General features: G+C 35.4%; 2 protein-coding genes, 2 long non-coding RNA genes and 1 pseudogene across 10 annotated transcripts; 2 read left to right on the top strand and 3 right to left on the bottom strand.

Annotated features, from left to right (window-relative positions):
- Positions 1-16,962: 16,962 nt before the first annotated feature.
- LOC140811504 (tobamovirus multiplication protein 2A-like) lies at positions 16,963-32,505 on the top strand. Of its 4 annotated transcripts, none has more exons than XM_073169419.1 (7): positions 16,963-17,046; positions 17,407-17,735; positions 18,045-18,144; positions 18,603-18,683; positions 23,797-23,901; positions 24,308-24,520; positions 32,215-32,505. In XM_073169419.1, exons 2-7 carry the CDS (start codon positions 17,497-17,499, stop codon positions 32,320-32,322), a joined length of 846 nt encoding a protein of 281 aa, XP_073025520.1. In that variant the 5' UTR covers positions 16,963-17,046; positions 17,407-17,496; the 3' UTR covers positions 32,323-32,505. The 4 variants fall into 4 exon arrangements, with proteins under 4 accessions (XP_073025520.1, XP_073025523.1, XP_073025521.1 ...); XM_073169422.1 differs by lacking the exon at positions 32,215-32,505 and adding an exon at positions 24,668-25,060; XM_073169420.1 differs by having other exon boundaries at positions 16,972-17,075.
- LOC140811505 (uncharacterized) lies at positions 31,455-32,207 on the bottom strand. The gene is made up of 2 exons (XR_012113473.1): positions 31,893-32,207; positions 31,455-31,720 (listed from the first exon to the last, which is right to left on the bottom strand). It is a non-coding gene; the product is annotated as an uncharacterized lncRNA (long non-coding RNA).
- A 994-nt stretch (positions 32,506-33,499) lies between the features above and the next one.
- On the bottom strand, positions 33,500-43,247 carry LOC140813339 (RNA polymerase I-specific transcription initiation factor rrn3-like). Of its 3 annotated transcripts, none has more exons than XM_073171842.1 (16): positions 43,149-43,247; positions 42,945-43,050; positions 42,754-42,837; positions 42,600-42,671; positions 42,441-42,512; positions 42,089-42,346; positions 41,162-41,278; positions 40,965-41,078; positions 39,638-39,760; positions 39,497-39,565; positions 39,267-39,370; positions 35,984-36,067; positions 35,791-35,878; positions 34,623-34,742; positions 34,278-34,462; positions 33,500-33,977 (listed from the first exon to the last, which is right to left on the bottom strand). In XM_073171842.1, the coding sequence occupies exons 2-16, from the start codon at positions 43,029-43,031 to the stop codon at positions 33,671-33,673; spliced, it is 1,884 nt and encodes a 627-aa protein (XP_073027943.1). In that variant the 5' UTR covers positions 43,032-43,050; positions 43,149-43,247; the 3' UTR covers positions 33,500-33,670. The 3 variants fall into 3 exon arrangements, with proteins under 3 accessions (XP_073027943.1, XP_073027944.1, XP_073027945.1); XM_073171843.1 differs by having other exon boundaries at positions 43,144-43,241; XM_073171844.1 differs by lacking the exon at positions 42,089-42,346.
- LOC140813340 (large ribosomal subunit protein uL29-like) lies at positions 37,956-39,260 on the bottom strand (annotated as a pseudogene).
- A 26,007-nt stretch (positions 43,248-69,254) lies between the features above and the next one.
- On the top strand, positions 69,255-70,048 carry LOC140813066 (uncharacterized). Of its 2 annotated transcripts, none has more exons than XR_012113826.1 (3): positions 69,255-69,517; positions 69,629-69,731; positions 69,989-70,048. It is a non-coding gene; the product is annotated as an uncharacterized lncRNA (long non-coding RNA). The 2 variants fall into 2 exon arrangements; XR_012113827.1 differs by having other exon boundaries at positions 69,973-70,008.
- The last annotated feature ends 2,041 nt before the right edge of the window (positions 70,049-72,089 follow it).

Below are 72,089 nucleotides of genomic sequence, written 5' to 3'. Positions count from 1 at the left end.
AAAAAATATTACTTTTTATGCTAATAGTATTATTATTTTTTTGTGAATATCGGTAGGGTTGATCCATCTCACATAGTAAGATCCATGAGACTGACCTCTTTCTTAAATACCCAAAAAAAATATCATTTTATACTTAAATCTCTAACATTGAAATTTGAATGACTATATTGTGATAGTAAAGGAGAAGCCTAGGCCAAAATTAGTTTGTCTTATCTTGAAATATTACATAGCAATAAATGTTATGGTACTGTGACAATTTAAAACTTGTCTTTTTCCTTGAACATTCTTTGAACTTTGAGATGAGATCTGCTGAAAGATATAATTTATCTTTTTAAGAGTAATTATGACTCAAGTCTTAGTTCTATTGACAAACAAGATCTGCTGAGGTCTTTAATATAGAGTAGCCGGATTAATGAAGGACCAATTTAGTGACCCTTGAATAAAGACTTGCTGAAGTTTGTTATCTTTTAACTCTAGTTATTTTTGTTGCTACTTTGTTAGAATAGATGTTCTATAAGCCTACGTTAGGCTAAGATATTTTAATATAATTTACATTCTTTTAGCAAAAAAAATTATCCGTTGACTCATGAAACATTAAAATTTTGAATATATTATAATACATAAAAGATGATATCATGCATTTGATGTATGCCATGAAACACGTCTTTAACTACTGTATATTCTAAATATGTTACTAATTTTATTAGGCTGCCTAAAAAGAGTATTTTGTGAGAGCACGATACTACGTTAATGACGATGTGTACGATATTTATGGGTAAGAAAATAGAGACGTCCGAACATAAATATGGGTGGTCAAATGATGAGTTCCTTTAACTACTCTTACTCCAACTTTTCAAGTGGTTAACATTTTTCAAAGTATGTGGTTATGGTTGTACAATATTAGTCCTCATGACTCCAGACAATATTGTGGGCTATATACTAGTCCTGGCAAGATAGAGATCGTTCAAGCTAACTTCAACGAAAAGATTGATGGCGTTAGTTCTCAGTTAGCATATATTATCGCCTACCTGAAGCTACCATCTGGTATTGACAAAAAAGGCGAAGAGAAGAAGTCAACTAGTTCTAATCAGCCTAGATCATCTACTGAGTCATAGAAGAAATCTATCAGTCAGTTTAGAAGATAATCAGTGCTAATTCAGTTAGTCGGCTAGTTCAATTGTACATATTGTTGAAAATCAATGAATTCAGTATTATGGGATAATTTTGTTAAACATAAAAAAGGAGAAATTGTTGGAACATTTTAGTTTTTGTGATTGGAATAATAGACATTACCAAACTGAATTCTAGAGATAAACTGAATTTAAAAAATCTAGCTGGTTATGTATAACGTTAGCTAAACTGATTATGGGTCAGCTGATTTAGATCCACTGATAGTCTATCAATCAGAAAAAAATATTTTAACTTTCTGGTAAATCATTCCGATCAATAGTTAAATATTAGAGTCAACTGTTAAAGCTTTCCGCATTTACCAGTCAAGTGATTAAGGTTCAAAGCTGCAGTCATAATTCTTCATATACCATAAAGGACGATGATCTAGCAACAGGGACATCCATATTCATGAACAGATTATTATTGCCAATTGTAGTTATAAATAGATCATTTGACTTGAATAAAAAATACTTCCGACTCTTGATCATATAAAAAAATTGATAATCTCTTTATAAAGCTTTCAAAGCCCAACTGAAAAATCGTCACACCTTGATAAATCATTATCAGATCAGTTCAATGATCAAATTTGTCCTTAAAAGTTTTCAGTACTATTCATAATTGAAACTAAGAAGTCTTTCTTCTAAAAATTCTTTAGATCAGAGTTTACTAAGACAATGTTAAGTCCTGCATGAGTATGTGATTTAAAACTACTTGTAATTACAAAAATCTTTTAGTGCAAGCATTCCGCGAGTAAGAAAGGGTGACGTAGAAGTATTGAAATCTCTGAACATCCATAAACAATTTCACATTCAAATTACTTTTTCTTTATTTTAGTCAACATTCTTCACTCATTTCTATTGAGTCATTTGTTGAACCATTTTGAGTAAGCCTACTCCCGCGCATGTCAATTGTTTGACTTGCTAAAAACTCTACTGACAAGAATCAATTTCAGTGTTGCTAACACAATCGAAATATATATTTTTTGGCTAAATTTATTTCACTCTCTCTAAATTTTGGCTTCGATCCTAACAATTAGTATCAGAGTCAAGATCATGTATTCAATTCTCATTTATTAACAATGAGTGTAATTATTGTGAGATATATTGTTGATGTGAAATAATTGTACTACTGAGTAGATCGATCGAACTATAGCTCTTAGAGTATTGTGTAGTTTAAAAATTTAAATTATGTCATTATCATCAACTATAGTTTTGATAAAAGTAACGAACGTTCCATTCCACAAATAATATAAAATAATTGTGCATTTCATTATCCTTTTTTTTAGAAATCTTTCATCATTGTTACATATTTTTTATGTGACCAACATGAAACTTAAAATATTTTTAACTTTGCCTGATTCCTTTATCTTGATTGAACGCTATCATATATATATATATATATATATATATATATATATATATATATATATATATATATATATATATATATATATATATATATATATATATAAAGAAACACACACGTGTTTGTGTATTAATAAAGCAAATAATTATATGATTTTTTTGTGTGACAATAGTAGTCGGCAGATTGTGGATTTCGAATATTTATTTTGAGTCATGTAGGCAGAAGATGAGAATTTTAGTAGTACTATTTTTTATATTTAAATCAATATATTTTTCTTTGTGAGATAATAAATCAAATGACATTTCTTTTACTTATGAGTATGTCTTATGTGAGACCGTCTCACGGATCTTAATCTGTGAGACCGTCTCACGGATCTTAATCTGTGAGACGGGTCAACTCTACCCATATTCACAATAAAAAGTAATACTCTTAGCATAAAAAGTAATACTTTTTCATGGATGACCCAATAAAAGCTCCGTCTCATAAATATGACCCGTAAGACCGTGTCACACAAGTTTTTGCCTTTACTTATACTCAGCTTAAAATAATTACTAAAATTTATGTGAGAGAGTCTCACGAGTAAATTTAGCAAGAAAAATATTTAATTTGGGTTACCGTAATAAAAAATATTATTTTTATTCTAAAAGTATTACATTTTACTGTAATAATGGATTAAGTTGACTCGTCTCACGGTTAAAAATTATTGAGATCGTCTCATAAAAGATCTACTCATAAATAATAATATATAGGATCCCGATAATGGTGACACTAAATGTATAATATTGAATTGAGAGAAACAGATAATTTAGGAATTGATAATGTAAGCTTTACTGAGCAAATATATAAATTTAAACAATTTACAATCATAACTCTTTATTAAATTATTAAATAATAGAGTTGAGAGAATCAAATGATTTAGGAATAGATTATGTGATATTTATTAAGAAAATAAATACGCTTAATTTATGAACTAAATGAATAATCTTCAAACCATTATCAACTGTTATAATTGTTATATCCAGAGTCTGAATATTTATTTGAGTAGGTTTATTGTGAGATGGTTTCACGAATATTTATTTGTGAGACAGGTCAACGATACCGATATTCACAATAAAAAGTAATAATCTTAGCATAAAAAGTAATAATTTTTCATTGATGACTCAAATAAGAGATACATCTCACAAAATACGACCCATAAGACTGTCTCACTCAAATTTTTGCCTATTTTATTTTCTATATATTCTTTCTAAATCAAACATTTTAGTTGCAAACAAAAGTGCAAAAATTAGATATTTTAAAAATTATTTTATTTTTAAAATAGATCAAAATATTTTTAGTTGTCGCTCAATAATAATACACTTTGTTGTCAATAAAAGAGTGAGATGAAATTTATTAGGTTGAATAATTTATATGACATATAATAATAAATTTCTACAGTCTTTTTCAATTTTTTTACTTATCCATATTAGATTGTTTTATTTTATGTATCAAATAAACAAAATGTTAGACATGAATTTTATTGTGGCGATGATAACAAAAATCAGTAGACCAGCAGACCAGAACAACAGAATAACTTATCAGTAGCTGTTGTTCTAGTAAAACTAAACCAGTAGAAAAGGGATAACAATACAAAACCAGTAGAGAACGTTTTCTAACGTTGCTATCTTAATTGTTACCGTTAAAGAGTTCCTAGTACTAGTATTAATTGCAGCATTAAATACTATACGGAGTCATTTAATGCATATTACCCAATTAAGTATAAAACAAGACTGATTGTTTTATAGCTTTTCTGCAGGAACTTGTTTCGGTAATAAAGCTGATTGTATCAGTTATCTGAAGACTTCTCTGATTGTGAACGTTGAACTCAGTCGATTATATATACTTGGATCAAATCCTTGTTCGACACGACACTTCGCATAATATCATTTTCAAGGAACAAAGCTACTCTCTTATCAGACGAATATCAGAATTCCTTGAGTATTTTAAAAGTTCAATACAAAGAAAAGTAGCACACGCTTCATAGCTTATATCTGATCTTTTGTAGATCATCTTGTGCTACTAATTCTTACACTCTTCACGATCTTTACTGTACTTATACTTTATCAGAAGAGTCTGTAATCTGAAAAGAGTCTTTTCAGAACTTTGTGTTTCGCATTTTTGTGAGTTGAGAAACTAAGAGTTTCAGTAGGCTGAGGTGTAAGTCCTTCTGAAGTGGGTGTGTACAAGTGTTGTACTGTAATATCCAAAGTCTTTTAGTTATACCTTCTGGAAACAGAAGAAGGGGAGACGTAGAAGAGTTTATCTTCGAACTTCCATAAACAACTGCTGCCTACTGTTTTATTGTTTTTCAACTACTTCATCAGATTGTTTCCGCACGTTTTATTGTAATCAGGTGAAAGTATTCGCACAAGATCAACTACTATCCTTAACAAGATTTTAGTACCTCATTAGAACGAAAAACGAGTAGAGTTTATTCACCCCCCTCTAAACTCAACTTCGATCCTCAACAATTGGTATTAGAGCAGGTTATTCTTGTTTGTGAAAAACTACAACAAATGACACACTTCAGCAAGATCCCTATGTTCTCTAAGGAAGATTTTGACGACTGGAAGATAAGGATGCAAGCTCATCTTGCAGCACAAGATGATGACATGTGGTATGTCATCACAGATGGTCCACTGAAAATCTTAAAGCCTAACACAGCTGTTGCTGTTACTGACGGTGCACCACAGATGGTCGAAAAATCAAGAAGTAAATGGACCAGTGAAGATAAGAAAAAGGCCAATCTTGATAATGTGGCGAAGGATATATTGTATAAAACTCTCGACAAGAACACTTTCAGCAAGATTAAAATGTGTTCTACTGCAAAGGATATTTGGGAAAAGCTCATCCAAATATGTGAAGGAAATGAGCAAACGAAAGAAAATAAACTGTCTGTAGCAATGCAGAAGTTTGAAAATCTGAAAATGAGAGCTGGTGAAACTCTAAATGAGTTTGATGAAAGATTCAGTAGCTTGGTCAATGAGCTAGCTGCTCTGGGTAAAGAGCATAGCAACAGAGAAATCGCCCTCAAGGTGATGAGAGCCTTACCCAGAGAATGAGATGTTAAAACAATGGCTATGAGAGTGTCCAAAGACTTGAACAAATTGGAACTGCACGACTTATATGCAGATCTAAAGGCCTACGAGTTCGAATTGGAAGTGAGAAGTGGAGAAGAGCCTTCAAGCCTACCCACCAAGGCTCTTGCTGCTACTGCTACTGCCTCTACCTCCTCTACTGCTGCTGTAGTTGTACCTCAGGCATTACCTGCTGTGATCATTGACAATACAATGGAGAAGACTGCTGAACAAATCAGTAGTGATGCTATGTCCTTATTTGTAAAGAAATTCTCCAGGTTCATGAAGAAGAACCATCGAACCTATCAGGGTCCCAATCGCAATTTCAAGAAAGATTCACCATCTGGTGATATGGGATGCTTCAACTGTGGAAAGATAGGTTACTTCATTGCTGATTGTTCTAAACCAAAGAAGGATGACCAAAAGAGAAAAGATCACAAAAGGAATGACAAAAAGTCCAGAAGAGATCGAAAAGCGATGATTGCCGAAGAAAACAAATCTAAGTGGGCGGACTCTAGTTCTGAGTCATCTGACTCAGAAAGTCATTCCAGTGACAGTGATGCAGAAGAAGTCAAATGTCTAATGGCAGACAATGACTCAACCTCGACATCTGGAGAGGTATTTGATTTTGACTCTAATGAATTTACACGAAATGACTTGATTGATGCACTGCATGAAATGGTAAAAGAGTATTCCAGACTTTCTCAATCGTTTGAAGAAGTTAAGATTGAAAATCAGAACTTAAAGAATCAGAACAGTAAGTTAACTTGCTTGCAAGTAGACAGCTGCAATGATTTACAAGTTAAGATGAGTAAATTAATAACTGAGAATGAAAGAGCCAAAGCAGATTACCAGAAGGTGCTTTCTGAAAACCAGAAGTTGTCGCTACTGGTAAATGCTTGGAACAAGTCTTCTGTTTCATTGGAAAAGATGCAAGAATTACAAAAACAGTCAAGAGATAGGAGTGGTCTCGGTTTTTGTAATAATGAAGGCACTTCTGAAACGAATACTAAGCCAACACTGGATATGTGCAAAGGGAAATACATTCACTTTGTGAAATCAAGTGTGGTACAGGAACCAGAAGTACCTACTGCTTCAGTTAAAAGGAATGTAAATCTGACGAACAGAAGAATGCACTATGGTCTGGGTTACGTTAAACCTAAGGAAAAAGTTGACCAGAGTTCTAGATTCAGAAAAGAATTCAACTCTGGAAGACAACATCCTATGAAGGTTAAAAACTACCAGTACTATAACTCTAAACCTGTTCAGAAGAGATACAGACTGGAAAACAGAAACAGAAGGGAAGAACAACATTTTGGTATGCATACTGTTAGAAATAACAGACCATCTATTGCACACACATCTTTGGATACCCGAAGTACAAAGTCACCAAAAATTGTACAAATGTGGGTTCCCAAAGGACTGATAAGGCTTGGACCCAAATAGATTTGGGTACCAGATACTAAAATTTGTGTTTGCAGGAACAGCAAAAGGAAGCAGAAATCAGTAACTCTACATGGTATCTGGACAGTGGATGTTCCAGACACATGACTGGACAAAGAAACCTACTTTCCGAGATAGTAAGCTGTACTGGACCAAAGATAACTTTTGGAGACAACTCAAAAGGTAAAACCATGTGTAAGGGTAAGATTATCCATGGTAATATAACTATTAACGATGTATTATTAGTTGACAATCTTTGTTACAATCTAATCAGCATTAGTCAATTATGTGATAATGGGTATTCTGTGACTTTTCAAAAGCATTCATGTATAGTTAGAGATTCTACTGAAACTTCTGTGTTAACCGGAAAGAGAGAAGGCAATAATTACAGAGTCTCTTGGAACTCAAATCATGTCAATACTCCTACATGCTTAGTTGCTTCTCTTAGCAATAAACACTGGCTATGGCACAAGAAATTGAATCATCTGAATTTCAAGTCAATCAATTATCTCAAGAAGCAGAATATAGTTGATGGATTACCTGACATTAATTTCGTTAAAAATCATGTTTGTTCTGCTTGTCAGCTTGAGAAACAGATAAGATCCAGTTTCAAGACCAAAGATAGCAAATCAACTTCAAGATGTCTGGAACTACTACATATGGATCTATTTGGTCCTATCCCCATCATGAGCTTAGGGGGAATGAAATATACTCTTGTTGTTATTGATGATTTTTCTAGATTCACTTGGGTAATCTTTCTCGCAGGAAAAGATCAAACCAGCAGTCTCTTGATCAAGCTTCTGAAAAGGATTCAAAATGAAAAATCTACTACCATCATTAAAATCAGAAATGATCGGGGCACTGAATTCACTAACAAGTATCTTGAGTTATATTTGAATGAGCAAGGGATTCATCGTGAATATTCAGCTGCCAGAACTCCTCAACAAAACGGAGTAGCTGAGAGGAGAAATAGAACTCTAAAAGAAGCAGCTAGAACAATGCTAGCAGATGCAAACATCTCTCAGCGCTTCTGGGCTGAAGCTATCAATACTGCTTGTTACACACAAAACAGATCTATGGTCAACAAGAGACACAACCAGACTCCGTATGAAATATGGAAAGGGAAGAAGCCCAATGTATCTTATTTTCATGTGTTTGGTTGCAAATGTTTTGTACTAAATAATGGCAAAAATCATTTGACGGCATTTGACTCAAAATCAGATGCTTGAATATTTCTTGGTTACTCTGCTGTAAGCAGAGCTTTTAGAATCTTGAACAATAGAACTCTTAATGTTGAAGAATCGATTCATGTTGTCTTCGATGAAGACAACAGTGCTAAAATTTCTAACATATCTGATTTAAGTAACAGGTTAGACAGGATTCACTTGGAAATCGACAGTGATGATGATGTGGAAGCAAATACCAAGGATCTTCAAAATCCAGAACCAGACACACCAATAGTGGAACCAGAAGTACAGAACTTGGATCTACCAATACCAGCAGAAGATGTTCAAGAACCTACTACTGGTTCTGTAGAAGACAATCTTAACATAACAAATCAGGAAGATGCCCATTCAAATCCGTTTATCTGGAGAAAATCTCATCCTCCATCATTGGTTATTGGTAATCCAGCAGCGCCATTGAGAACCAGAAGGCAAATGCTTAATGAATACATGCATGCTGCTTTTATATCTCAGGATGAACCAAAGAAGATTGAAGAAGCTCTTCTGGATCCTAGTTGGATTGAAGCCATGCAAGAAGAGCTGAATCAATTCAAACGTAATGAAGTTTGGTTTCTAGTACCTAGACCATCTCATCAAGCTGTCATTGGAACTCGGTGGGTATTCAGAAACAAACTCAATGAAGAAGGCACAGTGGTGAGAAATAAAGCTAGATTGGTAGCTCAAGGCTTCAGACAAGAAGAAGGCATAGACTTTGATGAGACTTATGCACCAGTAGCAAGGCTCGAAGCAATCAGAATATTCTTAGCCTTTGATGCTTTCAAGAATTTCAAAGTATATCAAATGGATGTGAAAAGTGCTTTTCTAAATGGTCTTTTACAAGAAGAAGTATACGTCGAACAACCTCCAGGTTTTATCGATCATTTCTCTCCGCATCATGTATTTAAATTACACAAAAGCATTATATGGTCTAAAACAGGCACCTAGAGTTTGGTATGACACTCTATCACAATTTCTCATTGATCATGATTTTACCATTGGAGCAGTAGATAAAACTTTATTTACTTTAGTCAAGAATAAGCACATTCTTTTAGTACAGATCTATGTTGATGATATTATTTTGGGTCAACTAACCCCAAATTATGTGCAAAGTTTGGAAAATTGATGCATGATAAATTTGAAATGAGTATGATGGGAGAATTAACATTCTTCCTAGGATTACAGATTAAGCAATCAGAGACTGAAATCTTTATAAATCAAGCCTAGTACACCAAGGAGCTTCTGAAAAAGTTCGGAATGGAAGCATGCTCTGCTGCTTCTACTCCAATGAGCTCATCTATTAAGCTTGATAAAGATGAAAGTGGTATTCCAGTAGAGGTAACTCAGTATCGAGGTCTTATTGGTTCTTTATTATATTTAACTGCCAGTAGACCAGATATCATGTTTGTTGTTTGCATTTGTGCTAGATTTCAATCTAACCCCAAACAATCTCATTATATTGCTGCTAAACGTATTTTGAAGTACTTGAAAGGAACTCAAAACGTCGGCTTATGGTATCCCAATGATTCATCGTTAAATCTTATTGGATATTCAGATGCTGATTATGCAGGTTGCAAACTAGACCGAAAAAGCACAAGTGGTTTTTGTCAATTTCTTGGTGATAGGTTGATATCCTGGTTTAGCAAGAAACAGACTTCCATAGCCACATCTACTGCAGAAGCAGAATATCTGGCTGCTGGAAGCTGCTGCTCTCAGATACTGTGGATTCAACAACAGTTAAGAGACTATGGGATTCAAGCCTCCGAATCACCTATATTCTGTGACAATACCAGTGCAATTGCAATCACACAAAATCCAGTACTTCATTCCAGAACGAAGCACATAGACATCAGACATCACTTTATTAGAGATCATGTGCAGAAGAAGAACATTCGTCTGGAATATGTTTCTACTGATCAACAAACAGCAGATATCTTCACGAAACCCTTACCAGAAAATAAGTTTTCTTACTTTCGTAATTCTCTTGGTTTGATAGATTTAACTTGATTATTTTCTGTTAACTTAGTTAACTTTTATTATTACTCGCTTACTTATCGTATTGAACTAACAGTAAGATATTTGCAGAAAAGCAGAAGAGAAAAGTCAGATAAGCAAAACTGGAATTTTATTAGAAACCATTTCAGTACATTACACGATGCAAAAGTAAAAACAGTAGATCTTCTTTGCTTTTTAACCAGTAGCGTTACATGTAGCGTTTGTCTTCTAGGAGCTCTCTGATATTTGCTTGCAAAGTACTTCAACAGGAAAAAGATGGTCTTCTTCGAAGAGAAAGGCCTAGAAAGAATCTAGCAAGCTTAGGTCTTGCCAGCACTAATGTAATTTTTAGATGCCTTACAGGGCATCAGAGAGGATTTCAGCATCATCAATCCACCAGCACTCTCTTATTGCATTAGCATGCTTCTGGAAGAAATCGATGCTACATTTCAAACTCAATCGAAGCAAAAGATCTGCTTGACTGTGGAAACTACAACTCCAGGAGTGTATTTCAAGGATCATTACGAAATTTATGATACCCTCAAACTTCTCTCTGGACAATTTTGCTTCATCTCCTGAATCGAACTCTAACTCTCCTTTTACTTGAGTTTTCATTGTTTTTGTTTAACTTCGTTCAAGCCTTGCAGGTATTTATAGAGGGAACAAAGACTCTTGTGAATCGCAAGATTGCAACTGTTCAGTTTCAACGGCTTAGATTGAGAGATGGCCAAGAGTCACTTGTCGCAATTATGACTACTTATTAATTGCATTTACCGAGGGGAAACAATATCTTAGTCAGACTAAGAGTTTGACACCTTTTCAGAAAACAGATAGGATGTTTGTCTTTTCGATAAAACTACAAGTCTGCTGGTTTTGACAAAGTGCTCGCATATTTCAGCACCTTGAAACTTCCAGCAGACGTTATCATAAAATGACAAATCCTTTTCTGAATTCTTTTAGTAACCGTCTGGACAACCCGCTCTTTTTCAAAATTTTCAAAATCATTCGTCTCTCTGACAGTTTCTGCAAAACTTTCAAACACTCAACCAAGAACATACTGACACGTGTCTCTATGTTTATTTGACGGCTGTATATCTATTTCATATTTCACATTTTCACCTTTACTGTTTCATAACTATCGCTATTCAGCTACTGCTTTCTCTATATCATCAACTAACTACTGAAATTTTTTTTTGATCTCATCTGCATACAGAAATGGCTGGAGCTTACACTCTTAACGCTTATCAAGTTAACTTTGCTTCCGTTCTCAACATCAAGGATGAGAATCTCTTGAAAATGTTTCAGGATATTGAGAAATCGGGACTCCGGAAATTCCTGGAAGCACCAGCAGTTATCTACAAAAATGCTCTCCTGGAATTTTACGCTAAAGCAACAGTGCATGAAGGAAGGATTGTTCATACTCAAGGAGATGCTTCTATCTCCATTGATGCCGCACATCTAGGAGCAACCTTCCTCCTTCCACTTTCGGGTATGTCTGAACTCTCTGATATTTCCAAGACAGATATGTCTGTTGCTCTCAGCTCTTTCTCAGCATCTGGAGAAGAAGTGTCTCCTTCCTGTCACAAGAAACTGCTCAAAATAGAGTATCAGATTCTGGCCGATATTGTGGCTAAAGCTATTTTGATCAAGACTGGCACCTTCGAAAAATTGACAAAGGAAAAAGTTCAAGTAATGACTGCCATTTCTAAGGGGATTAAGGTGGACTGGAGTCATTTTATTTTCAGAATTATGAAGGATATGGTTATTCGAAAAAGTTCTGGTTTCGCGGTTCAGATCAGTGTTTTGCTCAAGGATGCTGGTTTCGCATCTAGAAGTGATCTCGATGCTACTTCCGTTACCATGATTGATGCAGCAAATGTATTGGCTCTAAGGCCTAAGCCAACAGTGGCGGAGTTTGTTGCGATGAAGAAGGAAATTGGGGAAACTGCTTCTGAGGTTCCCAAACCTCAAAAGAAAATTTCAAAGAAACGATTGATTATTTCGACGGATTCCGATAAAACAGCATCAGAAGAGTCTGCTGCTGCTGTTCGACCAGCAGTGCCAACCCCAACCAAGAAGAAACCGCGCACCATTCTTAAGATTAAAAAGACAGCAGCACTGTCTGAAATTGAGAAAGTACCTATTCGTCAGGTCTTTCCAGAAGCGGTTCCTTCTGCTCGATCAACTGCTTCTTCGACTGCACACGCTACTGCGTCTGTTTCAGCACCCTCTACTGCTACTGCTTTTAAGCCAACATCTGGAATCGTTATTCGGGAACCAGCAAGCGGGTCTTCTGCTTTCCGACCTATTGCGCCTATTTTATCTTCTGACAAAGGCAAAGGGAAAATGGTGCAAAAACCACCTGTTTTTAGTCACAAAACCACTGTCACCACCGGAGTTGATCTTCATTTAGCAGAGATTGAGACCTCTGCAAACGATGACATGAATTTCTTTGATTAATGGCATACTGTCCGTTTGTTTCATTCCTTTGCTTACTTCAAAACTAAAGGGGCTTATGGCAAAATGATGAATGCGGAAAAGAGAATTTTTCAGTTGGCAAAAACAGAAAATGTCATCGAGGCCTTGCGCAGAAGGAACTTCATCCTCGATCAGCTGAAATGTCAGAAATTAGAATCAGTTCTGAAAGTTCTTCAATTGAATTTTGATCCTGCCGTTCCTACTGCTGTTCAGGATCAAAATGTTATTTTGATTATATCTGACAGATTAAAGCAGATGAGTGAGCAACTTCTTGCTCAAGAACAAGGCTTTGAGAGCCTACTGTTTTTCATGTTGGCCTTGTCCCGATCTTTCAACAGAATCAGACAGTTGAGGAAAGGACTACAGCCTCCCCAAAGGCTGCTGTTCTTAGTACTCCTGCATCTCCGACTAGGCCCATTCAGTCCTCATCACTATTGTCTGTGCATGAACTGGCTTCAGTTGAGGAAGTCATTGAATCGATTGTCCCTACTGTCTCTACCACTTTGGAAGCAGCACCGGCTATTTCTTTGCCCCCTTCTGGTTCTCCTACCCAAGGGCAACAATTAGCAGAACCAGATGCTACTTCTTTACTGCCGAATTTAGAGTTGTTTTCTGCTGCACATCAAGCAGAAATGAACATTCTTCTGGAACAGCCTTCTGCACCTTCTATTGAAGCATCTTCAGTTTCACAGGCTGTTACTGTACCAATGGAAGAAGCTTTGGCCTCTGACTTGGCCATTCCTACTGAAGATATTACTCTTCCTCTGGTTGCTGTTGAGCCTACTGTTTCTGCAATTCCAGCAGAAAGCACAGCAGACCCTGCTCCTTCTACTGCATTGATGGATGCTCCTCCTGTTTCTACTGCGTTGGCTGTCTCCCTCCCTGTTTTGACTGCGACGAATTCTCGTCTTTCTGAGATCAAACAACGCATTCTTGCACGAACTCCCTCCCCGGAATCAGATACCTTTGACCTGGAACATCAGATTCGGTTTCTACAAACCGAACTCAACAACGTCTCTGATTTAGTGAAACGTATATCTTGTGAAAATCTTGCGGAATTCAGTGGTGCTAAATCTTTCCGAGAGCGAATGGGGAAATACATCTATCTCACTAAGGAGACCACGGACAAGATGTATGCTGAAACCTCCGTTTTCAGACAAGTTATATCAAGAACTCACGGCACCATCATACTTGCTCAAAATGATATACTCACTCGAATCACTGAGCATGATGATCTTTTTCGATCACTCTCTACTTCTGTGGAACTTTTGGATGCCAAGATTAACTCTCAAAATCAATCTATCACTACATTAGATAATCGCATCTCTTCTCAAACCCCGTATCTGGAGATGCTAACCGATGGCATTCAAAATATTTCCGGCAGACTGAATGATCTCTTTACCCATGTGGTGGCCGCTGATGCCAAAAAGGGGGAAGATAGAGGAGATAGAGGAGATCAACAGGAGTTAGGCAAACAGAAGATGAGGCTGAACCTTCTAACAGAAGAGATCAAGAACCTCAAAATGAAGAAATCATTTACAGGGACATTGGAACCGATTGATTTGTTTACTTTAATGCGTTATTAACATTATCCGTTCGTTTAAATGATTATCTGTTTTACTTAACGACTTTCTACTGTTTAGGTTTTGGCATCACCACAAAGGGGGAAATTGTTAGACATGAATTTTATTGTGGCGATGATAACTAAAACCAGTAGACCAGCAGACCAGAACAACAGAATAACTTATCAGTAGCTGCTGTTCTAGTAAAACTAAACCAGTAGAAAAGGGATAACAATACAAAACCAGCAGAGAACGTTTTCTAACGTTGCTATCTTAATTGTTACCGTTAAAGAGTTCCTAGTACTAGTATTAATTGCAGCATTAAATACTATACGGAGTCATTTAATGCATATTACCCAATTAAGTATAAAACAAGACTGATTGTTTTATAGCTTTTCTGCAGGAACTTGTTTCGGTAATAAAGCTGATTGTATCAGTTATCTGAAGACTTCTCTGATTGTGAACGTTGAACTCAGTCGATTATATATACTTGGATCAAATCCTTGTTCGACACGACACTTCGCATAATATCATTTTCAAGGAACAAAGCTACTCTCTTATCAGACGAATATCAGAATTCCTTGAGCATTTTAAAAGTTCAACACAAAGAAAAGTAGCACACGCTTCATAGCTTATATCTGATCTTTTGTAGATCATCTTGTGCTACTAATTCTTACACTCTTCACGATCTTTACTGCACTTATACTTTATCAGAAGAGTCTGTAATCTGAAAAGAGTCTTTTCAGAACTTTGTGTTTCGCATTTTTGTGAGTTGAGAAACTAAGAGTTTCAGTAGGCTGAGGTGTAAGTCCTTCTGAAGTGGGTGTGTACAAGTGTTGTACTGTAATATCCAAAGTCTTTTAGTTATACTTTCTGGAAACAGAAGAAGGGGAGACGTAGAAGAGTTTATCTTCGAACTTCCATAAACAACTGCTGCCTACTGTTTTATTGTTTTTCAACTACTTCATCAGATTGTTTCCGCACGTTTTATTGTAATCAGGTGAAAGTATTCGCACAAGATCAACTACTATCCTTAACAGGATTTTAGTACCTCATCAGAACGAAAAACGAGTAGAGTTTATTCACCCCCCTCTAAACTCAACTTCGATCCTCAACACAAAATAATTTGTAATTCAAAAAAACTTTATACCAAACTTAAAAATAAATAACCGTGTAACAATTGTGCTTTAAAATTATTAATTTTTATAGTGGAATTAAAAAAAACAACTGAATGTATTTTTGTCCATTTTAAACGCAAAGAATTAAAATATAGTATATTTAATAATTTGTAAAGTCCCATAAATTTTAAGCAATTTACTATTATAAAATTTCATTAAATTATTAAAAGGGCATGAACACATTTAAAATATTTTTAAATTCGGTCACATCATGCTTATCATTTCTTAAATTACATAATAGATGTCGATGGGACGGGTATGGGGCGGGTTTGGCTAAACCCAAGACCCTCCCCATGGAAAAAACTTGGACCCATTACCTGTCCCACCTCGGTTAAATATTCTTCGGACCCACCCCACCTCGAATACGAAACGGGGCCGGGTAGACCCATGAGACCCGTGAGACCCGAATTTTTTTAAAATAAAAAAATAATATTTCTTCCCACATGACTAAATTATGAAACATACAAGCCTCTAAATACAACATTGTGGAAAATTAATTCACGTTTTCGACCACACTTAATAATAACAAACAAAGTATTTTCACGACAAAAAAAAAATTATATAAAAAAAGAGTTGCTAACTCTTCAAAAAAATCTTGACATCTCCAAAAATAAGTCGTAACATAATTTAAACAGATCAATATAAAATCAGTGAGTATGCAATATTTAAGTCTACTAAGATGAGGACCAACTATTCTTCCACTATTGCTAAAAACAGATTCAAATGCAACAGTTGACATAGGAATAACTAAGATTTTTATGGTTGAGATGAGGTACTAAAAAAATAAAATTAATAAAATTAAAACCCGAAAATATTTATATCTACGTATATGGGGCGGGTATCGGGCGGATATTATAGAACCCATGACCCACTCCATATCTGAATGGGTTTGAAAAATTGGACCCAAGACCCACCCCATGACCCATTTAGTATGTCCAAACTCACCCCATACATGCGGGTCCATTGTGGGTCTGGGTAAAACCCGGACCCATTGACATCCCTAGGTTTCCACGTGAAATAAATAAAAAATCGGTTTAAGTTTATATAAGCTACGGTTACATTTGAATTTATTTAGGATACGAATTAAAGTTTATATAAATTAATGACAAAAATTTGTGTGAGACGGTTTTACGAGTCGTATTTTGTTATATATATATCTTATTTGAGTCATTTATTAAAAATAATACTCTTAGAAAAAATATTATTTTTATGCTAAGAGTATTATTATAAGAGTATTAATTTTTATTGTGAATATGAGTAGGGTTGACTCGTCTCACACATAAAGATTCATGAGATCGTTTCACAAAAAACCTACTCTGAATTAAGATTACATCTGGATTTATCTAAAATACGAATTCGGATATCTGTTTTTTTTATATAAATAAAAAAACGAAAATATATATCATTCGAGAAAGTGAATATATTGATTATATTATATTATATTATTACTAAATATCCATACCTATCCAGCATTTCTCCGGCTATTCGGAATCTTTCGACCATCATTCAGACATATCCTGTAAGCTAAGCTCGCCGCTTCTCGATCAAGTTATCCTTCGATCTTTTTCATTTTTTTCCTTCTCATGTAACTGTTTATCTGTTTCTGTAGTTCAATTCTTGGCTGAATTTGATTCTATTGAAGTGAAATCTTCATGTGTGGATCACATAAACAAATTTGGCATTATTTTTGTTCTGAAGTTTTCGATGGATTCCACTCCACTTTCTTTTTTTTTGATATTAAATTCTAATTCGCTATCTTGATAGTTTTTGTGGTACCGTGTTGAGTGTTCACGGCTTTTTCTGGTTGGAGTTTTTTGGGAGTCAATTCTGATTCATTAGTGATATTTCTGAAGAAATGGTTGGTGGATTTTCCTTGCAGGAGGAAGAGAGAGTTGGTTGATGTGTATGAATATACATCTTATAATAAAGGGCATATATATAAAGTTACTTTTTCGAAGTTGCCATAGGAATGGGGTGTAAGACTTTCTGGGAATGCCTGCTGAAGGTTCTAAACTCCTTGTTAATCCTCGTGGGTCTTGCCATGATTGGCTATGGTGTATACCTCTTCGTTGAGTATAAAACTGACGCTTCCACTGTCAATGATTCTACCAATGCGTCTTCTAATATGGAGCTCGTCCAGCTTGGCCGACCCATGCTATTGGTGGTCTCTGTAGCTGATAGCATCTTTGATAAGCTTCCTAAGGCGTGGTATGAAGAACAACTGTTGTTCAAGTTTGTTTGTGTTCCGTGTCACCATGCATGTATAAGTTATGTCTTCGTGATTTTCTTTGTATGCATCTAGATGGGCTTTGGAGTATGTAAGTATGTTTTGTGAGAGTGATGGCTAATTTTGTGTTCCATGCTATCATGAGCACAAATGGAGCGGCTAAGTTATGCGTGTTCTATATTATTCATATTGGCTCTCTCAACCCAATATATTACTTTCATCTGTCTCTTTTATCTGGGTGCTTGTTCTAATGCAGTGATAGTGCTAATGATCAAATAATCTATCTGTAGGTTTATATATCTTTTCATTGGCATTGGTGTCGTACTTGTTGTCATTGCTTGTTGTGGATGCATTGGAACTGCTGCACGGAATGGGTGCTGCCTCATTTGTGTATCCTTCCTAGTGATGCGATCTTTTATATTTAATCACATATGCTAACTGTATTACCCCTTTTTATTTTATACGGCTACAATGATTAATTGTGAGGTTGTAGATCCATATTTGACAATTTTTAGCTAGTTGACCTAACCCTGAAGCTTTTGCTTTAGTGGAATTCTGAGGTTAAAAGAATTGAGGATTCAGTCATCATCTTTTACCAAAAATGACATTGATATGTCCCTATAGCTCTTTGAAAACACATGTTAGCATCTAGTAACACTTTGACCATTGGCAAGAAGAATATTATCGACTATAATCTGTTTGCTTGGGATGAAGATGAATGAAATTAGACAGTAAAATCCTTGTATGTCATGATAGTTTTTACATTTTTTTGTCACATACTTTTATAGATGGGTATTGTGTTTTAAATTTTTATCACGAGGATGATAGTTTTCCTTAAGGTAATAAAGTATTCCGTACTTGTGATCCTTTTGATACTGGTAGAGCTTGGGGCTGCTGCTTTTCTGTTTTTTGACAAAAGCTGGAAAGAGGTATGCTTTTAAAAGCACTCACGTAGAGGGAAATAAAATAAAACACTGCTGAGGTGAAAAGGGAATAATTAATTCACTTTCAATTGTATAATCAAACGTATACAGAGAGAGCCTTTATATATCTAGGTTACAAGAGTAAAAGAAGGAAAAACAACAAACAGATCCTATAAAATAGGAAATATTAAAAAACTAATTAATCTACACAAAAGACTAATTCTATACTCCCCCTCAAGCTGGATGGTATATATTATACATTCCAAGCTTGTCTATTAGTCTTTCAAACAGAGGCTTGAACAGTGCCTTTGTTAGAATGTCTGCAGCTTGTTGAGAACTCGGGACATAGGACACTTCGAGAATACCAGCCTCAATCTTCTCTTTAATGAAATGCCTGTCTATTTCCACATGTTTAGTGCGGTCGTGATGAACAGGGTTATGTGCGATTGAGATAGCAGCTTTGTTGTCACAAAGAATAGACATCGTACCTTGCTTCTCAATATGTAGTTCTTCAAGCAGCTGCTTAATCCAGAGAGCTTCGCAGATGCCGAGTGCAGTGGAACGAAGTTCAGCTTCAGCGCTACTTCTTGCGACGACGGGCTGTTTCTTGCTGCGCCAAGTGACTAAATTCCCAAACACGAAGGAACAGTACCCTGAAGTCGAGCGGCGGTCATTCGGACAGCCAGCCCAGTCTGCATCGACGAAGACTTCAACACTTCTCTTATCTTGCTTTCGGAACAAGAGTCCTTTACCAGGAGATCCCTTCAAGTACCGCAATATCCTATTTGCAGCATCCAAATGACATTGATAGGGTGAGTGCATGAACTGACTAATACAACTCACTGGAAACGAAATGTCTGGTCGGGTATGTGCAAGGTAAATCAATCTGCCCACAAGCCTCTGAAATCTTCCTTTGTCAACTGGATTATCATCTGGTTTGGCTTTAAGTTTGACATTGGGATCCATAGGAGTATCGGCCGGTTTACAGCCCATCAAACCGGTGTCTTTGAGCAGATCGAGGATGTATTTTCTCTGAGAGACAGAAATTCCTTCCTTGCTGCGAGCAACTTCCATCCCTAGAAAGAACCGTAGATTGCCAAGGTCCTTCATCTCGAAAGTAGAAGCTAACCGTCTCTTGATTCGGTCCATCTCCGAAATGTTGTTCCCTGTGATAATAATATCGTCTACATAGACGATAAGAATGGCAATTTTCCCTTTCTCTCTAAGGTAAAACAGTGTGTGATCGGTGTGAGCTTGTTTGTATCCAAGAAGCTGAATTGTCTTTGCAAACCTGTCACACCAAGCTTTCGGTGACTGTTTTAGACCGTAGAGAGCTTTTCTCAAACGACAAACTTTTCCTTCGCTGCTTCCTTTATTGAATCCGGGTGGCAAATCCATATAAACTTCTTCTTCAAGATCTCCATTGAGGAAGGCGTTTTTTACGTCTAATTGTTGAAGCGGCCAATCCAAGTTTGCTGCGAGGGACAATAAGACGCGGATGGTGTTGATTTTTGCAACCGGAGCGAAAGTTTCTTGATAATCAACTCCGTAAGTCTGCGTATAGCCTTTGGCCACTAGTCGAGCTTTATACCGATCAATTGAACCATCACTCTTACATTTGATCGTGAAGAGCCATCTACATCCGACCGGTGTCTTTCCTTCGGGTCTTTGGACAATATCCCACGTGCCATTTTTTTCTAAGGCTTTAATCTCTTCGAACACTGCAGCTCGCCAATTGTCATGCCTTAGAGCTTCATCAATGTTGGTGGGTGTAGTTGATTCTGAAAGGTTAGTTACTAATGCACGCATAGGCTGTGATAAGCGAGAGTAACCCAAAAATTTAGAGATAGGGTGTTTTGTGCATGACCTTGTACCTTTTCGCTGTGCAATTGGAACGTCCAGGTCTCCCAACTGATTGTCTTTAGAATCGAGACTTGAGTTGGATGTGTTCGGCATAGGAGGAGTCGGCTTTGGCACGGGTCGTCGTCTGCTGTAGGTTATTGGAATTGGTTCAACTGGACACCATGATGTGGGGTTCGTAGATGACTCGGGTTCTATTTGCGGATTTTGTGGGATAATAGGATCAAGATTATAAGAGATATGCTGAGTTGGCCGTGGCATAGAATCAGGATTAATTGAGGAAGAAATCGGTTCTAGATGAGCGATTTGTTCCTGATTTTGTGGCTGATATAAGTGAGGAATTGGTTCCCGATTTTGTGGATTAGATTCTGGATTAATTGGGGAAGAAATCGGTTCTAAATGAGAGATGTGTTCCTGATTTTGTGGCTCCCCCTGAACCGAATTCGGAGGTGGATTTGTGATCCAAAAATATTCCCAAGAATCACTGAAATTGATTGGATGAATGTACGTGGAGTTAGTTTGATTCCTAGGGTCCGAATGTGGTGGGTAAAAGGATTGGTTTTCAAAGAAGGTAATATCCCGTGAGATAAAATATTTCCTTTTTGAAGGTGAGTAACAGCGGTAGGCTTTTTGAGTGGTGGAATACCCTAGGAAAACGCATTTGTGACTTCTAGGATCAAGTTTAGACCGATTGTGATCATGAATATGAACAAAAACTGAACACCCAAAAATTCGAAGAGGCAGATGAGAAAAAAGGTGTGATTTTGGAAATGATTGTTGTAGGGTAGAAATAGGGGTTTTAAATTTTAAAATACGTGATGGCAATTGGTTTATTAAGTAACACGCAGTTAATAAGGCATCCCCCCAAAATGTTTTTGGAACATTGCTCGTAAAAAGTAGAGCACGAGCGACCTCTAAAAGGTGTCGATTTTTCCTTTCGGAAACCCCATTTTGTTGAGGGGTATCGACACAAGAACTTTGGTGTATAATACCATTAGTGGAAGAAAAATCATTTAAAGATGAGTTGAAGTATTCGGTTCCATTATCAGTTCGAAGCATTTGAATTCTGGAATCAAATTGAGTGAGGACCATATTGTGAAATTGGCGAAAAATGTTGGTAACTTCAGATTTATCACGCAACAAAAAAACCCAACAAACACGAGTATGATCGTCAATAAATGAAATAAACCACCTTTTATTAGAAACGGAAGTAACTCGTGAGGGACCCCACAAGTCACTATGAACAAGAGCAAAAGGTCTAGATTCATGATAAATATGCAAAGGGAAAGGAATTCTAGTGTGTTTAGCCAGTTGGCAAATTTAACACACAAAACGATCGGATGACCGAAACAAGCTTGGAAACAAACGACGTAGATATGAAAAGCTAGGATGACCTAGACGTTGATGGAGAAGCTTTATTTGTAGGTGGCGAGATGGTGTAGAATCGTGAACCACTTGACAGCAACGAACAGCAGAATCGACACGAGAAAATTGATATAAACCGGACTCCTCAATAGCACGTCCAATCATCCGTCCCAAGGCCCGATCCTGAAAAACACACGAGTTGGAAGAAAAATGAGCAACACAATCAGAATCCAATGTGAGCTTGCTGATGGATAGCAAGTTATATGACAGTGTGGGAACAAAGAGAACGTTGCGAAGAATTAATGTAGGACTTAAAATAACAGTTCTAATCCCAAAAATCGGAGAGACCGAGCCATCTGCTAATGTGACAGTACGAGGTCCTATGAAGCAAGTAAATGCAGAAAAAATAGTGCGAACACCCGTCATATGATCTGATGCACCGGAGTCAATTATCCAAGACTCACCTGAACCATTTTGTTCAGTGGCAGAGGTCGAAGAGGAGATACCGTGAGCCATTAGAGACGTTGAAGTCGTCAGTGATTGGACAATTTGATCAAGTTGAGCTTGGGAGAATGTGGCTGTCGATGAAGGGCTTTTGTCACTGTGGGTCGAAGCTTGTGACCTCGACGGGTCAGTGGTTCGTTGGCTGCGAGGAACCCAATCAGCCGGCTTTCCATGGATTTTCCAGCAGGTGGCTTTGGTATGGTGTGGGCGGTTGCAATGCTCACACCACTGTGTCGGTTTGCGTGAACCACGAGACTCCGGGAAGCGGGCTGCCATCGCAGAAGCATCAGCGGAAGAGGCAGCAGGTAGAGAGGGCCCGCCAAGCATGATTCTTCGACGTTGTTCTTCTCGACGGACTTCGGAGAAGATGGCGTCGAGACTGGGCAGCGGTTTGACACTAAGGATTCGGCCTCGAACGTCGTCAAGAGAAAGATGCAGACCGGATAGAAAGTCATATGTGCGTTCTTTGACGAGGAGTTTGCGGTAGATCGCTTGGTTGGCGGAGTCAGTCCATCCCGGTTGAGTGAAGAGATCGAGTTCTTGCCAAAGTTTGGTTAGAGCACCGTAATATTGAGTCACCGTGCCATCATCTTGACGCAGGTTGCGAGATCTGTTGCGTAGTTCAAACATTTGATTGGAGTCTTCAAGGTCCGAGTATTGCCAAAGTGACAGCCTCCCAAATTGCTTGAGCCGTCGGATATAGAAGATAGATTTCAGCAATACTATCTTCCATTGAATGAAGTAGCCATGCCATGACCATGGAATTTTGTATATCCCACTCGGCAAACGATGCATCCTCCGTAGGTGGTTTCGGGATGGTGCCGTTAAGATAGCCAAACCGTCCTTTCCCACGAATAACAAGTTGAATCGATCTAGACCATTGAAGATAATTTTTTCCGGTAAGTTTGAAACTGGTGATTTGAAAAGGTAAGGAATAATCAAGTGCAGTGGGAGCAATTTTGGGGCTAGTCTTAGCACTATCCGAAGATGCTTCTTTGACATTATCCCCGCTCACTCCTGAAGAATTCTCCATAATAGGAAAACTCAAAAAATTTCCTCAACCACTTGAATGCCTTTATTGCTCTGATACCATAAAAGCACTCACGTAGAGGGAAATAAAATAAAACACTGCTGAGGTGAAAAGGGAATAATTAATTCACTTTCAATTGTATAATCAAACGTATACAGAGAGAGCCTTTATATATCTAGGTTACAAGAGTAAAAGAAGGAAAAACAACTAACAGATCCTATAAAATAGGAAATATTAAAAAACTAATTAATCTACACAAAAGACTAATTCTATACTACTATTTCTACAGCTTTACATTGCTTGGCCTCTGTCATTGCGAAACAATAATTTCGTGAGTCTGATAATGATCAAAATCAACAGGATATTCCAGTTGACCGAACAGGAAATTTTGATAACATATTTCAATTTGTGGACCAGCACTGGAAAATAATCAGATGGGTCGCTCTGGGGATTGTTATATTCGAGGTAAGGCTAGAGGGAATTTTTTAATGACCGAATGCTCATGCATGTGACTCAGTGTGCTTAAAAGCATCATTTATGTCCTTGTACGTGCATAAAGTTAATATTGCTTGGAAAAATTGTAATTGTAGGATCAATTTCTGCAATTAAGTTTGCTATTATATATTTTATTTCACATCAAGCCCCTCATGTCAGATCAACTTTGGGGTCATGTTCCTCTATGCCGATGATAATATCCCACTATAATCAGATTTATTTCTGAGGTTACTGTGGTTTTTATCTCCTGAATGTTGGATATTTTCGTTCTAACCCCAATTTTATGAGCAATAATGCTAAGAAGAAAATTCTAGTGAATATTTGTTGTTTGATCCCTTTACTTACCCCATTGTTTTAACTGTGTATGAAATCGCAGGCCCTTGTATTTTTGTTAGCACTTGTTGTAAGGGCTGCAAATAGACCAGCACAATATGGCAGTGATGATGAGTATGTTGGGGGCCCCAGGCAACAGATCCGTCAACCATTTATAAACAGAAATCCTGCTCCAGCCACTGGAGTCCCTGTTGCCGGTGCTTCTGACCAGCGTCCAAGTAGGAATGATGCTTGGAGTACCCGTATGCGGGAAAAGGTGCAATATTTCTTCTACATCTCTAGTTTTGAGTTTTTCCTTCTGTTCTTTTTTCCAAAGCATTAATATTTTGTTTAATGTGAAATGGTTTACATAAGTGATTGAAAATGACGTGGTCATACAATATTTTGTTTGTTCACAACCCAGTACGGTTTTGGAAGTGAATCATCATGTTCTTGTGTTGTATGATGTACATTTGGTGATATTAGCTGCAAAAGAGTGGACAAGAAGCGCAATCTGAATGGAATGGAACTTAAGTGCAGCGCTGAGGAGCTGTTGCAAGTTGTTTAAGTTTTCCAACATTTTGCTGTCCTCTACATGCGCTATGTTGAGATTTTAGAAGATGGAGTTTGTTTTACACGTGGAAGTCAGCGACAATTGAAAATGGCACCCAAATGCTTGCTTTGAGCATGCATTAGATATAACTGGCCATTTTATGGTTCACATATGGTTCAATTATTGGAATTGAAACTGAGGGCATTAGAACCATTGACCCATAACTGGTGTAAACCCATCTTAAATTTTAAGATATAATGTATACATAGACAACTGAACTTTATAACATAAATTACTTGATTTGTATGATTAAACTTTAAGAAATATGACACATATTAAACGAAGTAGTGTATAAGAATTGGCGACGGCCAAGAAGCCTACCATTTTTTACGAAAAGTACATGCAGCCTCAAATTTTTGACAATTGAGACGGTATGCGCCTCTTCTTTTGACATTCAGACTCCCAACTTTTCTCGTTGATGGTGTGAAAAACGCCTATAAATAGAGGTGATTGAGATCCCTAAGCACATATCTCATAAGAAATATACACCATCTACAGAGAGCGTGAAGTGATTAGAAGGCTTCAGTCTGAGGAAAATCAGAAGAATGATAAATTATTCAATGGCCGGAGGTAATGCTCGAGCTATTTCCGCATATTGATTATCATGTTTATATGTGCAGAAACATGATTTTGAGAAAAAAATATCTAATATTTGGTATCAGAGACGTGATACCTCTACCTTGAAAATTTATTTTTATTTTCTGAAAATACGATATCATAAAATTCTTTTCCTTGAAGTCTTGAAGATGACAATATTCATTTTTCTGATTTTTTAAAATAAATTTTGAGAACAGAAATTTTCATTATGAAAGTTTCTGAAAACTTTTATTTCGGCCGGAGGATGAAGAGGAAGAGTTCGAAAGTTTACAATTTATGATATATATATATATATATATAATATATATATTTGTGTGTGCGCAAATTGAATTCAAAAGCTATAATTCAATTATTCGGACAAAACATTCAGAATATTAAATTGAAAGAAGACCCACACGTCTTTAATTTCCAATTCTTCAATTGTCGGTAAATGTGTTATTTTAATATTATATTATTTTTTAAAAATAAATTAAAAAATAATAATAAAAATAATTTTTAAAAAATTAATGTGGGACCCACACCAATTTGAGAAAGCCATTGTTGCTAACAATTTAGTATTTTTTTATTAGTTTAAAATAAAAATAATAATAATAGTAAGAAATAAATAAATAATGATTAATGTGTTAACCAAATGCTATATGTATACCGAATTATACATATAACTTAATAATTAACCAAATGCTATATCTTTAACCAAATGCTATATGTATACCGAATTATACATACAACTTAATAACACATTAATCATTTTTTATTTATTATTATTATTAATTTTTTTTTATTTTAAAAAATAATAATAAAAAACTAAATTGTACCGATTGTCAAATTGGTGTGAGTCTCACATTAATTTTTTTATTTATTATTATTATTATTTTTTTTAAAAAAATAATAATAAAATAACGCATTTACCGACAATTGAAGAATTGGAGAATTAAAGAAAAAAATAATAATAATAAAATAACGCATTTACCGACAATTGAAGAATTGGAGAATTAAAGACGTGTGGTCTTCTTTCAATTTAATATTTTGAATACTTTGTCTGAATAATTGAATTATAGCTGCTGAATTCAATTGTCACAATCATAAATTGCAAACTTTCGAACTCTTCTTCTTCATCCTCCGGCCAAAATAAAAATTTTCAGAAACTTTCATAATGAAAATTTCTGTTCTCAATATTTATTTTAAAAAATCAGAAAACTGAATATTGTCATCTTCAAGACTTTAAGGAAGAACTTCAAGGATATTTAGCATTTGGTTAAATAATTTGTACACATTAAAATAATTCCAAGTTCGATGTAATTTCTAATACATGTTTAGAAATTATTTTTTCATATTAAATATAATGTCAAATATTATGCACAAGTGTTTGATGTGTACATGCAAATTTAATATTATGTTTGCATTTACTCTTGAAATTTAAAATGCAAATAATATTAAAAATAATAATAATAATAATAATTGGTACATCGATATTCACATTATGTTAATATTAAATTATATTAAGTTGTTTATAATTTGAAATGAATATATCAAGTAAAATGTGAATATAATATTATAAAATAAAATATTTCAGTTGTTCACAAATAAACAAATAATCCTTACTTTATCATTATTCTGATAAAAAAGAAAAACTGACGAAGAGCCCACATTTTCATGTAAATGTGATCCTCACTTTATCACTACTCTGATTGAAGAGAAAAACTGATGGGGAACGTATTTGTTCATATTAAGTGAATATAAAGTTATTTAATGAAAAAGTTTGGCTTATAAAGATTCACATAAATGTGGATAATTTAGTTTAATAATAATTATAATGTGATCTAAGAAAACATGATTTGAGGAAGTTCTTCATATATCGGTTTAAACTGCCTTGACTTGCCACTGGTCTCCCTGAGGAATGTTGCTCTGACTAGAAGTCAGGTATTGAAAGAGCCTTAACACTACCTATCTTACCTGGGAGCACTCTTGGAAAATGTTGATTATGTTACTGAATAATTATTATATAAAGTATTAAAGTGAAGCCAAAATTTTGTCCGGTGAACCATATAATTTTAAATAATTGAGGAATAATCACATCATCCTTAGTGGATTTGGATCACATAATGGACATCAATTGTAATTAATTATATAAACATAATAAATTTTACCTCATAAGGATTTTTATTATATTTATATAACTAATTAGGTTATAATTTATATTTTTCTTAATTTACCCACAGGAGTTAAGGAAAATACATTTTGATAGCTCTATCATATAATTACAGAAAAAAAATCTTATTGAATTAAAATTTTAGCCCACAAGCAAATTTTATGTCACTTGTCCATTCACGATCTCATTATGGGCCAGAGCTTTGTATGAGCTTCGATTGGTTTGGGTTATACCTAAGTCAACAAAGGAACTATCTTCTATGGATTTAGGACAGCTAACTGGTACCACGGGTAGAATTTGGCAAGTTGTGGTTCATTGTATATGCTGGATGGTATGGTTGGAAAGAAATCGAAATTTTTTATGACAATGAAGAAACTACAGAAATATGCTAAGAAACTACAGAAATATGATGGGAAAAAATTAAGATCAAAATTGCAATGTAGATCGGCACTCACTAAGACTCCAAGAATGTCTCGATAGTAGATTTATTGAGAGATTGAGATTATGTGTATTATTAAAATTGCATTGATATTGTGTGCTTCATGATAAGAGTTTATAACCCACATGAAAAGAAACTGGAAACTGGACCCAAGAACTATAAGTGGATTTTCATGGGGGATGCCGAAGAATCCAAATGGTACAGATTTTGTTGTCCATTTCATAACACTAGAATTGTGGAATCAAGAAACGCAAAATTTCTTGAAAATGGCTTGATTAGTGGGAACGATCATGACATAGTTTTTGAGAATGATCACTTAATGCAAAACCCTCTTATTCAAATGAGAGATTGGTCGTTGTTTACGCCCCTCAAGACCAAATGGTGGTTAGACAACCAGTTACCGAAGTTCCACAAATCGCTGATGAAAATCCAGTAGATCAAGTTGTTAACGAAGAACAACAAGAAATTGTCGATCAACCAAAAAACCTTAGGAGATCTACTAGAATAAGAAGATCAACAATATCTAGTGATTATGTTGTGTTTTTACAAGAATCAGACTTTAACATCGGAGCCGAAAATAATCCCGAAACGTTTTCATAAGCCATGAGTTGTAATGAGTCAATACTATGGTTTATTGCTATGAAAGAAAAGATGAATTCTATGGCAGTTAATGGAGTCTGGGATCTTGTTCAGTTGCCTGATGGTGTAAAAGCCATTGGATGTAAATGGGTATTCAAAACAAAGAAAGACTCATTAGGCAACATTGAAAGGTATAAAGCAAGAATCGTTTCTAAAGGATTCACTCAGCAGGAAGGAATTGATTACAAAGAGACTTTTTCTCATGTATCAAAAAAAAATTCTCGTTGTATCATTCTAGCATTGGTTGCACATTTTGACTTAGATTTGCAACAAATGGATGTGAAAACAGCTTTTCTCAATGGAGAACTAGAAGAAGGTTGTTTATATGAAACAACCTGAAGGATTCTTCTCTAGTAATGGTGAGCAATTAGTTTGTAAGCTTAAGAAATCTATAAATGGTTTGAAACAAGCTTAAATTTCATGATGTTATCTCCATTGGGATTCGTTGAGAACCTCATGGATAGCACGATTTATTTTCTTATTCTATATGTGGATGATATATTACTTGCAACCAATGATAAAGGTCTGTTATATGAGGTGAAACAATTCATCTCTAAACACTTTGATATGAAGGATATGGGCGATGCATCTTATGTCATTGGCATTAAGATACATTGAGACAGAATTCGAGGTATTCTAGGTCTGTCCCAAGAAACCTATATCAACAAAGTTTTAGAGAGATATCGGTTGAAAAATTGTGCACCAAGTATAGCTCCCATTGTGAAAGGCGATAAATTCAATTTGAGCCAATGCCCAAAGAATGATCTAGAGCGGGAACAAATGAAAAACATTCCTTATGCTGCTGTTGTCGAAAGCTTAATGTATGCTCAGGTTTGCACTAGACCTGACATTGCATTTATTGTTGGGATGTTGGGAAGATATCAGAGTAATCCAGGTTTATATCACTGGAAAGCTGCAAAGAAAGTCATAAGGTACCTTTAAGGGACCAAAGATTATACGCTTATGTTCCGACGAACTGAGAATTTGGAAGTAATTGGCTACTCTGATTTAGACTACGTTGGCTGCATTGATTCACGAAAATCCACTTCAGGATATATTTTTATCTAGCTGGTGGAGTTGTATCTTGGAGTAGTGCAAAACAGACATTGACTGCTATTTCCACTATGGAAGCTGAGTTTGTATCTTGTTTTGAGGCAACCTCACATGGTGTATGGTTGAAGAGTTTCATTTCGAAGCTTGGAATTATGGATACTATCTCTAGGCCATGAAGAATATATTGTGGCAATTCAGCTACTGTTTTTATGGCTAAAAATAACAAAAGTGGTAGTCGAAGCAAACACATTGACATTAATTATTTAGCCATACGAGAACGTGTTAAAGATAAGAAGTTACTTATCGAACATATCAGCACTGAATTGATGTTTTCAGATCATTTGACTAAAGGAGTGCCACCATTGAAATTCAAGGATCATACAGAAAAATGGGACTTGGTTCTTTTATGTAATTTTGTTGTAGAACAAAGTTAATGAAACTATGATGTGATATTTTCTGATATTTGTTGTGTACACATTCATTGATTTGAGAATATCAATAAAACTGAACCTCGAATAAACATAGGGTTTATTCATTAAATTATTTGAGATATATAATACAGTGTGATATATGAAAGATAATAATCGTTTTTAGATGATCTATCGCTATGATTCATGTATTTTATTTTCTCCTAGTAAATAAGATATATGCGTCAAGTGGGAGAATGTAAGAAATATGACAAATATTAAAAGAAGTAGCGTGTAGGAATTGGCGACGGACAAGAAGCCTACCATTTTTGACAAACAGTATATGCAACCTCAAATTTTTGACAATTGAGACGGCATGCGCCTCTTCTTTTGACATTCAGACTCTTGAATTTTCTCGTTGATGGTATGAGAAACGTCTATAAACAGAGGTGATTGAGGTCCTTAAGCACACATCTCATAAGAAATATATACATCTACATAGAGCGTGAGGTGCTTAAAAGGCTTCAATCAGAAGAAAATCAAAAGAATTACAAATTATTCAATGGCCGGAGGTAATGCTCGATCTATTTCCGTATATTGATTATTATGTTTATATATGTGCAGAAACATGATTTAAAAAAAATACCTAACATAAACTTGAAGTTATATTTCATTTTTTTTAAATAAAAAGGAATATTCTTAATATTTTGCACTACCCACAATACCACTTCTTAATAATTAAATTTTCTTGTTTGAATTATTTGTTGATCCTGTGAGCAGTACTGCAATTTTTTTCTTGATCCTTACAATTTAAAGCATTAAAACTTCGATTAAAATACAACCGAAATCAGAAATGATTCTGTTTTGGCTTTGTTCCGTTTCCTTGTTCCATTGGTTTTTTGAGACCTTGGTAAGTTTGGAACAATGCCATGCCAAAAGTTAATAGCTAATAATAAGTGTGTAATTCAGCTAATAATAAGTGTGTAATTCTAACCTCTTTACGCCATACAACCACCACATCATTACTTTTTTATCATTGTTTATGTAGGCGGCTACATAGTATGATAGGGGCAATTGCTACAACTCGTTAATCTACATCCCAACAGTTGTCTCAACTTGGAACTTATATGAAGCGAACACTTGACCATAGATGTGATACCACTTAGAATATTGAGTGATATCCATTGCACCTAAAACTATAACTAATGGTAAAGGCATATTGCAGATTTTACCATGCAATTTCCAAAATATTATGTATTTGTCATTGATCCCTTCGCAGTCACATGGAATAGTAGGAACAATTGCCGCTACCTGCCATAAGTTTTTGTTATTGACAATAAATATTATTTTGCATATAAATATGGAGCATTGGGATTAAGCAAGAAGATCATCTCTCTTGTGATTACTGGCAGAATTACGAGTGGGTGGTCTTTATGTTCTTACAACTACAACATCTTTTACTGTTGCCAAGTCTTTTTCTCATTAAACTTCTTTCTTGATCTGATAATTTGCTGCTCTCCTTGTATTTCTCTGGTCTACCTTATAAGATGCACAACCTTATGTATGCTACCCATGAGCCCCTCTGTGAGTGTTGATAAACTTCATCTTATGTTTTGAATAGAGTTTGAGAATTTTCCTTGAGCGATTTGCAGAACATATATGCCAATCATACGCGATTTTATGAAGGCATTTGCTTAAATTCTTGTACCATCCTCAAGAGAGTGTTGATTCTTACAATTTTGCTTGTATAACTTTTGAACATCTCATGATTTTTGTTTGAGTCGATTCCAAGGAAGTTTTTCAGTGAGGTTTTTCCAAAACTTAATGGGGGCATAAAGGCTCCATTTTTAGTAGTTGTTCGTAACCATGACCAAATGGTTACCACCTTTGTTGGTGTAGTAATTTCGATATTTTGAGATACCTTATGACTTTTTATACAACAGGGAAGTGCTATATTGCCACTAATGTTTGCTCTTTGTGGTGTTGCACTGAATATTTTTTTTCTATCGGACATCCATATTCATGGAGAATTATTCCCACATGCATAGTAACAGATTCATTGCTTGTTTAACAGTATGGTCTCAATACCTCGGAATTTACATACAACCCATCCGAGTCCAACAGGAACCAACAAGCTACCACTCAACCATCTGAGGAAAGGAGACGCTGCATCATAATGTGATTGCTGCATCGCTTTTTGCTCAAAATGTAGTTGGTTTTTAGGTGTCCATGTTGAGAAAGTAATTGCGTCGTACATATACTGTAGCTAGGTCGAGTGTAGGCGTCGTGTTGTTGACGATAATGCAAACTTCACGATCCTGTTTATTTTGTACATCATCGGATTTTTATGCGTTGAATTGGTTTTTACAGCTTCATTGTGTTTTCAAATTGTATAATGTTCTACAGCTTAGTTCTTCCAAATTTTCTACGTTGCAATGGGTTCCAACTCCAGATTGTTTGTCTGAGCACGGACGGATCCAGAAGAGAGATTGGATGAATTTTTAAAAATTACCTATATAATCTTTCCAAGGATAATAGTCCTTCATTTTTCAAGTGTCTCGAGTTAATCTTTCATTTTATACTAATGTGTCGTGTGTGGTAAAATAGGCCATTCTCTAGTCCTATGGAGATCTACAAATTAATTTTCCTGATCACTTTTCCAAATGTCTAATAACATATCAAAATATAAAAAGCGAAGCATCAAATGATAATCCATTAGGACAAAAAATTTAAACCATCAATTTCCTGCTGCCAGCAAGAGCAACCCGTACAGATCTTCTAAAAGGATGGAGATGGTTTGACTAAAAGCCTCGTTATGGAATTTATTTCGGTTAAAGAAATCGATAACATAATAATAAGAAATTAATTAAAGTAAAAAGAAAAAACAACAAATTTCAGAATAGACAAATAACTGAACTTTCACCAAATTACTTTGTGTAGACCAAAATCAGTGAGTTTTGAGGGCATTTGTACCTGATATTACTGTGTCAACCAAAATTCCATGAAAATTAACTCAAACTCAAATTTACGTGAAATACATTGCCAGGATAGGAAACCCATTTCTTAATAATTAAAATAACCACCGAAAAAGAAAATTGAAGTTTGATTTTGCCACATGTTCTGCCTCTCATGCGTAGATGAATATGAAAGTAACTGAACAAGTAACCTTATAACATCGCAATTGAGAACGTGACAACGGGCAAAAGTGGTTTTTTACAAGGAAAAAACACTGGTTAGGAAAGTTATTTTTTAAATTTAGAGACATTTCAGCTTCTATGATTAGTGAAGTTGGGGTACCACGTGGATATGCATTTGGCTCTCAAGCACGTCGTTTTATTAAAACTGCTGTCCACATAGAATAATTGCAATTTGACGGCTTTTATATATCTGTCTTGCTTAATAAATAGAAAGAGATACTGATACAACACTTTGATTCAACAAATATTGTTCAACCAGAACTTGTTTTGCGGGACAAAATCGACACCACCAACAGACGAACGAGACTGACTTTTTCCTAAAGATTTGACAAATCACAGGGACTCGGGACTAGTAGATGGTCTGATTTTCGAGGGCATCTGCATAAATCTCTGCACACTACCTCCAAATTTACGGGATGTATCACCGGGCGTAATGGACATTTTGTCTAGTGAGACGTCAAATTCGTCAAGATCAAAAGCATCCTCGTCGGAACTCCTGGCACGGCCAGCGATTGGAATACCTACCCTGTCATAGTCAGCAAAAGCCTCTATGTCTTCTTCTTCGTCTTCATCACTCGTGCCTTCTTCGTCGTAAGTACTTCTCACCATCGACCAGGAAATATAATTTGGCCGAATATATCTTCAAGTAAAAGTGTGAAGGAAATAAGAACAAACTTTAAAACAGACTCCATAGGGGATCAACAGCGCAGTCGTCCCCCAAAATATTTCGTGTAATTTCTAAAAATTTGCGTGTCATCAATCTATAGATGAAGGTATCATTCTCATCAAAATCCTCGAATTATTTTTTGTGAGTAATTTCTAAAAATTTGCTAGTGTCATCAATCTAGATGAAGGTATCTTTGTCATCAAAATCCTAGATCCGACCCAGATTATAGAAGTAGATGTATGGGAGAATGAGTAACAAAGACAAAAACCAAACCTGTCACATTTCAATAATAAGCATGGATCAAAGGGAAAAAACACATCGAGTCTATCCATCCCACCAAATGCACGTGAATGTTCCGATTCTAGGAGGCCGTGGTCAGCAAAGATTTGAGGCAGTGAAAATATGTGGTGGTCCTTCGCCAACCGAAGAAATTCTTCTACTATTGATGGCAAGCATACCTGGACAGAAACCAAAACATGGAAGACCAGAATCAAGATCAACTAATATGGTTAACTTAATCAGAAATTCAGTCAAGGACAGAAGAAAATGACAAAAAAAAATGAAATATTACTATTGAGCAAATATCATACATACGACTCATGTGCTCAAATTTTTTACCTGTAATGGTTTCAATGGGTGCCCAAGGATATCGTCAATATGCATATGAAGTAGTTGTAATTTCAGACGAGGAATCGCAAGCATTTGTCTCATGCGGAAGCACAGTATATACATAGTGGCCTACATAACAGAACAGTTGAAAATCATTTAGAAACAGATTCCTCGCACGTTCCTCGGAAAAATAAAAGCATAAGTTCACAAAGAACTGGTAACATAAGCTATCACCACAGCTACATTAGGGGTACAGGTACCTGTCCCCTTTAAGATCATAGAACCATTGAACGACAACACTCGTCACTCTTGTCAATTTCACCACTTATCCGGATTCATACTTAAATAGGTTTCTATATCTCTAGGTTAGAATAGAAATCCAAACACGTAGAAGCGAATTCAACAAAATCCTCGGTTTCTCCTTTGACTCGGTTCCCCAAGCCCCCAATTAATGGATGGCAAAGAAACTTAACTATCGCCACTAAAATATGTCACTGGCTGGTTGTTCCATTAGTTTGAAGAAAACATGTTAACTTTATTTCCTTTCTGGGGGTAAAAAATATCCTCCTCGTCTCTACTTTAAGTTAAGGTTAGTTTTTTCCAACCATTTTCTTTGCCTAGCCTAGTATAATTAAAATAAAATAATTGCCTATAAGCGAATCCCTAGTTTTTCATTACTGAGGTTTTTCTCTCTCCATGTATTCTGTCACACTCACAAATCACAACCCATCTCTGAAAACTGGCCTTTCGCATTTATTCCTTCTGATAAATCTCTCATCCTTCATCGCCACAATTTTTATGTTCCTTCCAGACTCCAGTCACATCAGAAAAGAACGTCACAAGATAGCTTTGCACCATCTACTTCAGCCATAACCATAACCATAACCATCACCATAACAGTGCCAGGTGTAGTTTCAGATCAACAATGGCACAAACGATTTCTTTTCTACATTATGTCTTTATAGCTCTACCAATGAACAGACCAAACAACAATTACAAGGCAGGTAACCCATCAACAGGACAAGAATATGAAGGAGATCTGCGTTAACAATAACTCGGACCAAGCAAAGCATACCTCCTCTAAAATTCACAAAAGGGAAACTAAAAATAAAAGAAAGTAATCGAAACTTAAGCTTGTGATGATTGGGAATAGCTAAATAATCAAGGAATTACACACCTGGCATCCAGCATAAAAGACTTTATGCGCTTTTGGATTAATGTCACCAACCTGCTCCTTGCAGTACACATAACACCAGTTCACCACACTGCAATGTGAGAGAAATGGAGCAGTCAAAAATTTGCATCTTGTCCTTCAATCCTTCTCATTCAAGAAGTAAAATGTCAGACGTAATAAGAGGTTGAGTATCAACCTTTCCAGTATAGTTGCAATAAGTGAGATGTCAACAAATTTTGCGCGAGCCAAATAACTAGCAAGATATGAAACAGCACTCATTCTGCATGTAACAATAAGCAGGTTACATATCTTGATAAGTCGAAACATAATAAGCTCAATGATAACTAGGAACAATTAGAAAAGGTGAAAAAGATGTGTTATATGAGAAAATAATACACTGAGAAAGATGTAGATAAACCTAAACAAAAGTATTTACAAATTGAAAAAAGAGCTAATCTGACTAGTGATAATCGATGCAACAAAATTTACATGGTAAAAAAAATTGGCACGGTCCATTAGCAATCGGATCGGAGTAAAACATTAAGGCAATGAATATCAGGAAAAATAACTTATATGGCAGCTAACATAGTTATTTGAGGCGCAAGTCACACTAAACCGCTAGGAAGCCTTGGGCCTGAGACGCAAGGTGGAAACACACGCTTTATCCAATTAAAACGCAATTAACATACATTTAAAAATTCCACACATTTAGTGCTTTATACTACAATATCATATAAATTAAATATATTTCACAAAGATATCAAATTATATAAATAACAAATCCTTTAATAAAAAATATTGCGTAAATCATAACTAAATAAAAGCTTCAACATCTCCACATTACCCCAAAAGATGTGCCAAAAAATCAATGTCGTAAATGGCGTGAGGTGGGAGGCGAGGCTGTTGCGTAAATCATAACCAAATTAAAACTTTGATCATCTCAACATTACCCTCAAATATGTGCCAAAAATCAATGTTGAAACTGGCGGAAGGCAGTGATGGGGCATTCAATGACCGCCTACCACCTCGGTACCTTGTTAAATGATGGAAAGGTATCCAGCAAGCACAATAACAACTATGATGTAGGAGCCCTCTCACCTAATACCTGCTACTAATTATTTCAAGCAGCACTACTATAGAATTCCAGATCTACGAATAGCCGCGGGTAAGCACCTTTAACAAGCAAGTAGCTAGCTTTCACCTTAATTAACAGCAAGGCGCGAAAGCCTTCGCAAGCAGATTAAATCGGATCTTAAGTGAACATTTCTAACCACAGTTATTCCTAGAGGCCATTGATCTTTTACCAATCCAATCATACAACTTAGAATGGAAGAGAAAAGATTGGGGGCTCTCGTTTGCTCCTATTCACAACTTATCTGAAACAAGAGAGACGTTTTTTTCCTCCCCACATGGGTACAAATGGATAGTTCAATGTGCTCATTGGCGCCTAATGTGTTATTTATCTATCTCTTGACTCGAAATGGGAAGTATTCAAATTGGATCAGTGATCGATTTCTAGGTTTCATCGTAAACCTAATTGGTTACATGCAATTTGCCCATTTAGAGAAGAGCGGATGAAAAGGAAAGAGATGAAGTTTGGAACATAGGACAATTCCTTCTGTCGTGCATCCTCGATCACTGCAACCTCAGATGCTATGTTTCAATTTCCGATTATAGTATTGAGCGAAAGGTTACACCTAGAGGTGACCGCCCGGCACCGCCTATGCGGTTGAAATTTTTTTTTTATAGACGATTATATATAACCATGCAATATAATTATATAAAATCATATTGTTTATGTAATATATGTAATTATGTTCAAAAAAAAAATGTAATATATGTAATTAAAAAATGTTTATGCATAAAAAAGTTTAATACATACAATACAATCCAAACAACATACAAATAAATATATAAATGCAAACAACGTACAAATAAATATATAAATTCAAACAAGAAGATAATTAAGGTGGTAGATGGCGACGGTGGTTGGACTGGTTCGAAGCAGTTGATGGCTTATGGTATAAGCGGATCCTTGAAACCAAAAGTCAATATAAAAGAAAGTGAAATGTTTTTATTATATCTAGGGTTTTTTAAATTAATTGATTTTGACTGGTTTTTAAATTATTTGACTTTAACTAGTTGACTAGGATTTTAAATTCACTGACCGCCTTCGCTGCCCGCTTTGCCCGCCAGATAGCCTCGGAATGCCTGTAGAGACCGTCTTAGACAAAGGCGGGACAGTCGAGGGCCGCCTAACGCCTAGGCAGAACACTGCAAAAAATACAAAAACACTCTCAAGAAGAAGGCTTCTTGAACTTTAATAGCATATTTCCTCACACGAAAGTACATCTCTTACTTTTACTGTTTTTCTGTCTTCAAAGAAGCCTGGTGTTTAGTGAGACGGCAGCAAATGGCACGTGTCTTCTTGGGTTGGGATGGAGATCAAGGGGCAAATATTTCTTGTTCTTGTACACTCTCAGATAACAGCCTTCTGCTTCTGAGATATAACGGTCAGAACCTGGGCAATGGAAAATCTTACCACCTTAATCTTGGAAAGCTTGTTCAGAGTGCTGCCGGTGACCTTCGCCACTCGCAGCAACACCAGCTCCGCTTTCAGATCTTTCAACTGCGCCAAAAGATCCGCCTTGCCTTTCTGCCTCAGCTCGTGCACCTTGGCCCAAGCCATGTCCCGGTTCCTCTTTATCTGGATGATTGTTTCAGTATGCGCAGAAGGGTCCAAATGCACGCAAGGTTTCCAGTTATTAAATTGTTATGGGCTTTACTAATTGGACTTCAAAATTGGTTGGGCTTGGCTTATTAATTGTTCCAAGCCTAGTACATTCATAAGGCGCGCTTTTTTGCGATTCACACAGGCCGTGCGCCTAAAGCGCGCTTGTCTTAAGCCCTACCCAGGAGGCATGGGCTGCGCCTGCCTTCTAGGTGCATGGGGTGTGCCTGGTTGCGCCTGTCTCCTCCTAGGCACAGCCAGGCGCTCGCTTAACAACTATGCACCTAAGTTACACACTTCTCCAGAACTCACTCCGAGAATGTAAGTCAAGTGTTAAACCCCTTCGGACCCTTCATTTTTTGCTACTAGATAATTTTCTGGTAGGAACTTGTTATATTATCTGATGGACCAACACATAAAAAATTGGACACATTTACAACAAAATTGAGATAATAAATGAAATTTTGACTTAATTTGCAAGTAATGAGTATAAAATATAATACGCTTTTTCCCAAGAGTAATAGGTTTTTTGATGTGGTAATTTCAGAAGTATCTACAATTGACCCGTAGCATGCCATTTGCAGATAAAAAAATATACAAATACATAGGAGTTGAGCAAAGAACATCAAAATTTCATTGGCACGCTTCTCAACAAAAATAATATTTAATTTATACAGTACAGTATGAACATTAAAAATAAAGCTTAAAAGAAACCTTAACCCTTACCTCAAAGAACCTTAAGCCTTACCTCAGTTCAGGATTGAGACCACTGACAAAGGTATTTACAAGCATGCTGACAAAATTTTTTCCACAACTTTCAGGATCCAGAGAGCAGGCGTAGAACATGATAAACTACAAAAGATACATAGCAAATATAGTCAAAAGTTAATGACAGCTTCCACCAAGTAAAAATGTAAATGAACAAAGAATTGATGATAAATTACAGTATTTTAAATTATCCAAAGAAATGGTAAATACCTGACAAAATTTTGATTTATAGGCAGTCAATATAGTTATCCGAAATGATTGGAGAAGAGTCTCAAACACCTTAAACATCATTACAAGGTGAACAAGGTAAGAAATCTGCATCATTAAAATGGAAAACAACATAGATTTTACCTGAACTAGATGACCACTCTCACAACTGGTTTTAAGATGTTCAAATACAAGTACCATTAGATTATCCAGCTTTCTAGCAACATCAACTCCACTAAACCTTTGTATCAGACTTTCCCAATCAAACTGGCATATAAATGAGATTATATTACAAAAATGATCCATAAATAAGAAAAAATAGTCCATATAAAATAACGTTACTGGAACGTGTCTATGTTTTGGTACAATGTTAAAGATTATCCAGAACCAGAAACTTCTTTCGCTTACAGTGACTTTGACCCAATAAGTCAAACTCAAGTTTCCTAAGGTTATTACTTCAAATTAATATCATTGTCTATAAAAATAAATGGAAAAAAAAATCATGTTATCAATCAACATCTAGTAGACATTTATTATGAAACACCAAAAGTGTGGATCAAAATGAGGCAGCGTGGGACTAGATAAGCAATATCACCCCCACGATTAGATAAGTAATATCACCCCCACGGAGCCCATTACCGGGCAAATCTGAGCCTGGTGGAGGCCAGGTAATTTTTTTTCTTTGATTGCAGTAGTTTGTACTTTTGAACCAATTTTTTTTCCAACTAAAGTATTCATTGCAAACCCACACTATTGTTATTTTAATCTCAATTTTCGAATAAAACAATATTTTTTTCAACTAACGTATAATTACAAACCCACTCTATTGTTATTTTAGTGATCTAATTTATTATAACCATTTTCAATATAAGCTACTTGAAATCAATATTTGACTTGATTCGTTTTTTATTGTTTACTTATAGGAAGCACTAATTTTCATATAAATATGTATTATTAATAACATCAAGAGACGCGATAAATTTTAGTCATGCAATGCACACGACAAAAAAAAACTGTTGTTACAACTTCCTCAGATAGCCATTTCTGTTTTTACTTAAAACACTTCCTGAACAGAGAAGCACCCTTTTTTCCTTCAAAAACAAAAAAACAAAAACCAATTTTCCAAAACACAAAATGAAAATAAGAAAAAAAAGACATTACCTAACAAAAGGACTTAATTGAAGCCGAAAATCGTGAATAATCAATAATGTCTAATTGAGTTTATTCTGATAGTTTTTAGATAGAAAAGACATGCTCAAGCCTATATTTGTAAATTACAAATAACAAGAAATGAAGAATAACAAAAAAGAATCTTCTTGTCAGTTCAGCGTAATAAAATCAGAAAACAACCTGACTAACAAATGTAATGGATAAATGATAACCAGCAAACCAAAACTCATAGCAAAGGAGGTGTATGTAATCAATAAAAATATAAAGTCGTAGAACCAAAAGAAAAGGAAGGAAAGAGCACCTCATTATAATCTTGTTGAATATGATCAATAGGCACTTCAAAGGTTTCAAGTTCCAAATCCGACTTACCCTTATGAAAATCATCCTTCAAAATGTCACTCCAATCTATTTCGACCTACATTGAGGACCAGCGAATTACCTACTTCAGATCAGTGAAAAGTCTTCAAGAATTAATTTCATTCCTTTAAACAAACTTACATCCAAATCTCTAAGGCAATCCACAACTGCAAAAAGCAGCATTGAGCTTCCCACAAATTCACTAATCCTACCAGTCAGCAATCTCAACATATTCTCCATGTATGTCTCAATGAAAACCTAAAGGAATGAGATATCACGTTACAATAACCATACAGTAAATAGAAAAGACAGCCACGCCAAGAAACACATCTGAAAACAGCTTCATGCTTTCATGTCTCCGCTCAATTGTAACAGAAATTAAGGTTGAGTAAACTACTATTCTATTGCACTCAGCTAAATGCTTTTGCAACATAAAGAGATTAAAATAAAGGCATCTGATCTTCTTAGTCAATTCCAATGCCCTAATAAACTATTAAATATCAATGAAATCTCATGATAATTCTGGGAATTATGTAATGGGAAAAGAATGTCAGTATGTCACTCATCATAGTGCATGTATCAAGCACAAAGCTCAGTCTGAGGCACCTTTATCTCAACACATTCTTCAATTACAGGCCATGACAGGGGACAATAACTCTCACAATAAAAATTTCATACAGTAACTGAACAATCATAGGCTCTAAAGACTAACACGGGCATACTGACGCACTAATATTGAATTCATCTGTCCGAACTTGACCAAGTGGTCACTCATGAAGCCAATGCTACCGGGCATACTTGCAAATAAAATTATGTTGACTCTATCGTTACTAGTAAGTGAGGCCAATGAAGTGTGAGAGAAGTACTGAAAGCCTGTTTGGGTAGTTACAGCTAAAAACTTTGGCTGACCAATACTGTCGCCTCCGAAATCATGTGACAGATAAATGTTAAGAAAAATAACAATCTTCAGCGAGTTCTCAAAGTTATTGTGTTTAAATTTAGCTAGATCGCTAAATTAACGCAATAATAAAAAGTAACAATAGCCAGGAATTGTGTAAATGATCTTACATGTTCCTTCATCTTTATGTTTGGCATCCTATCTATGACTATCTTCTCAAGCTTCCTAGGTGAATGCACAGGACTCATCCTGGCAATATTTAGCAAAGTTGAATGGACACGATCAAGAACTTGGTTCTTCTTAGTAAGCCCACGTGATTGCTTTAATAAATCCACAAAATAAGAAGCAGAAGAGGGAGAAGTTGGTGGCATGAAATTGATGACAAGCATTTCCAAACATAAATCAACATATTCTCCTCTTGATGAAGCCTATTAGAAGGTGGAAAAACAGCCGAATGGTCAATAACAAAATATGTCAATAAAAAATGTCAGTAAATAGATAGGACACATACAACTAGCATACCAAGTGTGCGAGCAGCTCAACCAATGCATCCATAACATCGGTATCATAATTCCACAAGCTCATTCCAGATATCTGAAGTACCAAAAAATATTGAATAAATTACAAAGTAAGTCACAGCAAGAGTGAAAAACAAAAGTTAATTCAAATTAATGAACTTACAGCAACAAGAAGAGACCGATGGTGGGTGATGTCTATGTAACGAACAGCTCCAGTCACAGCTTTCAAACATGTCTGCCAGTCCATAGAAAATATTAACTCATAGGATAATCTACGACGGATACCCACAAATTTACTTGGAAAAACAACAGCTTACCACAAGAAGGGCCACCTCCTCAGAAACAAGACGTTCTTTACGGTACATCACTGCAACAAGCTGGTTATAGTAGTCGAAGTCGCCCTAAATTAGGTAAAATTTAGCATCTATTAGTAGGATTTATAGTATAACTCAATAAGATTGATTGAATGATAACAAAAAAAAAAACCCAACAATCATTCTGTGATTACCTCAGTTGCAGCTTTAAGAGCACTCCTAATATGTTCATCCAACTCAGAATCTGTGAAACTTGGTTCACACATGACGGGTGCTCCCATTTGTATCTTGTAACCTCGGCTAAAATAAAAGAAAGACGACAAATCAAAAATCAAAAATGAAAACTATTAAACGAAAGAGAACACTGCAATAATTAAGGAGCACTATACAAACCCTACAAGTGAACTTGCAAAGAGATGGAAAAAAATTATCGCTGTGCAAGTTGAGAAAGGTAGCTGCTCTCTGTGTGTAGAGTTTTGTAGAAATAAAGGTCTGCCGATCAGGGTTTTTTTTTTAATAATAAATAAACGATGGTGGGTTTCACTTTGTTGGGCCTGAAATAATAGGATGGGCTTGTGTTATCTAATGTGGGCAAAAAATATTTGGCCCAACAAAATTAACATAAGCGCGCTTTTTTCGACAAAAAAGTCTCTCTTTTCATAATTATAAAAAAAACAAATTGAAGCAAAACTGAAAACCAAATTAACTTGAAATTATTATAGTTTGATTATTTTTCTATTTTTATATTTTTTAATTCATCAAATTTGAATATATTTTTTAGTAAATAGTTGATTAAAAAAATTTGTATATACTTTAAAATAATTTAATTTACAACTCAAAAAATTAGCAAAGTTATAAAATCAAATTTTAAATAAATCAAACTCTACTAAAAAATTAAACTGACCCAATTATCAAATTATATAATTCTAATCTCGGAAAATTAGACGAAAATCATAGAAAACTCAATTTATAATATCAAAAGAAAAAATCCAACGCCGTGCAGGTTATATCGGTTCAATGATAAAACCAAAGGCAAAAACTTGTGTGAGACGGTCTCACGGGTCGTATTTTGTGAGACGGATCTTTATTTGGATAATCCATGGAAAAGTATTACTTTTTATGCTAAGAGTATTACTTTTTATTGTGAATATGGGTAGGGTTGACCCGTCTCACAGATTGTGATCTGTGAGACGGTCTCATATGAGACCTACTCAAAACCAAAAGGCCACATCCGGTGTCTTCTGCCATGAGCATGATCACATGAGGACTATAAACAAGACCTTATCTTGTTTCCCAAAATATAATTTGATTCTAATTAAATATAAATCAGATAAATTATACAAAATATTGTACAAGCACGCAATACGTGCGTTCATGCACTAGTTTCTACAATGCGTTTGTGGGTCTCTTGACTAATTATTTTTTCCGTATGGACGAATGTTGCTTAATGTTTGTTCATCTACATAAGAAATCACATTTTTCTTCTTTATGTAAATTCAACAACAATGTTATACTCTTCAATTGTTGATGTATAGTTTTCTTGCACCCAAAGAGTAGCGAAAGTTTAGAAAAGTGTTTTGACAATCAAAACTTTCTTGGACGTTGTATGATTTAAATAATTCATAGGACGTTCAGATTTGATTTACATTTGCGTTTAAGAATGATGAACATCAAACCAGTCAGAGATTATTGGAGTTAGTTCTTCTTGTAAATCTATATGAACGACATACTGAAATCAACCACTTTCTTCAATATCCTGAATCAGGTCCATGATCAGAAACTGAATTCCTCGTATATATCGCAATAGAAATCTAAACGAAATTTGTGTCGATAGTTGATTACTGAAATTTCAAAAGTTTCAGCGGTGGTGCAGTGGCGCGGGGGTGCTTCTGGAGGAAGGGGTTCAGTCGTGTGAGAAGAGAAAGGGAGAGAATTTAAAACTTATGTGTAAATTATATTATTTCATATAACTCTTAAAGAATAATTTATAAATTTTAATTATTGATCTAATCAGGACTCTTCTTGAATCAATATACAGTATTTTCATTATTCAAAAACTCTCATGTAGGTATTTCTCAATCTTGAACATAGCATGATGCATCATTAAATTATTATCGACTTTTGATAACACACACATATATGCTTTAAATTAAATAATTTTTTTAATTACTCAATTAATTATTTATTAATTAATCTATTCTAAACTCTTATAGAATATTTTATGAGATTTTTTCATTTTGTAGTCACTGATATTAATTTGCTATTTAATTAGTATAATCTAAATTTACTAAATAAATCATTGTGAACTTATTATAATCTTGATCGATCATCAGACAATGCCGACGCATCGAGGGTACAAATCTCGTTCACATAAATGAAAAATTAAAATTTTGAAAAATATAATTTTTCACTGATTCATTTTTTGCAGCTACCGATTTTGATAACGTCTTTACTAAAACAAAGAGTTTCGCTCTCCTTACCTAACTCGATGTTAAGTTATCTTCCACAACTTCCATTATATGGAATCAACTTATAAACTCTTTTATAAACAATCTGTTTGACCTTCAACAAACTACAATCGTCAAATTCAACTCTTTGAATTTGACTATCTCAACGGAAACATATAATACAATATTTGTGTGACCCTTAGTGGTTCAGAGATACAATAAGCCATGAGTTCATAAATTCATGTGATTCAAAACAACATTTGTTCATATTTGGTCTTACCCTAATTAGCCTCATTCTTTTATCAACCACTTGATTAAGAACGTCATAACTCAAGTCTGATTCACCCATCGGATCATGGTAAGAGCATCATGATCTCTTAGGTATCACTGATAGTGCCTACAAAAACCTTAAGTTGTGGTTAGCATATAATATAGTCTCTTCAACTCATATATCCGATCAAATTTGCAACCATTGATATATCAAGAGTTGCAAATGAATTATATAATGATGTGATGTATATTTGACAAATAATATTAACATGGTATGTGCAATCGAAGAAAGGTCTTCCAAAAATGCACATGTCTTACTCTGACCAGATATTCTTTGCACTATTAACTCATGAGATCACATATGATATCTTCACTAATAGGTGAGCGGGTGAATCACACTACAATCCATTGAATCCTATATATTTCGAAACTATACTCAACTCACCACATGATAACTCTTAACAGAGTCGGTAAAATGATCAAAGTGTGTGCTAGCACGTGGAGCCTCCATATTGTCCCAGTTCAAAGGACTAATTATATACAAACATAACGGCATATTTTTTCTACTCGATAAGTGATAACCAATCGGAATATCAGAGGAAGGGTTGTTCAGTACATCATCAGACGATCACTCGACTGTATGAATGGACATCTACATGCCTTTACCAATGAAAGATGACATTTACATCATAGATGTCAGTCTCAGGCTCGAACGACCTTTATCCTTATTTTAGATGGCTGAATCGACTAGGAACTAGTTTATAATATACAACATATTTCTTAATGAGTTTCATGATTTTACGTTAAGAGACAGATCTTATGATACCTATTGTATATTCAAAGACTTTATCTATGCAACTGCATGAATATACAAATAAAGCAAATAGAATAATTAGATAAAATAGTAAAATATTATTAAAATAAAAATTATGTTTACACAAGAGTCAATAAAGTTCAAGCCAGAAGTTGGATTGCTGGTCACCTAATCTAACAATCTCACACATGCCATATAACCAACTACCTATAGATCTCAAATGCATTGATTCACGATGCTTATCAAACAATGGTCCCGATAGGGGCTTCGACAATGGATCAACAATGTTATTTGTAGAAGTGACTCTCTCTACTGATATGTCTCATCTTCTCACAATATCTCGAAATATGTTAAAATGTCAACTGCTTAAAATACTACTTATTTTTTTAAAGTATAGGACTTGACGGAATTACACACACACACACATATATATATATATATATATATATATATATATATATATACAAAAATTCGTCACGAACTTTTTCCCAAACGACCCAAATACTGAATAAAATAACTGCGGTTTAAAATTCTAAAATGTGTGACCAACGGAAATGTTTACAGTTTAAAGTAAAACAACCACAATACTAAAAACATGTGAAACCTCAAAGTATAAAAATCATAACCGTTTTGAAATAACCATATCCCTCAAAAAATCATAAAATGCGGAAAAAACGCAAGGTCCTCGGGCTTCCAGTGCGCCACCGGCCCAGTCTACTCAGTCCTCAGCACCTCTAGTCTCCTCATCAACGAGCTGCTCACCTGCATCAACCACACTTACTGAGTCTAAATACTCAACACACTTGAACCGCTATAACAAAGTACATATATATATATCAAGCAACAGTGAAAAGTACTATAATTAAAATAACTTTTGTGATAATGCCAAAGCATGAACATATACATAATTATAACATAAACATGAACATAAATGTATTCAAATCATGTCACCATAAACATATTCGTTTTTCATTTATTGAATTCAGATAATTAGTTGTTACTTTCGTATCAGCTGTTGTTCGATGGGTCCATCTACGTATAACCATAGTATCAGGCGACGGGGACATCAACGACACTCTCACCCGTCAACTGAGCATTGGCCTTGCATGTTTCGTGTTTGTATTCGTATTAGTCACAACCAAGTCATCTCCTTCAAACACGTCATCATATTCATCATTTAATAAAATTTCACGCATATACATATATTTTCTTGAAACCAAGCATGCAACATATTATCAGTGTTTTCATAAAAATTCAAAATTCCAATGAAATAAACATTTTACACATTCATTTTCAGTTGTTAGGGTACTGCTAGGACCGCTAAGTTGACCTGGGTGCAAACAAAACCTTAATTTGACCATTTTACCCTTGGACTATAAAATTTCGACCCGAATCCATCCGAACTATTTAAAACTCCTCAAAACATACTTATCATCGTTTCTTAGACGTAAACTCGAGCCCATGTATTAAATTTTATAACTTGTTTTAAAAATTGTATCGGAGTCTCGGTTTTAATCCAAATTAACCCGAAACTCGAACGAACTTTTACATCAAAGACTCCTAACCAATCCCATATGTCCCAATTAAACCATCTATAAACTCGTACACATCGACATAACCTGCTGGAACACCCAAAATGAGCCAAACCCACTAAAATCGTTAAAACACATGTATTGAGCTAGCGCCTAGGTGCTATGCACCAGTGTTGCGGCGCTACAAGTGTTGCAGCCTAAGCACTATCCTAAAGCGCTTTAGCGCTGAAAGAGCAGCGCCGCGGCTCTAACCTCCTTCGAACAAAGAATCCGATCGGTCATGACCCTGCACGATACCAGGCATGATCTGACCCATCTAGGACCATGACGTGAGTTTCCCAAACCCTCTTGTCACTACCCGAAAGCCGGACGCACAACCCCTCCATCTCACAAGCCATATGCGCCCTAACACCTCCAACAACCAAGTCATGAATAATTCACTCGGATCCATTAAACCACATGTTCCAGATCTGATATCAACAATTAAAATACATACACACCTGCTGTGGATCATGCCTCATACCTCAAACCTGGATATACGCTTTCGAGTTTTGATAAACGCATGAACCATATGTCAAAAGATCGAATTTCCTCGTGCATTTTCGAACAACACTAGAATAAAACATTAGATCTGACATCTATCATGCATAATCAATCGAAAACATGTATTATGGTGTGAAAGACAAGAAAATGAAGGTTTCGAGCGTGCCTTTGAGAGACGGATACCGGAGGGACGGGACAACGTTTCCTATGAAAATCCTAGAGAAAACGATCAAAAAGCCGATGTTGGATGCTCGTGTTGTTGGTTGCCGTGAGGGAGGAGTTGTGCTAGGGTTGAGGCGTGTAGAATGAAGGAGAAACAATAAAAGAGTTGGGCCAAATTTTGATATATAAGGGATTAGTGACCTAGGCTCAAAACTTATACTAAAACAGGCACATCAGGACCAAATAAAAATAATTTGTTTTGATACGTTTTCAAAAATATTATCCGAACCCTCAAAAGTCCTCAAATTTGTTGCAAATCGAATACCGTTTTAAAATATAACTCGATGTATAAAAATATCCCAAAATACTCATTTTCGAAAATTCATAATAAATACATTGTATATTAAATAATTAAAACAATTATTTAATAAAAACATTTCCCTTATTGTGATGTCTTGAATTATCCCAAAAAAAATTTGCTCCTTGAGGAATCTTGAACTAAATTTCTCATCCAAACAACATCTTTTGCTGTAGCTGACACATCTATGTATTTGGCATCAATGGTTGAATCCGTTGTGATGTCTATCTTGTTTGGAACTCTTCCAAGATACAACACCACCATTGAGCTTGAATTAAAAACCAGATGTTGATTTTGAATCATTTACATCTGATTGGAAAGTAGAATCAATATAGCCTTTCAATTTAAATTTCTCACTCTCGTAAACCATGAACAAACTCTTAGTTCTTCTTAAGTATTTAAAAATATCCTTCACAGATTTCCAATACAATGGACCGGGATTCAACTGGTATCTACTTGCAACACTCAGTGCAAATGTGATATCATGTAGAGTATATACCATACCATACATAATATTGTCAATGGGAGATGCACATGGAATGCGAGTCATGCTTTCTATTTCTTCATCAGTTTTATGGCACATATACTTAGATAGAATCACACCATGACACATTGAGATATATCATATTTTGGACTCCTCCATAGTGAATCTCCTCAGTATGGTATCAATATAAGTAGATTGGGTGAGCCCTATCATCCTCTTTTTTTTTATCTATCCCTATAGATCTGTATTCCAAATTCATATTATGCTTCACCCATATTTTTCACGAATAATTTACTAGTTAACCATATTTTAGTTGATTGCAACATTTCTACATCGTTCTCAATGAGTAGTATGTCATCAACATAAAGTAGTAGGAATGTCAATTACTCCCACTACCATTCTTATGCACACAAGGTTCCTCAAGGATTTTAACAAAATTAAATTCTTTGATAGTGTTGTCAAATATGAGGTTCCAACTCCTCGATATCTGTTTGAGTTCATAAATGGATCTCTGAAGTTGATGTGAATCATTCAGGTTGAGACATATAAATATCTTCCTTAATATTGCCATTAAGGAATGTTGTCTTCACATCCATCTATCATATTTCATAGTCATATCATGATGCTATGTATAGTAGTATCCTAATGGACTTGAACATGTCAACTGGAGAAAATGTTTCCTTATAATCAATATCTTTCCTTTGAGTATATCATTTTGCTGTCAATATGCTTTGAAGGTCATTACTTTCTCATCCACCCCATGTTTTCTTTTGTAAATCCATTTACTTCATATGAGGACAATTCCCTCAAATGGATCCACTAAGGACCATACTTGGTTGGAATTCATGGAGTCTATTTCGGATTGTATGACTTCACGCCATTTGTATGAATCAGCATCTGATAATGCTTCCTTTAAATTTATTGGATCACATCTAGGAATGGGCTCATTCTGGCCCTCTTCAAGAAGTAGACTCATCCCCTTACGTCGTCTTGAGACCTTTTCGGATCTCCTAAGAGATTATATCTCTTCAACCGGCTGTTGGAGTGTAACGACTCAGTCTTTTTTTTTTTTTAAATTTTTGTGGAAGAAATAAAAAATTTTGTATTAATACAAACTCGAGTCGTTACTAAAAATAAAATACACTCATGCAACATAAATAAGTATTTTTACAATACACAACCCAACTTAATAATATTAGAGTACTGAAAATTCAAGTTTATAAAATACATAAATAAATACAACACTAGCGGCCCTTGTGTTTTCAACTGCCACAGCCCACAATCCGAGACCACTCACTGATCACCACCCCTAGCCTCTTCATCAACAACATCTGCATCAATCAAGTATAGTGAGTCTAAAGACTCAACATGGATATACGTGGATAACAATTAATATGTAATAAAAATAATTTGATTTTAACATATCTGATACATTGTAACTTGAACATGAACAAATAAATATGTATGACTTGGCTTCTATACATGGAAATAATTTCCTGAGAAGAAACTGTAGTCTCAACATAAATATGACATAATATGACGAGAACATAACTGGGATGAAACTGTGTGAGGCTGGAATATTCTGTTTATAATATTGAGATCTGCTTTTCGAATTGTGGCACACATGAATCGTTTGATCAAACTATATCATAGTACTAGGATTGCAAGGATCATTCAAGTTCTGGGTCTGGATGTCCAATCATAACATATACAACTGAATCTGTTGGATAGTTCACCAGATACGTGTACTCTAGGTTCCTAAACCGTATTTTGGAGTGTTCACCGGTCACGATACCCGGATTCCAAACCCGTAAAATAAGCGGCCACAATACAGTTCAATATCTCAAAAATATACTTTTAAGACACGTCATAACTGATATTATACTTACAAACTTTGTAGACTTCGTTGGATTGTTCCCGGGTTTGTTGCAATTGAAATTGACATACAACTCAAAACTAGTCTCAAATCGTATACGTGTAACTCCCAACATTCATTCGACGACTTAGGATCTACCAATTGACTCGATACTTGAATCAACCTTAAAAACAAGTTAGCTTACTGTCCAAAAACCCAAACCATGACAAAAATACTTTCGAACCCCCAAAATAAAATAAGAAAGCTTACGACTTTAGCCAATCCCAAGAAATGGCACTTTACAGCTTACAGAAACAATAAATTTTCTAAACACAAACCGACTCGAATCAACCTCGAACAAAAACTTAGACTTGACCCTAAGAAACTTATTAAGACCATGACACTGGTCAAAACCACTCGGGAAATGATCTCAAACCCGAACACACACCAAAAACGTGAACAAAGATATTCTTGCGCAATTAAGATAGCTTGAGCTGTTTTACGAGAAAAATCATAACTCTTTCGTTTCTTATCGAAAAATTACGAATTTGGTATCGAATCGAAGATAAGACAATAAAATACAGTTTTTGTGTTGAAAGAATTTTCAAAAAATGGACGGATAGATACAGAATTTAAGATACAAAGATCAGATTTCAAGAGTTTGCTGTCAAAAATATTCTTCGGACAGATTGTGCGGTTTTGCAAGAAAAATCATATCTCCTTCATTTCTTGTTCAAAAATTATAAATTTTGTATTGAATCGAAGATAACATGACGAACTACAACTTTTATGTTGAAAAGGTTTTCAGAAAATAAACCGATTGATACCAGTTTTCGAAACAATTAAAGTAAAATACATACCCAAAAGCCCACTACACAATGAACTCATGCTATCAACTCTTACCACCCCAAGTGCTATAAATCCTCAACTAACATAACAATATGGGTCTAAAATATTTATGAACATGATCATAAGCAGCCATGTTAGCCTGGAAGCATCCAACGTCGCCTACAACATGAAAACGTGATAAACAAGTGTATAATCTTGGCATGGACATAAATCTTGAACATACTTGCATGAAAATGATTCTCACAAACATGAATGCTTGAAAATACACTATTACTTGATTGATGAGAAAATAAACGTAATATACATGCCTTTGGTCTTGAAACGTAGAGAATCTCGCAAATCTCGATGTTCCGGACACGAAAAAAAAATTTGGAGCTTCTTGCTATTCTGAAATTGTAGAACCAATGGAAATGGAGCTCAATTAAACTTGAGGATAGAAGGGAATTAATGAGGGGAAATGGAGGAGAATTGATGAGCATGTGAAGTTTCTTCTGGAAGACTTGGCCAAAGTCTTGAAATTTGAGGCAAGTGGGGTGGATTTAGAGTATTCTAGGGATAATTTAAATATATTGATTAGGTTTAAACTAATTAATCAATATATGGTGTAGTACAAATAAAATTTTAGACTACTCAAGTCTTGAAAACTGATACATAAAATATTCCTAAATTTACAAAAGTTGCAAAACAATTAAGGGAAAATAAAATACTAATTGTCATAAAATAAAATACTCCATAACTTAAAATAATTTTGGGCAGTGAATTTGGCTAAAAAATAAATAACTCAAATATCTTATCCTCGGTCCGATCTCGTGTATTTGCCTGAAAAACTGGAACTCAAATAATAAAATTAAATATATACATGAATAAAATATATACTATTAAATTTTTGGGGCGTTATATGGGGTGTGAGTTCTACTATTTCAGGAGTTCTCGTATCTCTTCAAGTTCAATCATCTTACCTTTTCTATCTAAAGAAACTCTTTCTCCAAGAAAGTGAAATTCCTTGAAACAAACACATTTGTTTCATTGAGATCATAGAAATAATATCCAATTGTTGCACAAATTTTCTTTACTATCCAATTTATCTCTCATTGCCTGCTTCATATAAGCAGGACATTTTCATATTCTTAAGAAAGAATATTTGGGAAGCTTTACCTTCCATTTCTCATATGGAGTTTTTCTTTGTATGGACTTGTTTAGACATTGCTACAGTTTCTAGTGCAAATCTCCAAAAAGATGATGACAATTCAGTGAATTTCATCATAGATTGAACCATGTCTATCAATGTCTAATTACGACGTTCTCGCATACCATTCAAGTAGGATATGGTAGATGGGGTTCACTGTGAGAAAATATCATTATTCTAATGGTAGTCTTGAAATTCAATATTTAAGTATTATCCACCTTAATTAGATCGAAGTGTTTTAATACTCTTTTTTAATTGTTTATATACTTCAACTCTGAATTCTTGAACTTTTCAAAAGGTTCAGACTTGTATTCATTAAATACACATACCCAAACCTCAGGAAATCATCAGTAAAGGTAATAAATTAAGATTGCCCATATTTTGTGTCAATACTTAGCAAGTCACACACATATTTATGAATAAAAGCCAATAAATCATGTGTACGCTCCATTTTATCAAGAAAAATGGGCTTTGGTCATCTTTCCTTCTCGACAGGACTCATATGTTTCAAGAGAGTTTATGCCTGATATGCCAAACATGTCATCTCCCTCTAACTTATGTATTTTTCTTTGGGAAATATGTCATATTATAGCGTGCCACAAATGGGTGTTATTTAGACTATCTCATTTTCTTTTGTTTGTTGTTTAAATTATATTTACTTGAATATCGTTGCTTAGAGTATCTTTTTATTTTTAAGTTATAGAAATAATTTTATAATTCGTCTATTCTAATTAAACATTTATTTTTGTAAATATTGCAATAGCCTTGAGCAAATAAACAAGAAATCTATTTTTATCAAGCATAAAAATTAAAATAATATTTTTAACCAAGTCAGATACATATAAAACATCTATCAAAAGTAACTTAAAGCTATTGTTTAATAATAAGTAAATATCTCATATGACATTCACAACAACCCTTGCTCAATTGCCATCCTTAGGAAGATCTCACATTCCAGTCATCTACTTTTTGTCATCACCTGCAATCATTGCATAGATGCAAACCACATCCAATATCCAACACCCAAGAAGTTGAATTAATTGAGATATTTACTTCAATATAAAACATAAGTTTATCAGAACTCTTATGTGCTAGATATTCCTTGCAGTAACGCTTCTATTGTCAAGGTTTCTTGCAGGGAAAACAAACATCTTCTGTCTTTTCGGGCTTTGTGGGCCCTTTAGAAGTGCTTGAAGCTTGCTTCTTGGTGGATTTGTATTTCTAGGAAGGAGCATAACGTTTCTTTCCCTTCCTTTATGAGCATTTCTTCATCCCAGACGAGGAGCCCATTAGGAATTTTTTTTTTTTTTTTGATGATAACGTATGTGGTAAGCATATTAATTAACTCTTCAAGGGTAGACTCCAGCTTGTTCATATTGGAGTTCACCACAAACCTATTAAACAAGGACGACAATGACAGTAGCAGAATGTCCGTCGACAATTTGTTTGGAATGACAAGGTCGAGGCCTACTAACTTCTCAATGAGTCTAATCATCCTCACAACATGCTCATGGACCAATGGCCCTTCTTGCGGGCAGGATGTCACGAGCTATTTGACATTAGAATGTCTTAATGGACGTGTTTGTTCACCATACAACTCTTGCAAGAGATCGTAAATGTTAGCAATATTTACAGGTTCATCAAACCGCTTATGCAATTCGTTTGAGATATAAGCTAGCATATAACTTATAATTTCAATACATGGTCCCACAATTTTTCAATCTTATCCAATTTATTAGCAAGGGCATTGGCAGCATTTTTTGCAGGCATCTTGTTGAGTACATATGTTATTTTCTCATAGTTTTTTTTAAAAAAATTCCTCAAACATTCTTGGTAATTCGGTCTAGTCAGCTTATTTTGATCAATTATATAGACAGTATTTTGAGATGACATCGTAAATATACTGAAATGGAAACAAAATAAATGTTACCAACTATTTTAAAATATTTTATAAGACATAAAATTTGATATTTTGTTTTATTAATTGTCTCCCACTATTTTGATATTTTCACCACACTCTGATGAAAACGAAAAATCCAATTTTCTTAGTGACCACACAAGGCCCAATTGCTGAATTATAATCCCGAATAATATCAACCAATCATAATTTTCAAAAGATAGAGCCGAACTACAACTTCTTGCATCCCTCATATATGTTTGCATCACGTTTGATGATGGCCTATTAATATATACCCTTTCTCTGCCCGTGTCGAGCCTGGCCCATCAATGTTGAACTTTAGTGGACAGTCACCATAATTTATTCTAATAATATGAGCCGAAGTCATTAGAGTTCCACATGTTTCATATAAAATATTTAAGTGGAAGTTACAGTTTTCTATCGTCCATGCCTCTCTAATAATACAAGCCGCACAGTGACATCGAGTAGGGGTGAGCAAGATTTCGGTTAAACCGAATTAACCGATCGAACCGAGCCAATTCAGAAATTCGGTTCGGTATTTAAGAAATTCGGTTTTCCAATTAAAAAAAATTCGGTTATATCGATTAATTCGGTTCGGTTACGGTTTTCAAAATTTTGAAAGCGGTTAACCGAATTAACCGATATAATAAATACTATTATTTAATAAATTTTTATTTTTTTATCAGTTTTTATATATTTTGTAATTTTTAATTTTAAAATCAACTTTAACTCTAATATATGGTCTCATTCTTACTTTTCCCACGGAATTTCTCGTTCTCACTTCTCAATTCTCTATTCTTGACATCATCCACCTTCAAGAAAAATTACGTATATAATTAAATTTAAATCACAATTTTTTAAAGCTAATCGGCTAATTCGACCGACTGAATTATCCGATTTTAATTCGGTTCGGTTTCATTGGTTATGAAAATTAATTCGTTCGGTTTGGTTATGGCTAAATATTTCGGTTCGGTTCGGTTATGGCTAATTCAGTTCAGTTGTTAACCAAACCGACCGAATGCTCACCCCTAACAGCGGGTAGCGTTCGTTATGCAACCATCGTTGATGGAAGGCATGGAAATATTGAACATTATTTTAATTTTTATTTTAATATGATTGATATAAATTTTGGATCTTATCGAAAATAAAGGATTTTCATTTTGAAAATCGGTCTCATCATTAATTTTAAAATCTCATGCCATGTTTGTTTATATTTTTTTTTTCAGATCATGCAACTCTTGTTATTATATTAATAATAACATATATACTTATTATTTATAATATATCACATGCATTATAAATAATAAAAGATGATCGATAACCGAGAGCTAATTGATCCATATGAGCCAAATATAGACTCAAGCCCAAAACCTAAGTAATACATGGATGCTAATACTATATACATTAGCTTCCAATAATTTACATGGCTTCGATCTTCAAAACTTTTGATGATCTAGGCTCACTATCTTCAAATCTCAATCTCTCACTAAATCTAATATTTATATTAAATTTTCAAGGTACACTGAGATATAAATTAAGAGGTGAGAATGAGTTATAAATGAGGCCCACTTTAAATAATTATCAAATAATAAAAAACAACAAAGCAAAATATCATAGCATACATCTAGGATTTTGGACATGACTTTCGATAAACCTTTTTATCATATAATATAATATTTATATTAAAACCATAATATTAAATATTATCAACGAATCACGTATCTTTAAAATTTATTAGTAGCTGTCATAATTAAAAATAAATTAATAAGTTAAATAAATTATTTTAATTTAATTTTAATTAATTCATTAATAATAAATTTTTTGTAAAACAATTTTATCATAAATAATTAATAATCTAATTGTTCATTATTTATTTTATATCTGATAATATTTTCATAAAATATCAATTTTATCCAATTTTTTTGAAAATTCAAAAAACAGGCCAACTTGCATTCGAGCCTAAGGGACATTAGTTTTAATATGTATGCATGTATCGAGTGACGAAAAAATTTATATGAATAGTTTAACATTTCCTATAAATTTATTTGTTTTGATTTTTTTTTTATCTTTGAGGAAAAAATTCGTTCAAACTTAACAAATCACCATCATTTCAAATCGAAGTACAACCTAAAAATCTAATCTTATACATCAACGGAAGTGGACATGCATTGTATTTTTGGTGTTTAAATATTAAAATAAGTTTTTGTCGTACAATTTTGGCAATATTTAAGCTATCTTGATATTTTGGCAATATTTTGGTAATATTTTGGTGTTTAAATATTTTGAAATATTTTGGCAATATTTTGGCAATATTTTGGTAATCATAACTTCCATCTTCACACGATGGAAGTTTAAATATTAAAATTTTGGCAATATTTTGGTGTTTAAATCTTTCTTTTGGATAGCAGTTTTTAATTATGAGAAATATTTTGGAAATGTTTTAATAATCATAACTTCCATCTTATATTTCAATTTTGGCAATATTTTAATAATTAAAACTGCTATCCAAAAGAAAGATAAGATGGAAGTTATGAGAAATCGTGTTGAAGGGAAATAATGTTTTCAAGTTTTCGACTAACATAATTAATTATTTCCTTGATATACTTCCCTTGTTGTTTTGATTGATTAAATATTTGTTTTGATTTTGCCTTCCTTAGCTAATGAGATATTAAAAGATTTAGTAAATTGATAAGATATGATTTTAATGTTTACAAAGAGTTTATTTCTAATAAAACTCTTACTTTCCTTGTTTAATAGGTTTCCTTATGAAATAAGGCTCTCATCTATAAAAAGGAAAACCTAGGACAAAGGAGGGGGCCGTCTTCCTCTCATAATCATACGCATGCTTTGCACGATCAAAAGTTTCAGAGAAAATCCCTATCAACAACTGCTGCTTTGAAGGCTGCCTATAACAAGTGTTGCCTTGAATGTTGAAAGCATCCGAAGACAACATCTGAGCAGACGTTGGCTGAAGATTGCTTCTCTTAGATTTACTGATTGGGAACACTGTTTTGTTTTCTTGTTCACGTTTTAATATCGTTGGTTATTTGTTTTAGAAAGCTTTATTTTTTCTCAACTTGTTGAGGAAATTGATTTTTGTCATAATCACTAGTGTTAGGTTTTTGTAAACAATTGATTTTTCTAGTGATTAATTTTTGCCATAAGGCACCGCACAAGTATTTATACTTGTGCATATTTTAAGCTTGTCCATCTGATTATTTAAAGTGAATTTGTGTTATTAATTTTCCGCTGCATGTAGATGTTGTCCGAGATGTCGTAACATCTGGGACAACACCTAATTCTGATAAAATATAAATTTACTGGTTTACATCCTATTTTGATATTTTAATTATTTGCGATATCTGTCGGACGAAATAAACCTTACAAGTGGTATCAGAGCATACTCTTGATATACTAAGTGCTGATTCTGGTTTTTGTTTTTGTTTTTATTTGACAGAAATATTTAATGGACATCACGTTTGCAAGTGCAGCACTTCGACCACCAGTCCTTGATGGTACTAATTACAGCTTATGGAAGGTGAAGATACGATACTACATAAAATCCCTAGATGAACGGGCATGGCAGCGCGTCATCAACGGATGGAATCCACCAGTCGCAACAGATCAAGAGGGGGACAACCGACCAAAACCTGAAAATGACTGGACTGCTGACGAAGTGCAAAACTCAAATCATAATTCAAAGGCTTTGAATGCTATATTCACATCGGTTGACATGAACATGTTCAGTTTAATCACAAACTGTACTTCGGCTAAAAAGGCATGGGATATCCTTCAATGCCATTGTGAATGATCTGAGAGTGTGAGACGAACCAGATTAAGGATGCTTACTTCCAAATTCGAGATGATGAGGATGGAGGAATCTGAAAGCATACTTGAGTATGATCGTCGTCTACAGGAAATTGCTAATGAGGCATTCAGTGCTGGAGAATCAATCTCCAGTGAGCGTCTAGTAAGCAAAATTCTTCGTTCTCTGCCTGAAAGATTCAATATAAAAATCTGTGCAATAGATGAAGCTAAAGACACGTCCAAAATGTCAGTGGAAGATCTTATCAGCTCACTACGCACGTTTGAGATGAATCTGGACATGCAAAGGAAGGATAAAGGGAAGACAATTGCACTTCAAGCCTCTAATGACTCCTACAATGAACTTCTACAAATATCTCAGGAAGTAAATGATTCCGATCTCTGCGAGGATTCTATATCTTTTATTACAAAGAAATTTGGGGATTACTTGAAAAAAATCCGGGAAAAGAAAAAGGATGCACAACCCTCTAAATATTATAGTCTTCCTGAAAAGCCACAAAGGTCTCCTGCAACGTTACCCACTCAAACTAGGAACGAAGGCAAGGGACAACTCATATCAAGGAAGTTTGATTCAGTGCAGTGTAGAGAATGCCAAGGATTCGGTCACTATGCCAATGAGTGTGCAAACAGATTACGTAAGAACAAAGGGTACAATGCATCCCTTAGCGATGAAGAAACTGATCCTGAGGAAAAGCCCACTGATGAAGACAATCAAACCTCCCTGACTGCACTAATGACAGAAACCAACTGGCTACAAGTGAATCCTGCAGGTGTTGCCCTAGGTGTTGCTACACCTGGGTACAACACCCGCGAAAAATCAGTCTGCTTCAACTCCACAGTGTCTGGGATCTTGGACAATGTTGATCTGGAGGTTGATGGTGAAGAACTTACTCTTGAAAATGTCCAGGAGCTTTATGAAGAACTATTTGAAGACTGGACCAAAAGAAACAAACTGAATGCGAATCTGGTGAAAGAAAATGCCGAACTAAAATCGGCGGTGAAAGAAAATGCTGATCTAAAGGCAGTGGTTGCTAAACTTGAGGTAATGTTGAGCAAAAAGGATTTGGAACTGGGAAAGACCAGAGAAGATCTTCAAAAAGCAACTGAAACCTTGTCCAAATTTAACACAAGCTCATCCAAGCTGGAATCTATCCTTCTGATGGGAAGAGATGACAAGAAAGGCCTAGGATTTAAGGACAGTGTGTATGAAACATGTGAATCCTCCAAACCTACTGTTTTTGTGAAAGGAAAAACTGAAACGTGTATACCATCACACACTACATCTTCAATCAAAAGCTCTTCACCGAAAAAACAAACAGCTGTACCTATTCCTAAAGGAAAAAATAGACGCAGGTATATATGTCATTACTGTTTTAAGCCTGGTCATATCAGGCCATATTGCTTTGCACTCAGGGACGATCTCATGAATCAAGAGTCAAGGCAGATGTTGCCCCGAATGTTGTCCAGCACTCTTCGCAACACCTCCTACCATCGACCTATAGTAAGACAAATTTGGGTCCCAAAGGTAAAAACTCACTGCAAAGTTGTCTACACTTCATTAAAAACTAACACTACAGGTCATTGGTACTTCGATAGTGGTAGCTCATGCCACATGACGGGATCTAAAGAACATCTAATCGAGTATGTTGAGCAAAATTGTGGGAGAGTGACCTATGGAGGGGGAGCAAAATGAAGAATTGTAGGAAAGGGCACACTGAATGTTGAAGGATTGCCAAAACTTCACAATGTGCTTCATGTTGAAGGATTGAATTCAAACTTGATAAGCATAAGCCAACTATGTGATGATAATTTGTTTGTTAAATTTGACAAACATAACTGTGAAGTCTTTGATGAATCGAATGTGTGTGTTATGACAGGTACAAGGTCCTCAGACAATTGCTACCAAATAGGAGAAGATCTCTCGTGCAAACATGTGCAAATCACCGAACTTGATCTGTGGCATCAAAAACTAGGACATGCTAACTTCAAAACCTTGAAAAACCTGAGTATGTTCGATGCAGTAAGAGGTATGCCGAATCTCTCCTCTGGTATACCATATGTGTGCGGTGACTGTCAAAAGGGTAAACAGACTCACGTGTCGCATCCAGTGTTGCCAACACCTGGAACAACACGGTGTCTGGAATTACTACACATGGATCTTATGGGTCCTATGGAAGTTGAGAGTCTCGGAGGTAAGAAATACTCTCTCGTATGTGTCGATGACTTTTCACGTTTCTCGTGGGTTAATTTTATTAAAGAAAAGTCAGATACATTCGATGTTTTCAAAAACTTGATCACTAGAATCACTAACCTCCACAGTCTGAAGATAAGAAGGATCAAGACTGATCACGGTAAAGAATTTGAAAATCGCACATTTTCATCATTCTGTGACAGAAAAGGTATTTCTCATGAATTTTCAGCACCAAAAACACCACAACAGAATGGGATTGCCGAACGAAAGAACACGACTTTGCAAGAAATGGCAAGAGTAATGCTAACTTCTAAGAATCTTGCAAAGCGTTTTTGGGCAGAAGCCCTAAACACAGCATGCCACATTTCAAATAGGGTGTATCTAAGGAGTGGATCAACCATGACCTCTTATGAAATCATTATGGGAAAGAAGCCTAACCTTAGATACTTTCATGTTTTTGGCTGTGTATGCTACACCTTGAATGACAGGGATCAACTGGCTAAGTTTGACTCCAAGAGTGATAAGTGTCTGTTTCTCGGTTATGCTACTAATAGTCGTGCTTATCGTATGTTTAATCTCAGAACAAGGACTATTATGGAATCAATCAATGTTGTTTTTGATGATTGTGCAGATCTTAAGAAGAAAACTGCAGAAGATGATGTTGAAGATCTGATAGAAACTCAAATACCGCTGAAAACAACAGGTGTTGCTCCCGATGTTGAAACATCCGGCACAACATGTGACACTGATGTCAACAAATCGCAAGAATGTGTTCACAGCGATAATGAAGAAGCTGATGATGGACCATGTATCCCAAGCAAAATCCAAAAGAACCACCCCTCGTCTCAAATCATTGGAGGAATGAGTGAAGAGATCCAGACCAGGAAGAAGGATAAAATTGACTATCGAAAAATGTTTGGACTTGTGTGCATGAGTACCATGTACTCGCAGGTTAGGTTCTCTTGCTTTGTGTCTCAAATTGAGCCAAAAAATGTTATGGAAGCATTAAAAGACGAATTTTGGACTGATGCTATGCATGATGAACTTGAAGAGTTTGTTCGAAATGATGTGTGGACTCTAGTTCCACCACCTGACCATGGCAATGTCATTGGATCAAAATGGGTTTTTAAAAATAAAACCGATGAGTCAGGAAACATCATTCGAAATAAAGCACGGCTGGTTGCTCAGGGGTACACACAGGTTGAGGGGGTTGATTTCGATGAGACCTTTGCTCCTGTTGCCCGCATTGAGTCAATCCGGCTCCTACTTGCCATTGCGTGCTACATGAAAATAAAACTTTTCCAAATGGATGTTAAAAGTGCATTCTTGAACGGGTTCTTGAATGAAGAAGTTTATGTGAGACAGCCAAAAGGATTTGAGGATCCGCATAATCCAAATCATGTGTACAAATTGAAAAAGGCTCTCTACGGCTTGAAGCAAGCACCCCGTGCATGGTATGGGAGTCTGACTGACTATCTCCTTGACATCGGATTTACACGAGGTGAGGTAGACAAAACACTTTTCATTCAAAAGGCCAAAGGTGAGATTCTTATTTGTCAGATCTATGTAGATGATATGATCTTTGGTTCTTCGTCACAACAACATGCCAATGACTTTGTTGAGTGCATGTCATCTATGTTTGAAATGAGTATGGTTGGTGAGCTAAACTTCTTCCTGGGTTTGCAAATAAAACAGATGCATGATGGGATCTTTTTATACCAAAGCAAGTATGCCAAAAACTTGATTAAGAAATTTGCAAATGAAAACACCAAGCACATGAGAACTCCTATGGGATCAACTGAGAAATTATCCAAAGATGTTGCGGGGGAAGATGTTGATAACACCCTTTACCGTAGTATCATATGAAGTCTCTTATACTTGACTGCTAGCCGCCCTGACATCATGTTTAGTGTGTGCTTATGTGCTAGGTACCAATCCAATCCTAAAATTTCTCATCTGAAAGCTGTTAAACGTATTCTACGTTACATAACAGGAACAATTGATTTAGGACTATGGTATACACACGAAACTAACTCAAACCTGGTAGGTTTCTCCGATGCTGATTGGGCTGGGGATTTAGATGATAGAAAGAGTACTTCTGGGGGGTGTTTCTATCTTGGGAACAATCTGATTTCTTGGCACAGTCGAAAACAGAATTGTGTATCTTTATCCACTGCTGAATCAGAATATGTGGCAGTTGGAAATGCTTGTACCCAACTTTTATGGATGAATCAAATGATAGAAGATTATGGACTTAAAAGCGAACCCTCAATGGTGTACTGTGATAATTCTAGTGCAATTAACATTTCAAAAAACCCAGTACAACACTCTCGAACTAAGCACATTGACATAAGGCATCACTTCATTCGAGACTTAGTAGAAAAAGGATTGATTAGAATTGATTTTGTTGATACAAATAACCAATTGGCTGACATATTCACAAAAGCTTTGGACTTTGAGAGATTCTCCAATTTAAGGAAATCTCTCAGCATGTGTTTTGCTTGATCATTCATAGATGTTGCCCCAGATGTTACAACATCTCGGACAACATCTTATATGCATGTGCATTTTTAGGACTTAGGCATACCACATTGCATTCATACTGTGTTATGTTGTGTTGACACTATGTGACATAACTTCTCTGATGCACTTACAATTCCTTAGTTCCTCTTAAAACTTCACATCTTTACTTTTGATCTCTGTCACAAAGAACTAGCCGATTGGATATGTGACTCTAACCATTGTAACAAGTCACCTTATAGAAATTGAAAAGAAAAGAGGTGGGTCTGTGTTTAGAAGGAAGATGGAAAAAGCTATCTAAAAGAGCCCAACGAAGGCTGTGCTTTTAGTATGGGAGCTACCCCTTCTAAAACTAACACAGAAATAGGAGACAATGGAAAAAGCTACCTAGGTGAGTCCAATGAAGACCGTTCTCCTAGTGTGGGAGCTGCCACTCCTATGATCAGAAGGCTGTTAAGTCACCAAGTATGAAGATAATCAAATGTGTTTTCGGGAATTGTGAGTGCTGTCAGGAGATGTTGCCAACATTTGTGACAACACTTCATCTGTAAACATATCTCATATTATCTCCCACGGATCTATTTCTGTTACATTCTGTTTTGAGGCATAATTAGGTCATGCATAAACATATTTCCGCGGATATTGGCGTGCCAAAAAGTTATTCATAAGTCAACAAATCAAAAATTCGATGACGATCCAGCCTGTGCGAAAATCTCGACTGGCCATGATGCCTGATGTCTAGTGGAGCGAAAATCGATGCGGGGTATCTCTGGGAATTTTGAATGAATTTTTGTGCGCAAAATTATCTCTGTACTCATTTTAAGGGTCTAACGGCTAATTTTGTTTGTTAAGCTTTATTACTGTTAGATTTACAAGCAATTACTCTGTGCTTAATTGTGATTATCAGACTCCCCACTGTTCACTCACTTCACCATCACCATTCCCGAAACCCTAAGAAATTGCGCAAGCTCACTCACAATTTCATCTGAAATCCCTCTCTGTTTGACTTGTAATTTCCATCCATGGCAGGCAACGGATTTGATCCCCTTGACATCCGAAGTGAAATGGGACACACAGCAAATGCTGCCACCACTGAGACAACACCGGCTACAACACCCCCTGTCGAATCGTCTCTGCCATTGGCGCTTGCGACTGAAGCTCCAGTTCCCTTAGAGGTGATTGCTCCTGGTGAACCCGGGAATGCCTTTGATGTAGAGAATCCACCGATTATTCAAGTATTCGATCCTCCCGTTCGACCTGTCCGTCGATCCAAGAGACAGGCTGGCTATAATCCTGACCTCACATCGGGTAAGCGGTTTCGATACAAAGGGCAACCATCCACTCGCCCATCGCTAATTGACCCTGCAGGGACTTCAGGCGATGACTCTGCTGATGAGGACTTTGAATTGGTTGCGCGTAAAAAACCTGCACCCCGCGTTACTGTTGTATCATCTTCTTCGTCCTCAGGCCAAGCTGATGATGATGTTCCGCCTGTGCGTGCCCCCTCTCCTATATTGTCTCATCATAATCCTATTGATGAAAGTGAAGTTGAAATTTCGTTGGCCCAATTTATGGCAAATCTGAAACATCAAAAGAGAAAGGCTCCATCATCGTCTACTGCTCCTCATACCTCTCCAAGTCTCACTATATCTAGCCAGTCTAAAGGTAATTCTGCTGACGACGAGGTCTCTGGTGGTGGTATACACGCTGCTAACCCAGCACCTATGGATGTGGCCCCAGATGTTGAGGACACTGCGGAAAACATGGATGTTTCTGCCTATGATCTGGCCACCCGTTACAACAACATGTTCTATTCCGAGATGTCATTCTCGAACTGGAGTCTCTTTGAAAATCGGGAGTTTGTTGCGGAGCGGAATGTGGACGTGGAGGCATTTTATCGGTACAATTTGATTGAGTTTCTAAAGGCTAGAGGTATGTTCTCCACATGCTCATCTGCTCTCCCTTACTGTCATAAGGCTGTCCTTGAATTTTATGGGAATCTGTCCTCTAGTGTTGGCGATCCAAGGTCGGCAAAGTTTGGGAAAGTTTTTGTCCGCAACAAAGTGTACGACTTCACCGCCGATGTAATCAATGCACACTATGGTACCCCTGCTGTTGGTGAAGACTCGCCAACAGATTTAGGTGAGGTAATTTCTGTTCTCACTGGTGGGATGGTGAGCGAGTTTCCTCTCCATCCCCACAAGGTCTCAGCTGCCAAACTGACATCACTCTATTCGGTGATGCACAAGATTGCCATCCACAACTGGACTCCGACTACCAATTCTACCGTTGTCACCAAGGCACAGGCATTGACTCTCTTCGCGGTTGGAAATTCAACCTTCAACTTTGGCCGCCTGGTGTTCAACACAGTTCTGCAGTATGCTGAAGGTGGTCTGAAGTCATCCAAACTCCCATTCCCATCTCTCATTTATGGGAACTTGGAGTCACAGGGGTTTATTAAGGACATCGTAGAACACTTATCTTTGCCCACTGACTGTCTCAAGGTTGCATCTGCTTTACTGCACGGCAAAAGGAAGATCGATCTGCCCTGGAATGCCTCTCCATCAGTACCCCCTGCTAGTGGTCCTTCTCCGCCCTCTGCCACCAACACTGTACCTCCTAGCACTGGTCCGTCTGCATCTGCCAACGCTACTCCATCCTCGTCTGATTATGTGAAAATATCAGTCACTGGTGCCCAGATGTTTCTCGATCATGCCCTGAAGAAGGTTGCCCAAGCCAAAGCTGATTTGGCTTTCTATGAGGATTTGGCTATTACCATCCAAGCTCTGCTGGCAGTTGGGGTCTTTCATGGACAAAAAGGGGGAGATGATGCTGGTCCCTCTGGCACTAAAGATGACACTGATACAGAAGATGATAGTGAGGAGGATGAGGATGATGAATGATTGGTGTTTGTGTATTATTGACTGGTTTTGGTTTGGATCTACTGCTTTTGTTATTATTCTGTTCTTATAGTGCCAGTCCCAGTTTTATGCTTTAATGTACTATCTCAGTGAGTAGGCAGGTGTTGCGTTAAATGTCTTTCTTATTCAGGGGGCGACAAACGTGCTTGAACTCAGGGGGAGTTCGTGCTTGAACTCAGGGGGAGTTAAAATGATACTAAGGATGATAAATGAGTTTGATCTCATTTTGTCCAAGAAAGGCAAAAAAAAGGAGATTGAAGGGAAATAATGTTTTCAAGTTTTCGACTAACATAATTAATTATTTCCTTGATATATTTCCCTTGTTGTTTTGATTTTGCCTTCCTTAGCTAATGAGATATTAAAAGATTTAGTAAATTGATAAGATATGATTTTAATGTTTACAAAGAGTTTATTTCTAATAAAACTCTTACTTTCCTTGCTTAATAGGTTTCCTTATGAAATAAGGCTCTCATCTATAAAAAGGAAAACCTAGGACAAAGGAGGGGGCCGTCTTCCTCTCATAATCATACGCATGCTTTGCACGATCAAAAGTTTCAGAGAAAATCCCTATCAACAACTGCTGCTTTGAAGGCTGCCTATAACAAGTGTTGCCTTGAATGTTGAAAGCATCCGAAGACAACAACTGAGCAGACGTTGGCTGAAGATTGCTTCTCTTAGATTTACTGATTGGGAACACTGTTTTGTTTTCTTGTTCATGTTTTAATATCGTTGGTTATTTGTTTTAGAAAGCTTTATTTTTTCTCAACTTGTTGAGGAAATTGATTTTTGTCATAATCACTAGTGTTAGGTTTTTGTAAACAATTGATTTTTCTAGTGATTAATTTTTGCCATAAGGCACCGCACAAGTATTTATACTTGTGCATATTTTAAGCTTGTCCATCTGATTATTTAAAGTGAATTTGTGTTATTAATTTTCCGCTGCATGTAGATGTTGTCCGAGATGTCGTAACATCTGGGACAACACCTAATTCTGATAAAATATAAATTTACTGGTTTACATCCTATTTTGATATTTTAATTATTTGCGATATCTGTCGGACGAAATAAACCTTACACGTGTGAAGTTTTTAAAAAGGTAGACTTGGAATATCAATAAAGCTATTAGTTTATTAGATAGAAATTGATGATATATACACATATTACATAATTATTGTTGTGAAATTTATGATTGTTATATATGGTTTGTTTGGTCCTATCTGTACAAGCATTTATCCGAGCAAGATTTTGACATGTGTTTTGTTTGTACGAGTAAGATCGAAATGATGTTAATTTTGGAATATCAATAAAATATACCAAGTTCGATTTTTCAACACCTGTTAGTTTATTAGATAGAAATTGATGATATATATACACATATTACATAATTATTGTTATGAAATTTATGATTGTTATATATGGTTTGTTTGGTCCTATCGATACAAGCATTTATCCGATCAAGATTTTGACATGTGGTTTGTTTGTACGGGTAAAATCGAATTTTTTTATATAGATGATTGAGAAAAAAAAAATTCAATATCTCTATATCTGCGTTACGTAATTGTATCCTATAAATTGATTTTCACTATTTAAGTATTGTTCCAAATATTTTTTTTATAATTTATAATAATTATTATATAAATATCTTGAACTATAAATTTAAATATGGTTATTTGCATTTATCTCATCTATATTATTATTATTATTATAATATTATCTATAATTCTATACTACATCATTAAGTGTGAGCACATGATAATAATTATCTAGAAAGGATATCAACTTTTTTTTTTCCAATTTTACCCTTATATGATACTAATATTACACTTTTAGTCCATCGATAATGATAAAAAATATTGTACACACACGCAACGCGTGTACAGAGTAACTAGTTATTATTAATTGTGAGACTCTTAGAGTTACTACCTTATAAGATACCAAAATATTTAACTCCATGATTACCCTTCTTACCTTACTAAAAACCTAATCAAGTCACTCCATATTTTACATAGAAAAAAATCTAAACAAAAAATCATTTCTAAATCAAACAACTGTTCTAAATTTAAAATAATTTCACGTTAATTGTTTAATGTTATTTGATCAAATTAAAAATAATAATAACACATGCAACATGTGTACATCTTTTACTAGTTTACATTTTATGTATTTGATATCCACATTCCTTATCAAGTGTTCAAATTATGACATACAATTAGAAATGAAAATTTTCCCCACGTGTTCGGGGCCCCACGAGAAAACACAAATCAGGGACGAGAATCCCCATTTTTTCGAGTTCGGATATTTTTTAAAATCCTCGAAATAGTTCAGACAAGTATGAAGATATTATCCTAATCTCCGAAATCGTCTCAAATAATATTATCTCTAATAGTAATAAATAATAATAAGTTTTGGTTCCAGGACTGCCCTGTCCTGTTTCATTAATATTTTTGAAACGTGAATGATGATGAATATTATGATTCAATTCTCAAAGTTCATCGAACCCGAAAAAACGAATATCATGATGAGTATGAGAGCGAGAATGCAATTCTAAAACAAAGATAGGGATGACAAACTTACCCCGACCGTTCCCTTGACATCTCTACGTACAATGGAGATGAATGCTAAAACATTAGGCATATGTACGTGAATTCAAATTACCTATTTAAACATCCACAGTGGATGGAAATCGTAAATGATGTATATTTAAGGGACCAAAGTGAATTTCTGGAATATAAAAAGGGTACGGTTTTTTCGAGTACCCAGCCCACAAGTTGAATCCGCTTCAATTCTCCGATCGCCGATGTACACGATGGTGCTTCACGGCTGTTAGGGTTTGCCAGCTGATGCTTATGGACCTACGTTCCTGGTAGTTTTGCTGCTCCTATATCCTGTGAGGTACGTACGAGTTTTTAACACGAGCTTTCGTGTTTGAATATCTCAAATATTTTACGATTCGACTTAGTTTGTGGATTTTTTTTAGTTTTCTGTATGAAAATTTTTGTACAGGTTATTTCCAAGCATGATTTGAGATTTACAAAAATCGTAGATTTTACCTAGAGGCAGGGACTGAACAGTGGGAGCAAGTGGCCGGTGGCCATTGAATGAAAAAGTATTGAAAATTTTCGTGTAATATTTGGTACTGTGCGTTGGAGATCGGAATGGAAACTTTTTGAATGCCCAACTTGTGCTTCTGCTTCGATCATTTGCTTTATTGCTTGTCCTTGTTTTAAATAATGCCATTAACTGATCATAGGACTCCAATCTTGTCTCTGTCGAATCTAAATCTTTTACTTGAAATTTCTAGCTGGATGATCCCACGCTATGCTTATCAGTTTCATAATTTCATTAAGATTGATGGACTTGCAGAGGGAAGATTCAATTTTTCTGGATTTGGGAAAGATTTTCAGAGCCCAAGTGTTGACATATATTTGGAAAAATGCAAAATGACCAGTATACTGATACCATTGGAATGGATAAATCTATTGTGTTGTATGTTGGCAAGAAAGAATCAGCTGATGATGATTTGGCTCGAAGGCTAAAGAATCGAGAAAGGCAACGAAGATATAGAGAAAGGAAGCGTCATGAAGCCAATCTCAAGAAGGCATCGACTGTTGATCAAGCAACTTCCCTTCAGAACATGCAGGCGCCCACTGAATTGCAATCTGTGCCCGTTCAAGTCAATGTTTTGGTAAATTTAAATTCCCCTGCCCGTGTTCGTTGTCGACGAGATTGGAAGAAAGATGCTAGGAGTGCTTATATACAAAAGAAACAAGAAGCTGGATCACTTGTCGCTGATAACTCAGAGACTACGACTCTGGACGGAACTCCAGCTCACATTTCTCAATCTGATTTTAGCGCCCAACACAATAATCCAAGTCACAGTTCGAGATCGAGCAAGAGAAATTGGAAAGTCGAAGCAAGAAACAAGAAAACATTAGAATGAAAGAAACCAAATTATTTACAGGGTGTGTGTACACACACCTCTAACTTATTATTTGTATGTGAGTTATCTTTTACAACGTTGGTGTTCATTTTTATCTGGTAATGGCTATTACTCTTTTATTTCAATTAATGTTTTTCAGTCGTTTGCCTTTGCAGGTGGTCTGTAATTTAGTCGATGAACAAAATACCGAAAACGAGGAATCGCTAATGTTGTAACGGTCATGCGTGAAGGGTGTAACAGGTTTTATCTAATTAATGATTTATCTTTAATATTTGTATTCAACATGCATAGCCTGTTTTCACTTCCAAAGGCTGTATTTTAATGGGATTTTATCTAATGTGCCTTATGTGGACTGATTCAATTGGTTCCATGTTTATGATGATGTTTCAAAAGTGCCTTTCGTAGCGGTTTACCAATTTTTTAAGCGAAAACATGCAAATGAAAATAAATTCAATAAATCTGTCATGCAGATCTGGACTAAAAATAATGTCCACGTGAAGAAAATTGCCTCTAGCATTACTAAGACAAAAAGATAGGTCATTCGAAGCTATTTTAACCAAAATCATCCAAGAAACTTTCTTGATCAAACCAACTCAACGGATTACGATTTTATTTATCAAGAACTGCATTTAAGTATGATTCCAGGTGCATTTGTTAAGCCTGTAGGTGCATTTGTTAATCCTCTACTATGCTCGTGCAGAGTTTCTACTTATGTTATGTCTTTTACACTATTGTTAGACAATGTTGTAAATGGCGTGAATGACCGCCTTCCGCCTCAGACGCCTAGGTGGTGGAAATTTTTTTTATTCATGGGTAATTATATATAATCATGAAATGTAATTACAAATAATCATAATTTTTTATGTATTATATATAATTAAATAATGTTTATGCATAAAAAAGCTTCATACAATATAATTATATTTAGATAAAGTGCAAATAAATATATAAATGCAAACTAACAAGATAATTAATGTGGTGACTGATGGCGGCGGCTGGAAACAGTTTGATGCAGGTGGTCGCTGATGGTGGAGGATATTTGAAACCAAAAGTAAATACGAAAGAGAGTGATATATGTTTTTATTATATCTAGGGTTTTTAAATTGATTGACTTTGACTGATTTTTAAAATTATTGAACTTTAACAGTTGATTATGATTATAAAATCATTGACCATCTCGGCCGCCTCAGCCGCCGCCGGCTCGATCCGCCTATAGAGACCGCATCGACCGTTATCTAGAACATTGTTATTAGATCATATAAGTCTCACATATCTTCTATGTTTATCTATGTGCATCTCTGTGTATTTATGGATCCGCCGCCATTTAGAACACTGTTATTAAATCATATGAGTCTCACATATCTTCTATGTTTATCTATGTGAATCTCTGTTTATTTATGGATCTTATAAGGACAAACTAGTAGCAAGTGTATCATGCAATTAGTTGAAGTTCATACTAAATTAATTGTGTATTAGATGTTGGGAAGACAGTTTACTACTCTCGGAACAAAACTTAGTAGAAGT

The sequence above is a fragment of the Primulina eburnea genome, chromosome 14, assembly GCF_022965805.1.
Source record: "Primulina eburnea isolate SZY01 chromosome 14, ASM2296580v1, whole genome shotgun sequence".
Lineage (NCBI taxonomy): Eukaryota > Viridiplantae > Streptophyta > Magnoliopsida > Lamiales > Gesneriaceae > Primulina > Primulina eburnea.
This window is presented reverse-complemented; position numbering and strand designations above follow the sequence as displayed.

What these genes read in the sequence shown, in the direction of transcription:
- LOC140811504 (XM_073169419.1), top strand. Translation starts at nt 17,497, where the DNA reads ATGGGGTGTAAGACTTTCTGGGAATGCCTGCTGAAGGTTCTAAACTCC. An exon ending in GATAAGCTTCCTAAGGCGTG is followed by an intron (nt 17,736 to 18,044) that starts GTATGAAGAACA and finishes ATCTATCTGTAG; the next exon opens with GTTTATATATCTTTTCATTG. An exon ending in GTACCCGTATGCGGGAAAAG is followed by an intron (nt 24,521 to 32,214) that starts GTGCAATATTTC and finishes CTTGTTTAACAG; the next exon opens with TATGGTCTCAATACCTCGGA.
- LOC140813339 (XM_073171842.1), bottom strand. Translation starts at nt 43,031, where the DNA reads ATGGGAGCACCCGTCATGTGTGAACCAAGTTTCACAGATTCTGAGTTG. An exon ending in ATCGGTCTCTTCTTGTTGCT is followed by an intron (nt 42,513 to 42,599) that starts GTAAGTTCATTA and finishes TTGGTACTTCAG; the next exon opens with ATATCTGGAATGAGCTTGTG. An exon ending in ATAAATCAAAATTTTGTCAG is followed by an intron (nt 39,371 to 39,496) that starts GTATTTACCATT and finishes TATCTTTTGTAG; the next exon opens with TTTATCATGTTCTACGCCTG.